This window comes from Euleptes europaea, chromosome 10 (assembly GCF_029931775.1).
Source record: "Euleptes europaea isolate rEulEur1 chromosome 10, rEulEur1.hap1, whole genome shotgun sequence".
NCBI classification, from domain to species: Eukaryota; Metazoa; Chordata; class Lepidosauria; order Squamata; family Sphaerodactylidae; genus Euleptes; species Euleptes europaea.
In genome coordinates this window covers 34,941,900-35,013,988 of record NC_079321.1, presented here as the reverse complement: position 1 = coordinate 35,013,988, position 72,089 = coordinate 34,941,900, and the positions used below count along the sequence as shown (strand labels likewise).

General features: G+C 42.6%; 1 protein-coding gene across 2 annotated transcripts; it reads left to right on the top strand.

The window, feature by feature from the left end:
• The first annotated feature begins 27,616 nt into the window (after window positions 1-27,616).
• On the top strand, window positions 27,617-66,385 carry TDRP (testis development related protein). 2 transcript variants are annotated; one of them, XM_056856547.1, is made up of 4 exons: window positions 27,617-27,739; window positions 50,745-50,804; window positions 62,715-62,818; window positions 65,805-66,385. In XM_056856547.1, exons 1-4 carry the CDS (start codon window positions 27,623-27,625, stop codon window positions 66,148-66,150), a joined length of 627 nt encoding a protein of 208 aa, XP_056712525.1. In that variant the 5' UTR covers window positions 27,617-27,622; the 3' UTR covers window positions 66,151-66,385. The 2 variants fall into 2 exon arrangements, with proteins under 2 accessions (XP_056712525.1, XP_056712526.1); XM_056856548.1 differs by lacking the exon at window positions 50,745-50,804 and having other exon boundaries at window positions 27,618-27,739.
• Window positions 66,386-72,089: the final 5,704 nt, after the last annotated feature.

The window sequence follows — 72,089 nt, the reverse complement described above, 5'->3', positions numbered from 1 at the left end:
GCACCCATTATGGGGTGGAGGTTTAGAGCATAATTTTAAAAATAGTCCTATTTTAGCATGATGCACAAAAAGTGCATGCGCTAGCCAGAGGCTATTCAGAGGCTTGCTCTTCCATGAACAGTTTTTGTTATAAATCACACTTGGCATTTGTGGTGAGTTCCTAAATTTGCAGTCGAAAAAGAAAGACAGAGTTCTTACTCTGCGAATGCCTTCGATGTGTGTGTTTACACGAGAAAGGAAGCAACTGAGAGAAAGCAAGCTGTTCACATCAAACAAATCATCAAGTAGAACTTCCAGTCTGGTTAGTTTATCATTTCAAAGAATGTGATGTGCTCAGTTAAGTGTTCTTTAATAAGCTTGGGTGGGTGGGTTTTGTTTAAGCTCAGAGTCTCAAGGAGTACTGTGCATTGGGCTGGGTCAGGATTTTTCAAGGACAGATTTGGCAGTGATGCTGCGATTTTGCAATTCCCTGCAGGATTGTCTGCCTGAGTCTCTTCAAACTCTTTGCCCTGCAGTGACTTCCACAAGGAGTTTGCTGCTTCTAAAGGAGCTGGTGAATGGATGCTTGTGACTTGAGGCCAACATGGGACTGGGTGTTTTTTTGGGTTCCTTCCTATTCTGCAATTCTAAAGCCTTGAGTTGGGTTGTAGGTAGCCTGCACTAATACAAGATTGCAATTTGCATTGGTGTCCCCCCCCCCCCCGCAAAACTGCATGCAGCAAAACACTGCCAGTCCAAACAGTTCAGCAGCCATTAATGATGCTAAGAACTATTCAGACAAAGACCAAATAGTAGCTTCTCAATTGCCATTGTGGTTCCCTTACAAACACACTGTAGGCTACTATTCCCATTTCCTTGATAGGCAATGAAAGCTCACAGGTCAGGGACTCCCTCAAGACCATATCATGAGTTGCTCAATAAGAAGAGAAGAAGAAGAGTTGGTTTTTATATGCCAATTTTCTCTACCTTTTAAGGAGAATCTAAACCATTTACAATCTCCTTCCCTTCCACTCCCCACAACATACACCTTGTGAGGTAGGTGAGGCTGAGAGAGCTCGAAAAGAACTGTGATTAGCCCAAGGTCACTCAGCTGGCTTCATGTGTAGGAGTGAGAAAACCAACCCAGTTCACCAGATTAGAGTCTATCACTCGTGTGGAGGAGTGGAGAATCAAACCCGGTTCTCTAGATTAGAGCCCACTGCTCTTAACCACTACACTATGCTGGCTGTATCAGATCCAAGTTCAACTAGGTTGTACTGGCAATTCATTAACTATTTAGCTATTATAAAATATAAAATAATGATAGCAAGGGTGGAAATGACTTATTTATTTATTTTATTTTGAAAATCCGTATCCTGGACAATGGCGGACTCTCGAACATCCGGTTGGGCAAGATGGCGGAGCAGCCGCACCTTTAGGAGCAGGAGAGAAATTCACCGGTGCTGTGGCTAAAAACTAAATACTTTTAGCCCTGAGTCAGAATTTTTTTTTTCTGAATCTCAACTCTCAACGAGAGGAGGATCGTCGCTACTCCAAACAAAGGGGTTCTGGACGTCCCAGCAGGCGAAATTCAGGCCAGTCTTATACAGCTCTGACCTCCCAACCGACTACCCCCCCCCAAACCCTTCCCCCCTTTTTTCCCTTCCATATTAATTTACTACCCCCTAATTTGCTGTATAAATGTTAATAATAATAATACAGTCAGACTATTAAACGGTAAGAGCTTACTAACTTCTCTTTTTTTTCTCTGTCCTTTCTGCCGGATACTTCTTGACAAAGCGGTACAACTACTCTGCGTATTAAGAGCGGCGGCGCAGCTCCCTGGTGGAGGAGGAAGGTACCGGAGCTTGAGCGGAGACCGGAGGCAGCGGCGGCGAGGCGGCAAGACCAGCGCCTGCGGCAGCAAAGGCAAGGCAGCGGGACCAGCAGAGGACGGCATTTCAACGGCACAGACGGCGGCGAGAGAAGGAAGCCAGCCGAAGGGCAGAGCAAGCAGCGAGGGACGGCTGGCCTGAAGGGGGACCCTTGACATAGAAGGGGGGCTCCGATGGCCAACCAGACAGGTTACTCGCAAGGAGGCAGAACTTTGCAGCCAAGGCAAGCCTGCAGCTCGGTAATTTCCGGTGACGTCAACCGGTACTACTCAGGGCTACAATTCCCAGAATTCATAGTTGTGTGCCTTACTAGACCTAAACTGGGGGGATAAAAGCATTTGCTTCCCACCTATGGAAACTTTGTGAAGATATTTAATATAACATTAACTACACAGGGGGTGCTATAAATAATTAGAAGCTTTGAAAAAAAAATAAGGTTAAATAAGTCTAATCTTTGTAAAAAAGTTAAAATATTCATATTCCTGTGTTGCAGTTGATGTGCTTTGTATTGCAATTGATGTGCTTGTACTGAATTGATGGATGTGTGGGCGGCTTGACTTGAATATCCTAAATAAGATTGATCAATATCTAACTAAATACTTAAGCATATAAAAATCCTTAATCTTATTACTCTATAGCTGTGCATGTCTGGTAACTATACAGAGTTACAAACTAGAAGAAAGATATATAGATACAATCTAATGAAAAAAAATAGAAAAACAGATAAAGCTGAAAATCTGACCTCAAGAAAAAATCTAGAAGAAGAGGAAAAGGAAGAAGAGATTGATAGTGCAGAAGAATCAATAAGCTACCACCCTCAACAGGAAAAGTCTAGCAGGTCACAAAACAATATGGAGAAGGCACTGGATAAATTGGCAGGTCAACTGACAGCGCTAACATCTCAACTAACAAGAACTGAACAAAAACTAGAAGCAAAAGTGGACCAAATAAATAGTAAAATGGACAAAGTAAACAAAGATTTAGAAAGGCTGACCAAAGAATGTAATTTGGTCAAAACGGATGTGCGAACAGTACAGACTGAAGTTCAGACAGTTAAACAGGAGTTGGCGACCGGTCTCCAGGACATTAAGCAAAAAATAGAGGAGAATGCCAAGGATATCCTGGATAACAGAGAAGACATCAAGAAACTTAAAATAAAACAAACAAAGACAGAGAGAATGCAACAAGAGCATAAAGTGTGGACAGAGGAAACAGAACACAGACTAGCTACGACGGAAATGCAAGTAAGAGAGAACAACTTGCGTTTCCAACATGTATCAGAAGATATGCCTCAAGAGAATTTGGAAGAAAGTATGACCCAACTGCTCACTACCTACCTAGAGATCGACGAAGAAGCGGTTGATATCAGGGAAATCTATAGAGTCAACTCTAAATATGCAACATCCAAAAAATTGCCAAGGGAAATCCTAATAAAATTTGCAGATAAACGGATAAAAGAAGATATATTGAACAAACAAAGAGATGACCCTCTAATATACAAAGGAAGAGAGATACAGATCTTTCCGTACCTACCCTTTTTAGTAAGGAAAAAAAGACGTGAACTGGAATCCCTGCGTAAGCTATTACGTGAACGGGAGATAAGATACAGATGGGTGGGCCCGTATTTCCTAAGCGTTCAATTATCTACTGGTAGAGTCTTAATACAAACAATAGAAGAAGCACACGATTTAGAAGAAGAAATTAAAACAAAGGCTAAAGGAAAAGGTTATAGAACTGATGGATCCAGCTCACCATGGAATAAAAAGAAGAATTCCGCAACAAGTCAAGAAGAGCTGATGGATGAGGCGGCAGCCTTTAAATAGAAAACACTAAACACTAGAAATAATATCCATCAATATAAATGGTTTAAATACACCTCAAAAAAGAAGCAAAACTTTTCATGCGCTCTCTAAATACAAAGCGAACATAATATGCCTGCAAGAAACATACAAAAAAGGTATAATTACTTACTAAACAACAAACGACTTGGTACAGTGTACACATCATCGGCGTCAGAAAAGAAAAGGGGCATTGCCATATATATTAGAGATCCCACTATTAAAGTATTGGAAACTATAAAAGACACCAAAGGTAGGCAGCTAACATTGAAATTGCAATTTCCCACAGGTGAAGTAAAAATAATAACTTCTATATATGCGCCTTTGACGTCAAAAGAAAATTTTTTTACAGAACTTTTTTCGTCACTGGAAGAACAATTGGAGTATGAGATCATCATTATAGGGGACATGAACGGAGTTCTGGATACCAAACTGGATAGATCAAAAAATCAAAAAAGTGGCAAGCTGCCAAAAAAGGTAAAATCAGACATGAAGCGTCTTAACCTGGTGGATATTTGGAGAGTTAAAAATCCTAAGGCCAAAGATTATACATTCTATTCGGACAGACACAGAACATTTTCAAGAATTGATATGTGTTGGGCATCGACCAATTTATTGAAAAATTTAGACTATTAAAATACTACCTCGGATCTTATCTGACCATAACCCAATACTAATAAAATGGCACCATCAAAAGAAGAAAACATTCAGATGGAGACTGAATGATGCATTGTTGATCAAAGAGAGGGATCTCAACACGGGCCGTGAAGAACTTAAGGAATTCCTATTGAGAAATGAAACGCAAGGAATGAGCTATGCAACGATCTGGGACTGTTCAAAGGCATATATGAGAGGCATTTATATCTCATTAGGCTCAAAAAATAAAAAGGAGCGGGAAAAACACTTGACGGATCTTCAAGCTAACCTTGCTCGATTAGAACAGACTTATCAGCGAACAAATAGCAAAAAAACACTAAAAGAGCTGAAAAAGACCAGACACGAAATTGATATACTCTATACAGACGAGATAGCAAAAAAACTAAAATTTATAAAGCAAAAACACTTCGCTCATGCAAATAAACCGGGCAAACATTTAGCAGCCATGCTCAAAACAGAAAAACAAAAAAGAATAATACAGGCGGCAAAATTGAAAGGGCAGACAACATATAAAGATGACGAAATCGCACAATGCTTTCTGGACTACTTCGAGGAGTTATATAAAGAGAAGGAGCAAAATGAACAAACGGAAGTAATAAAAACCTATATTCAGCAGAATTATTTAAACCATCTTTCCAAAGAGGACATAATTGGTTTAAACCAAGAAATCACCTTAGAAGAAGTAACACAGGCGATCAAGAAATTAAAGAGTGGAAAGACGCCAGGGCCTGATGGTTTTACGGCCTTATATTATAAATCACTTAGGGATGAAGTAGCCCCAACATTAGTGAGAGTTATGAATGAAATACAAAAGAACAAGAAGGTGCCGGATTCTTGGAAAGAAGCATTTATAACACTCATCCCTAAAGAAGGAACGGATCGGATGTTACCCTCCTCATATAGGCCAATATCGTTGCTCAACACAGATTATAAAATATTCACTACAATACTTGCACAAAGATTGTTAGCTTATGCAGACAAGTTGATACATCCAGACCAGACTGGCTTTATACCTAAACGACATATGGCGGACAATATTAGATTTTTGATTAATGCGCGAGAACTTGTAAAACACAGAAAAGAGAAAATGGCCTTCATCTTTGTGGACGCGGAAAAAGCTTTCAATAATATTTCATGGAGCTTTATGAGACAGGTGGTCTACACTATAGGTAATGAAGGTAATTTATTCAATTGGATATCTAGCATTTATACGGATCAACAGGCAAAATTAATAATTAATGGTACCCTGACTAAAGACTTCAATATTGAAAAAGGAACTAGGCAAGGCTGTCCCTTATCACCTTTACTCTTTAACTTAACGCTAGAAGTACTGGCAAACAAAATCAGAACGAATCAAAGAATATCCGGTCTAAATGTTCAAGGCGAAGAATTTAAAATCAGAGCATATGCGGATGATGTTCTACTAACAATTTCACAACCAAAACCTAGCATCAAAGAACTTATGAAGGATATCCATGTCTATGGACAACTGGCATGCTATAAAATCAACAAGGCTAAAACAAAAATTTTCTTAGAGCATTTATCTAAAGAAGAATTGGAAATAACAAATATCTCAGGATTCACAAACTCTACTAAACCAATAAAGTATTTGGGAATAAATTTTCCAAAAAAATCTCAAGACCTATATAATTATAATTATCAAACGAGTTGGAATAAGATTGAATGCGATCTCCAAAGTTGGATTAAATTAAAAATTTCCTGGCTGGGCAGAATATCCCTAATTAAAATGAATATACTCCCGAGATTTAACTTTCTATTTCAAACCATCCCCATAAAGATTTCTGAAAAGGCACTAAAATCATGGCAACGACAAATTAATAGATTTGTCTGGGATAAAAAACATCCTCGAATAAAATTTAAAATTATGACGGACGCAAAGAAAAGAGGAGGTTTGTCTCTTCCAAATCTAAAGATTTACCATCAAGCGGCAACTTTGGTGTGGGTTAAAGATTGGATTTTGCAAAATAACAAAAGAACCACCAAATTAGAATTAGCAAGCTTACAGGGTGGAGTACATCAATTACTATGGGGAAAGGACTGGAAGAAGAGACTAAAAGAAATGAAAGGCCATCCCATTGTAGAAAATATGGTGGAGGTGTGGCGAAAACTAAAACCCAGATTAAGTTTTGAAAAATCACTGCTGATGGCACCATTTAATGCTTATGGGTCAATAACTGAGAGAAAAACATACGGGACATTACAATACCAGGACTTGATAAAAACAGATGGATCTGTTAAGACAATAACTGAACTACAAACTGATTATCCGCGGATGTCTTGGCTGGTATACTACCAACTAACCTCAAGATTTAAAGAGGATTGCTGGACCCAAGGAATCTTGCAAGGTAAAACAGACTTTGAACAGCTGATAAGTAAGTCGACAGATCACTTATTAGGCAAAATTTATCACTTACTGCTGATATATGATACAGAAGACGAACAAATAAAATCATGCCAAATTAAGTGGATGGAAAACCTTGATGAGATTATAACTACGGATGAATGGGAACAGCTATTCCGGGGAAATCTCAAATTTACTCTCAGCCAAGGAATTCAAGAAAACTGGCTCAAAATGCTACATAGATGGTACATTACACCGAGTGATATTCAAAATATGAACAGTTCAGCATCCGGTTTGTGCTGGAAATGCGGGAAAGCAAAAGGCACTTTCTATCACTGTTGGTGGACGTGCACATTAATTCAAAAATATTGGAAAAAAGATTCATAAGGATATAGAAACTATAATCGGTCAACCTATTGTATATGATCCTAAATTTTTTCTTTTAAGCAAAGTACCAGACAAATACAGCAAAGATCATCAGATTATATTAAAATATCTAACAACGCCGGCAAGAATAGTTCTAGCATCAATGTGGAAAACAGAAAAAATACCGAAAATCAAACTTTGGATCAACAAAGCATATGAATTTATAACAATGGCACATCTAACAGAGCTACTACAGTCAGACACTCAAAAATCAAACAAAGACAAATGGCAAATTTTCTATGAATATATTAAAACTAAAAAATAAAAAAACCCTTTATTATGAAAATAAAGCTTATGATTATATATAACCTATCAAAAAAACGAGAATATCTAACAGAAGTACTTCAACCACATATCCAAAACTTGAATAAAGATAAACAATCAATCTTTTCCCCCCCCCTTTTTTTAAGGAATTTATTAAGATTAGAAAACAGTAATAGATTCTTTTAAATGTTATGAAAATGATTTTGGTGATTAAATACAATATGTTAAAAAATGATGACTAAGCAAACTATGTTAGGGGTCAACAAACGTATTTTCTTTACACCTCCCTTACCCTTTTTCCTTTCCTGTATCCCCAGATAATTCTAAAAATCAATAAAAAATATCTAAAAAAAAAAGGAGATCCGTATCCTGCTTTTCTGCCCTTAGAAGGGCCACCAAAGCAGCTAACAATTTAAAACACACATGATAAAATATTATAAAACCATTAAAATCAAAAACCCCTCCCAAACATACATCATTAAAACAACTTTTAAAAGAGTTAAAAAAACAGGGTCAACTTACATACAAAACAGTCAAATACATACAAAACATTAAACAAATTGTTAGGAAGGAGGTATCACTGAGGGAATGGCAAATAAAACAAAAAAGTCTTCAGTTGCTGGCAGAAGATGGCTACAGAAGGGGACAGATGAAGCTCCCTGGGAAGAGAGTTCCGGAGCTTTGGTGCAAAGAAGGCCCTCACCTGGGTTGCTAACCTAGGGTTGCCAACCTCCAGGTACTAGCTGGAGATCTCCTGTTATTACAACTGATCTCCAGCCAATAGAGATCAGTTCACCTGGAGAAAATGGCTGCTTTGGCCATTGGGCTTTATGGCAATGAAGTCCCTCCCCTCCCCAAACCCCTCCCTCCTCAGGCTCTGCCCCAGAAAACTCCTGCCGGTGGCGAAGAGGGACCTGGCAACCCTACGCTAACTGCCTAATCTTAGAAGGCAGGGGCACCCGAAACAGGGCCCTCGAAGATTACTGTAACTGTTGGGCAGGTTCATAAGGGATTAAGCTAGGGTTGCCAACCTCCAGGTACTGAGATGTCAGTTGAAAGTCCAATTCATTAACAAGATACACAATTGTATCACAATTATATCAATTTTCACATATACATGTGTTCAATCAATTGCACTATTGATGCCACTGGATTCCATAAGAAAATGGGCTTCCGGTACTTATACCCATTTCACCTATTCAGGCTTCATCAATCCAGATGATTTACTATGCCATCCATTTGTCCAAGTGAGGCACACACCTCGTGTTTGGATAAAGCACCCTGTCCTGCAGCCACCCAAGGATTTCTTGGATTGATGAAGCCTGAATAGATGAAATGGGTATAAGTACCGGAAGCCCATCTTCTTATGGAATCTAGTGGCATCAATAGTACATTTGACTGAACACATGTATATGTGAAAATTGATACAACTGTGATACAATTGTGTATCTTGTTAATAAACTGGACTTTCAACTGACATCTCTGTATCCTGTATCAACATTATCGTATCAACGTAAAAAAAGCAATAGCATTATAAAATACTTACCTATATAAAAATTATTTTGAACTTTAAATGGTTGTTATATTGGCATATTAGCATATTGGACATTAGACCAACAGTGCTGATTCTTCACAATACTTTTTGATCATCAGCACAAGGTGTATTTTGAGTTCCCAAACCTCCAGGTACTAGCTGGAGATCTCCTGCTATTACAACTGATCTCCAGCCGATAGAGATCAGTTCACCTGGAGAAAATGGACGCTTTCGCAGTTGAACTCTTTGGCACTGAAGTCCCTCCACCAAACCCCACCCTCCTCAGACTCTGCCCCAAAAACATCCCACCGGTAGCGAAGAGGGACCTGGCAACCCTATGGCACAGGGACAAAACAGTGGAGTCCCAGCAAGCAGCATTGGAGTGGGAGGGGCCTCACAATAAGCAAATGCACAAACAAACTTTTATAGACACTTGCTACTTTTGTACGTACCCAGTTTGACATGGATTCTAGACCAATCTGATGTCAACATATGTCAAAGTTATGCCTAGTCTGCAGTTTGCTAAACAGATCATACTGATCAGTGACAGCTAAGTCATGTGATGATGCTGGTCTGATCCAGTTTGTACAGCCAGGAATGGGGATTTCCAGAATGACTCATCTCAGGTGAACTGTGATTGGTCATGAATGTGTATATAAGTCTGTATAATGAATGTGAGTTACCTCTTGCCTGAAATATATATGCTGGCGGAGCATGCTGTTGCTCAGAGCTGTGAATGATTAACAGCCAAAGGACTCTGTGTAGATATTGTAAATAAACTGTACATAGCAGAACTGCGTGGTGTGAGTTGCTACCAGGTAAACTCCTGAAGTCCAGACAAGCTGTGCGCGACATTTGATAGGTACTTGGGAATTGTTAACACACTTCCCAAAGTATGATATGTCATTCTCAATGGGAATGAAGATTGGGCTGCCTCCTGGCCAGGGGACAGTCGGATCTTCAGTTACATCCCCACCCCCAAGGCAAGCTCCACATGGGGCTTGACTGGGGCGGGGAGAGACTGAGAATCTGGCTGCCTCCTGGCCAGGGCACAGCCCAATCTTCAGTCCCCCACCCCAGGCAAGTTCCACGTGGAAGCTTGGTTGGGCGGGGAGGGATTGAAGATCGGGCTGCCTCCCAGCGGGGAGACAGCAGGATCTTGGAGGAAGGCGGCTGGCTGGCCTGGGGTGGAGCAGCCCCAGGAAGCCCAGAAAGGGGAGGGGGGCTGGCTGCCTCGCGGGCCAGATGGAAGCCCTCCGGGCCGCCTGTTTGACACCCCTGTTCTAGATCTTCAGATATCAATTGGTAAATTATGGTAAATTTTGAAGCCCAAATCTCCATTCAGATCTGGGGAGGCGAACACAGGTTTTAGCACGCAGAGAATGTGTGACTGTTCAGTTCCGAGAATTGCTGGAAACTGCGTAATTGTTATGTTTTGTACACAGTACCATATGTTCTCAGTAACACGTGCAAGATAGCTGGGGTAAAAACAAAAGCCTGTCACAGTTACTAAGTACATTTCTGCCTGATTTCCAAAGGCAGTCAGAGAATTGCACAGCTGGGAGAAAGCTTGAGAGATCTGTGACCTTGAGGGTTGCCAGGTCAAAGTACCAAAGTAAAAAAACGCAGAGCAATTCTCTTTGTTCAGCATAGTTTTTGCAGACCTGGAATTTACTGAAACGAGAAAAGGCCATCGCTTTTACAAAGGGATGCCACTTGAAAATAGACACGTTTAAGAACCCTACTGGATTGTTTTTCCTGCCATTTAAGAATGATTTGTTCATAAACTGTAAAATTCCCAACAGAAGATTTGTTTAATTAAAAATATGATCAAAACATCTCTTCCATGTAGGGTTGCCAATCTCCAGGTAATAGCTGGAGATCTCCTTCTCTTTCAACTCATCACCAGCAGATAGAGATCAGATCACCTAGAGAAAAATGGCCGCTTTGGCGATTGGACTCTAGGGCATTGAAGTCCCTCCTCAAACCACGCCCTCTTCAGGCTCCACCCCCAAAATATCCCGCCAGTGGTGAAGAGGGATCTGGCAACCCATTGCTTCATTTTCTATGCTTTGGGATGGTTTGAGCAACAAATGGGGCAATAGTGTTGAGACAGATTTTCCTTTGCTTATTACTTTCTTAGGAAGTGGAGCTGACACTCTTTAGATTGACATTTTCTCAAGTAGGTAAGTTGCATCCTCCAGCCCAGTATTGTTCTCCAGGTGTTCCATATTCCAGCTGTGGCTGCCTGCCGCCTGGATCCTAAAGCACATCCTCCATGAGTAACCCACTGCTGCAGTTCTGAATGATTTTTTGTTTCCTTCCCCTTTGTTCCTTAACGTCCCATCACTACTCTTAGGTTAAGGGACTGGGTGTCATTTGTGAAAGGAGTCTCTGTGGCACAGTGACGTTTGTGATTCCTGGGTGAAGAAGTCTTTCGTAGAAGTGTTCTACAGCTTAGCAAAAAAGAAGAAAAGATTGTACAAACCAGGCCAGGAAGAATGATGAGGCTGCACTGTATTTCAGTCTCTTTCTCACTATGCTCACACATCATAACCAAACAAAGATATGTCTGAAAAGTATGAGTTTGTAAAATGCCAGAAGGAAAACTACTAGACAGGGCAAGAGCATCCATCCAGATAAGATTAAATTATCATTTCTTACCCATGGATTCCTTTTTCTTTTCCATTGGCTTAATAATTCCCCTGTACTGAATCCGGATCTCTTCAGGCACTCAAACAAAAACAAATGATGCAGAAAGCATAACCACAGAAAGAAGAAATGCTCAAACAAACCAAATGAAAGGTCCCAATATGACAGGGGCTACTTAGTCAGTGTTTGCACCAGTGTTAAGGTAGCAGCACGCCCATGTATTGCCAACAGCAAAGTCAAAAGCACAAGAATTGCAAGAGAAGCATAAGCTTCAACATCTCTCACAGATTTCCTGGTGAGTCCTCCACCACCCAGAATTACGGTGCTCATTGATGGCTTCTGGACATGAAACGCCACCATCCAATTGGAATGCTAGGTTGGTAGCATGGAACACATCCAACATGTCCTCTGACACACATGGCACAAACACGCTACTATCCACTCCCTGACAGAGCCTTCCATAACCCAGTGATTAAGATTATACATAGAACATAGGACCTGGCAGCTGCCGGCTTACCTCTCCTGCCCCAACCTAGCCACAGTGATCCATGCGACGGTCACCACTAGACTGGATTACTGTAACTCGCTCTACGTAGGGCTGCCCTTGAGACTGCCCAGAAGGCTCCAGCTGGTGCAAAATAATGTGGCAAGGCTCCTTACGGGGTCTTCACCATGGGATCATATAGCACCAGTGCTAAATCAACTGCACGGGCTCCAGATGGAGCATTGGATCAGGTTCAAGGTGCTGGTTTTGACCTTTAAAGCCTTAAACTGTCTGGGACCTTTAAAGCCTTAAACGGTCTGGGACCATTGTACCTGCGGGACCACCTCTCCTGGTATGCCCCCCAAAGAGCCTTACGCTCTACTAACAGTAATCTGCTGGTGGCCCCCGGCCCGAAGAATGTGCGGCTGTCCTCAACAAGGGTCAGGGCTTTTTTGGCCCTGGCCCCAACCTGATGGAATAGTCTTCCTGGTGACATCAGGGCCCTGCGAAATCTTAAGGAGTTCCGCAGGGCCTGTAAAACAGAGCTATTCCACCAGGCCTATCATTGAAGACAGCCGCAAGAGGATCCCTCATTACTGGCCTCCCCATCCTTCCCCCTCACTCTTGACATCTGTGGGGGGTTGACCTGCTAATATTTTGTTACACAGTGGCACCTGGGTAAATGTAAGGCCACCTGTTTATGAGTGTATTATGATGTTTTATTGAGGTTGCTGATGTTTTAATGATATTTGATGATTTTATGTATTATAATGGTTGTTACCCACCCCATAATTATGTTTGGTGTGAAAGCTGGACAGTGAAGAAAGCTGATAGCAAGAAAATAGATTCCTTTGAAATGGGGTGTTGGAGGAGAGTGTTACGGATTCCGTGGACTGCCAAAAAAACAAATCAGTGGGTTCTAGATCAAATCAAGCCTGAACTGACCCTAGAAGCTAAAATGACTAAACTGAGGCTGTCGTATTTTGGTCACATCATGAGACGACAAGAGTCACTGGAAAAGACAGTCATGCTAGGAAAAGTTGAGGGCAGCAGGAAAAGAGGAAGACCCAACAAGAGATGGATTGACTCAATAAAGGAAGCCACAGCCTTCAATTTGCAAGATCTGAGCAAGGCTGTCAAAGATAGGACATTTTGGAGGACTTTCATTCATACGGTCGCCATGAGTCGGAAGCAACTTGACGGCACTTAACACACACACACACACCCTGAGCCTGGCTTGGTGGGGATGAGGGCGGGCTATAACTTTGAATAAATAAATAAATAAACCTATAGATGACAAGCCTCCAAGAGAAGGGCTTGGATCCTGCTGTATTAAACAGAGTTGCACTTACAGTAACTTCTGTTCGTCAAGTTGTCTTCTGTGCAGGCACACATTCCTCCCTCCTGCCCCGCTATGAGCTCTTTAGTATTTTATATTTTTCAGGAGTTGAGGCGGCTGGCAGACTAAAGAACTGAGGAACAGGGGGCGCCGCCCTCTGACGTCGAGTCACTTGGGCGTGAAAGTTGACGCATGCGCGGAGGATGAGGCGCCCCCTATCTACCATATAGAAGCTATGAGAAATCTTTCCGCTGGCCGGCCTACGCATGCGCAGTCCCAATGTGGGACTGCACAGAAGACCGAAGACAAACCAAGAGTTCCAAGGACAGAACATGGCACTGAATGCGTGTGTATTAGGGTCTGACTGTTGAGAACAAGGTTTTTGTTAATGATGGAGGCCATACAGATGTTGAAAAATGGATGAAACTACAGCAAGGCTACTGGAGGAAACTGTAACCTGACCGGTGGTTATGTGGGAGGGAAATGCTGCGGGGAAAATGAGATTGGGGGTTCTGGGAGATGTGAATGATGCCTACCTTTGTGGAACCCTGCCAGCAACAGTAAATGTTCGATGGAAAAGAGAGACACAGCGGAACTAGAACCCACATCTCTGACTTAATCCCTTCTAGCTAGGAGTTAAAACCCAAGTCAGCAGACTCTGCCAGGACAAGAAGGGGGAGACAATAGAGGAGACATTTCTATCCTGTGCTTGGCTTTTTGTGTGACTCACAGTGCAATCCTAAACAGACGTCTAACACATATTCAGACTACACACTGCTGAGCACAGCTAATAGCTTTTTATGATGTATGAAATACATGATTTCAACTCTATTGTGTTTAATGGGAATTACTTCAAATGATTTGTCTGAGGGTCACAAACAGCTTTTTGATGCTTCTAGAAATGTGATTGCTTTCTGCTCAGGCCCACCTGGAATTTTTTTTTTGCTGCCAAGTCACAGCTGACTTATGGCAACCCTGTGGGGTTTTTAAGGAAAGAGACTAACAGAGGTGGTTTGCCATTGCCTTCCTCTGCATAGTGACCCTGGAATTCCTCGGAGGTCTCCCAGCCAAACCTGCTTAGCTTCTGAGATCTGACGAGATCAGGCTAGCCTGGGCCATCCAGGTTCAGGGCACTTGGAATTATACCATATCTTTAAAGGAATGTGAAGATCACTGCTGTAACAGGCAACAGAAAACTTGGACTTTATTAAAAGATTGTTTCATAACAGAAGCTCACTAACCAAAACATTCATTAGGTGAACAATTCATGCAAGAAATGGATTTTTTTCCTTCTTCTTAGGTTTGGTAATTGCTAGGGAGTTGCTATTTATGTTTATACAAAACACAAGCTCTGGTTTCAGATTCTCTGGTTAGAAAAACACTATAGGAACATAGCTAAAGTGTTCCCTTTCATTCCTTGCTTTGAATGATACTTTCTTAATGAGCAAACTATGGTTAGGAGAAAAAGTGAAAATGTCATCCGGAAAGCAATCCTTTTTCCAAATCTTGACCCTTGCATCTGTATCTGTAGCTTATTGCTATGATTGCTTGCAATAATAAGTAGGGAGTTCTAAGAAGTGATCAAAGTACTGTGACACAAAGAATAATATTGAGGATAGCTACCAATATTGGCTTTTGTTGCTGAAAAAATGGTCAAGGCCATTAACACTTCAGGTGTACAGGTTCATTTACTTCTAGATTAAATCCCCTTACCTTATCATATTTGACTACTATATCATACTAACATACAGTAACCATTGATGGCTGGGTTCATATTATGATTAATTAAAATCTTGGGAAAGTTCCTATGAATCACTGCTGTGTGCAAAAATATTACAAAAGTAAGAATGATTGTGGTCGTAAGGGCAGGGAAATATGCACACAGAAACCAAGATGGCGTAAAACAGGCCACAACTTTATTGATTACAACCAATGGAGCATTGCCATGGCATAGGGCATCCAAGCACTGGGCAACCCACCTGTTGATTGATGGAAACCCTTACCCAGCCCGCTTGCTGGGGGTAAACCAGGAATGGCAAGTCAGTGGTCCCACTTGGGCACAAGCCTCTGCATGGTACCTTTGCCATCTAGGAGTGGAGCCAGGCGAAGGCCCCCAGGCTGGGCTTGCTGCTGCAAGGCTCCACCCCCAAGATTCCCTAATGGGGTTCCCACTTGGGGAAGGAGGCAAGCAAGCACATCCCCCCCAACAATGGATCTGGCCCAATGCCTGAAACCACCACTAGTGCCGGAAGGGGAAGGGAACTTCCTGGCTCCTGCCAAAGCTCCTATAGTTGTGACCAAGAAAGAAGGGTTAGACCTCACCTAGAGTACTGTATTCAATTTTGGGCACTGCAATTTAAGAAAGATGTAGACAAGCGTGTCCAGAGGAGGGTAACAAAGATGGTGAGGGGTCCTATGAGGAAAAGTTGAAGGAGCTGGGTATGTTTAGCCTGAAGAGGAGAAGACTGAGAGGGGATATAACCATCTTCAAGTACTTGAAGCGCTGTCATATGGAGGATGGTGCCGAATTGTTTCCTGTTCCCCAAGAAGGGCGGACCAGAACCAACGGGTTGAAATTTAATCAAAAGAGTTTCCATCTAGACATTAGGAAGAATTTTCTAACAGTTAGAGCAGTTCCTCAGTGGAACAGACTTCCTCAAGAGGAGGTAAGTGCTCCTTCCCTGGATGTTTTTAAGAAGAGGCTATCTGTCAGCAATGCTGATTCTATGACCTTAAGCAGTTCATGAGAGGGAGGGCATCTTGGTCATCCTCTGGGCATGGAGTAGGGGGCGCTGGGTGTGTGTGGGGGAGGTAGTTGTGAATTTCCTGCATTGTGCAGGGGGTTGGACTAGATGACCCTGGTGGTCCCTTCCAACTCTATGAATCTATGATTCTAAGACAGATCTTTCTACAAACCTGAGAGGGGAAAACAGGTTTGCAGACAAAAATCTAAAATCTTTAAAAAACAAAACAAAAAAACCCTCCGTGACAAACATAAGAACTTCCTGCCTCGGCAGGTAAAAAACAGCTACTCAGCCATTTCATCTGATCAGCTTTTTTTGGGGGGGGGGGAAATGGGATGCTGGAGGGAAGCACAGGAGTTCAGGTCTGCCTCAGGGAGAGAGCAGTTTCAGCTCAGCTCTGGCTCAGGAAAAAGAGCAGACCCAGGGAAGGGTAGCTCTGCCTGGTAGAGTGGCAGAGTGGCTTAACCCTAACTCTGGGCGAGGGCAGAGTATTGGATTTTTAGGCCTGTTTCTGGGGATGAGCAGATCTCGTACCATGCAGTCTGACTCTTGGGAAAGGGCAAGCTGGTGTGGGTAGAATCCCGTGTGTGAGAAATGATCTAGACTAGAGGCTAGTCAGTGAAAGCCTGTTTGTACCTGCCAGCGTTCAAGAGAATTCAAACCACACTCTGAATCCATAACTGGCTTAAATTTATGTGCCTCAAAGATGCTGGGATTGACTGAAATGGCGAAGCTTACAGCTCTGATAAACCAGAATAATAATGTTCAGTTTTGGGGGGAATGGGAGCTAGGGCTGTTGATTCGGTTCGGACCGAACCGAACTCAAAAAAGGCGGGAAACGGGGGAGCCGAATTTGCCGACTTCGGGGGTTCGGCAAATAAATTCGGCAGATTCGACCCCCCCGCGCCTTCACGGGGCTTCCATGAAGGCGCGGGGAGGGTGCCCTTTAAACAGGTCTGCGCTTCCCAGCTGGGAGTCCCGGCAAAGCTGGGGGGATGTCTTTAAGACCCCTCTGCGCTCTCTGCGCAAAGGGGCTTGACAGCCCCCCACCAGCCTTCCCGGGAGTCCCGGAAAAGCTGGGGGGGGGGGTCTTTAGACCCCTCTGCGCTCTCTGCGCAGAGGGGCTTGAAAGCCCCCCGCCAGCCTTCCCGGGAGTCCCGGCAAAGCTGGGGGGGGTCTTTAGACCCCTCTGCGGTCTCCGCGCAGAGAGCCCAGAGGGGCTTGACAGCCCCCTGCCAGCCTTCCCGGGAGTCCCGGCAAGGCGGGCGGGGGGGTCTTTAAACCCCCCAGCGCTGCCTGCGTAGACAGCGCAGAGGGGCTTGTTGGGGGCCCTTTAAACAGATCTGCGCCTCCCAGCTGGGAGGCGCAGATCTGTTTAAAGGCCCCGCGCGCGCCTTCAGGGAATCCCCCTGAAGGTGCGCGGGGGGGGGGGCGAATTTTCCCCCGAACTCCGGATCCCCCCAGAATTTCGGGGATCCGAAGCGGGGGAGTTCGGACTTCGGCACGGCCCAAATAAAAACGGGCCGAATTTTGCCAAATCTGAATTCGACCGAAATTTTTTTTTCCCAACAGCCCTAATGGGAGCCTTGGAGAAAGTATTGTGAAAATCAATTTTCAATGGGTTCATTTAAAGGATACTCTTTGATCTAATCCCTTATCTATATTTTATATTAATGTTATATTTAGGTATAGTTTTAAAAATGTTGGATAGGATAAGACTATATTACTTAACATAATGTTGGGATTAGTTCCGTTAGCAAAAGTCTATACAATTAATTTTTAGATGGAAGTGGTAGAGGGGGAAGTCGTCTTAGTGTTAAATTAGCAAAATTATTATAATTTTTTATTATTGTTGTTATTATTTTTTAGTACTGGATATTGTTTTATATGCTGATATGTTATATGAAGAAAATAAAAATATTTAAAAAAATATTATGTGCCTCAGCTAAAGTTCTCCTTTGTCAGTCTAGAGACCTGTACTGCTGATCTGTTCTTTGAAACCAACCTGTAAATCAATACATCTTCTTTGGTGTTTACATACCCCTCCTGCCTCAGTGATTTCTGTGTTCATCTTGCTCACCCCAAAACCTACCTCATGACTAGGATCGCCAGGCCCCTCGTTGCCACCAGCGGGAGGTTTTTGGGGCGGAGCCTGAGGAGGGCGGGGTTTGGGGAGGGACTTCAATGCCATAGAGTCCAATGGCCAAAGCGGCCATTTTTCTCCAGGTGAACAGATCTCTTTTGGCTGGAGATCAGTTGAATTAGCAGGAGATCTCCTGCTACTACCTGGCAGTTGGCAACCCTACTCATGACAGCAAACCCAAAACCTTTACACTTGCTACCTTAATGACATCTTGTAGCAGAGGGAAAGGTTTACAGTTCTAAACAAACCTGGTTTCCCAAAATCAGATGCTGTGTGGGTGGGTCAACCCACTTGAAAGAAAGGGGCTGTCACACACCACTGAAATAACAGAAGCAGCATCTGTACCTTTCAGAAATGAATTCTCTCAGCGGCCATTCCTAAAAAGCCACAAAAGTATTGCCAGCCTTCAAGGCTTTGTTCCTGTCAAGAAAAGGCAGGGGGAGGGCAGGGTCCTTTCCTAGGCTGTTTTGGCCTTTGAGTAAGGTTGCCAAGTCCCCCCTCTTGATCGGCAGGAAGTTTAAGGGGCTGGGGCAGCCGTGTGCATGTGCAGCTGCACACATGCGATGACGTCACTTGCGGTTTTACTTTTGGAAGTGCCACATCGCCACGGCTAATTTAACACTCTAACTCCAAAATTTGGGGGGGTTGAGTGCTAAAGCAGTCGCGGCGATGCGGTACTTCCGGAAGTAGAAGAGTTGGTTTTTATATGCCAACTTTCTCTACCACTTAAGGAAGAATCAAACAGCTTAAAATCACCTTCCCTTCCCCTCCCCACAACAAACACACACTGAGGTAGGTGGTGCTGAGAGAGTGTGTCTAGCCCAAGGTCACCTAGCTGGGTTCATGTGTAGGAGTGGGAAAACAAATCCAGGTCACCACATTAGCATCCGCCACTCATGTGGAGGAGTGGGGAATGAAACCTGGTTCTTCAGATCAGAGTCCATAAACCACCGTTCTTAACCACTACACCATGCTGGCTCTCAAGTGAAACCAGAAGTGATGTCACTGTGTGTGAGCAACCGCGTGTACACACAATCACCACTCTGGAGCAGCTGGATGGATTGGCAATTGCCCACCAAAACCACCCACCTGGCAACCCTACCTTTGAGGGAGGACTCATCTGGACTAGGTTGCTGGCAATCCCCAGGCGACTTGCTACCATGCAACTGCCATGACTCCAGGTCTGGCTGCTCACTACTGTTGAACAGGAGCCACCCTGTGAAAACCAGTATAGTATAGTGGTTAGAATTTCAGACTAGAATCTGGAGGACCCAGGTTCAAATCCCTATTCTGACTTGGAACCTCACTGGGTGACCTTGGGTCAGTCACACATTCTCAGCCTAACCTATCTTGAGGTGCCCCTTGCAAGTCATTTCAGGTTCCCTACAGTGCAACTGGGCCCAGTGACCGGCACTGTACAACTTGGCCATAGTTTTCACAGGGAGAGGGTGCAGGTGGAGGGAAGGAGGGAAAGTTGAAGATGGGAGACAGATAAAGGAAGGTACTCTGGTGGGTGGGAAAGAGAGAAGGAAGCAGGGAAAGGGCAGAGGCTATGGGGGCTTTCAGGGAAAGGAGAGAAGAAATAGTGGGGGAGGGTGAAATGAGGTGTCCCCTGCAAGTCCAATGCTGCTCTTCATATATTTCAGTTAAGGTGACTTGGGTAGTGAACACAGGTGTAAAGCTTATTTGCTGTGTTCATAGCAAGGAAGAATATTTAACCCAAATTCAATTTTCCAATGTGTCACTAACAGCAGCTCAGGTTTATAAGAGTCTCTCTCTCTCTCTCTCTCTCTGTCTGTCTGTCTTTCTGTCTGTCTGTCTGTCTGTCTGTCTGTCTGTCTGTCTGTCTGTCTGTCTATCTATCTATCTATCTATCTATCTATCTATCTATCTATCTATCTACTGAGTAGTTCATCTTATGCAATATTTACCCAGGCATAATTCTCATTTACTTCCACAATTCAATATTTATCCTTTTCCTAGAGGGCATTTTATTCATCTCTAATTTTAGCAATCTCTAATGTTTTATTTCATGCAGATTTGTGTGTGTGCTGCTAGACATTTTTCGCCACCCACTTTGATCGCAATGCCTTTCCTGCTAATGGCATATGGAGATGCGATATTCATGAGATTAACATTGAAAGCATATTAACTAGGGTTACAATCTTTAATTGACTTAATTGGTAGATTAATCAGCTAAAACTATATTTGGTTAATCAGTGCAGGGAAATTTTAATCAGTGGAGCCATTAAGGCATACTTTAAAAAAATTGGTTCTCCCATATTAAAGTAGTAAGAAATGAAAATAAAACTATTCAGGATGAATAGTTTCTAACAATAAATGAAAACTTGTTTATTAAATTATGAACTGTGTCACAATTTGTGATTGTACCGGATCTCAAAAAGACACCTATACTGAGGTTTGGACAATATGCAAGTTTAAGTTTAATCCATTAATTGGACTAAAAGGAAGATAATAGGTCAACTAGAACTAATGAATCAGTAGTCAGCCCTAGTATTAATCTATAAATGTATTAAGAACTTTATCCTGAAACCACTAATCAACATCCTCTCACATTTATTCTAGCATTCTATATCTTTGAATAGCTTCAGGGAAGCTATCAAGTTATAAAAGCTCGACATATTTTTCATATGTCTTCTAAAAAGTATATTGATTTGAGACCTAGGAGGAATGAGATTCAATCCTGAACCAGAAACCATTTTGCTGTACATAAAAATGTTACAGCCTTGGAATCAGATATCTTCCTGTTGCAAGCTATTGTATTGCTGGGGGGGAAAGTTTTTTTTTTCCCTGTTAGAAAGAGGAGACAAATAGCTTTTCTATAAAGTCCTTTTCTTCCTTCTTTTAACCTTGAGATAACAGTCAGGTAAAAAGACTGACATTTGAAAAAAGTCAGATAACCTCCTTTTACAATATTCTGGCAGGGTAGTTTTTCACACAACACATAGTTAAATTGTGGAACTCCCTGCCCCAGGATGTGGTGATGGCTGCCAGCTTGGAGGGCTTTAAGAGGGGAGTGGACATATTCATGGAGGAGAGGGGTATTCATGGCTGTTAGTTAGAATGGATATTAGTCATGCTGCATACCTATTCTCTCTAGTATCAGAGGAGCATGCCTATTATTTTGGGTGCTGTGGAACACAGGCAGGATGGTGCTGCTGCAGTCGTCTTGTTAGTGGCTTCCTAGAGGCACCTGGTTGGCCACTGTGTGAACAGACTGCTGGACTTGATGGGCCTTGGTCTGATCCAGCAGGGCCTTTCTTATGTTCTTATGGGGTGAACCTATCTGGGCCTCGAGGTCAACAAGTGAGGGTTGCCAACCTGCAGGTGGTGGCTGGAGATCTCCTAGGATTACAACTGATCTCCAGGCAACAGAGATCAATTCACCAGGAGAAATTGGCTGCTTTGGAAGGTAGACTCTATGGTTAGGGTTGCTAGGTCCCTCTTTGCCAATGGTGGGTTTTTTGGGGGGCGGAGCTGGGGAAGGGAGGGGTTTGGAGAAGGAAGGGACTTCAACGGCATAGAGTCCAATTGCCAAGGCGGCCATTTTCTCCAGGTGAACTGATCTCTATTGGCTGGAGATCAATTGTAATAGCAGGAGATCTCCAGCTAGTACCTGGAGGTTGGCAACCCTACTCTATGATAGGGGTGTCGAACTCATTTGTTACGAACTCCGGATATGACATAAATGACACTTGGTTGGGCTGGGCCGGGCCATGCCTTGCCAGCCCAGATTGGGACTGGAGGGGGTGGCTACCTCAGCTGGCTCGCAGGCTGGATAAGAGAGCTCTCAAGGGGTTGAATTCGCCCGCAGGCCTTATGTTTGATACCCTTGCTCTATGGCATTCTCCCCCATTGAAGTCCCTCCCCTCCCCAAACCCTTTTCAGGCTCCAGTCCCAAAATCTCCAGGTATTTGCTGGCAATCCTAACAAGAGTACCGAGACCAAGATTCAAAGAGCCACACAACTAGCCTCAAACAAGGGGGCTATGGACAAGTCTTTCTCAGTCGATAACTTCCCCATGCTGCAAGGCAGCACTGCTTTTGAAACGGAGGAGACTTTCAAAAGCAGCTCTTTATAGCTCTTCAGAGATTGCTATTCAGAAAACTCCCATGGGGCATGTATTAGCCATTGAATGGGTTTAAACTAGTTGGATCTCATGATTTTGAAACAAATTGCAGTATAATTCACAACCACCCCACCCCATGGTGCTTCTATAACCATGGAAAGCATTTTTCATAGGGCTCAGTAGAGCCGCTTCCATTTTTTTTCCTTCCCCGGTAGACCCTTAGGGGTGCAAACTCACACTGCAGAATACTGATCAGTATACAGAAAAGAATGCTAGTGCACACCTCCTGTATAGCAAACGACCTCTCTCTTTCCTCCTGAGAATTTTGGCCTGCAAGTTCCTGCCCTGAAATCATACGTGTAAATATGCAATCAACATGAAATCCAGCGCTCATCTAAAGTACTTTTTTGATAGAACCATGAATACCTACTGGATCAAATTGATATGATGATGATTTGGACCATGGAGACCTGGGTTCAAATTGTACCAAACTAGATATCTTGGGTGACCTATGAGCAAATGTTCTATTGTTGTTGTTTTTTATGTGATAATAGCAGCTGTTGGGGGAGATTTAGATTGGGGCTACAGCATATGTGCAGTGGGATTAACTGTTTTCCTGGTTTCCTGATTTAAATCACCCCCTGGAGTTATTTGCTCCAGAGGAAAAAGGCAGGAGAGTCATTCATGGCCTTCAGCCATTGACTCACAGTGTAGCCTTCTCCTCGCATTCACAGATGTTGCCTAGGCAGCAAGATTAACCTTTTCCCATAATAGCGAGAAGGTATCTGGGCTGGGCATACCACCTGTTCCAGAAAAGAAAAACACCATCTTTTTATCTGCTATCTGAAGGTAACGCTACCTGCAACAAGCCTGGTGCAAAGGCCCACTTCCCATGAAGTCTGATATTAATTAGAGAATATATGGCCTGGCTAATCGTACTATTTCTCAGCTAAGAAGAATGTGGCCCAAAAGAACAAAATGTCTCTCCCAAGGCACAATATTTATGAACCTTGAAGAAAAAGAATTTATAAGTTTACATGTCACTGAAATCAGATATAACACTATCGTTCTAGCACCCACTTAAACAAGTTTACCTCTAGGAGGGAATGTTTTAAGTATTTGAAGTTTTCAGGGCAAATATTAAATATGAGATGAAGAAAAATTGGAAGTGGAAATGAGACGGTCTCATGAGACTGCATACTTAACTGCAATCCCATGCAGGGGTGCCCATCAATTTTATTGGGATTAGACTGGATGAACTCTGCATAGGACTGTGCTGTCAGAGAACTTTGTTTACAAGAACATTAAAAGAAGAAAATCGAAATGTAACAATACAAACTTAATTTGAAAATTAGTTTTACATTAAAAACAATACAGGTTGACTTTTGGGCTTCCTGTCAATGTAATGTTAGGACTGAATGAGGAGACAAAGGGGATGGCCGAAATGCAGCAACAATTGTTCTGCGAGATGCTAAATTTAATACTAATTTAATGTATGAAAATGCAGTTATGCTTTTTGAGATCAGAATAAATTGGAAACCTGTAAAATACCTGTATTAAAGTGATTGCAAGTCAACACAGAGTTAAGCTAGACAAAGTTTTTCCCATAATAGTGAATACTTTTCAGTCCCATGCATTTCAGTGGAAGAGAATGAAGCCATCAGGGCACTTAAATGGGGTTGGATACTGCTTTTAATATTTGCAGTTAAACTTTTTATTGTTGATAAGGAACTCTGAGTGTGTGTGTTGCTTTTAAAGAACTAAGTAATAAATGATGAACTGATTATGGCATGCATTTTCCTATTACATGAGACAACACAGCAGCGGATATCAAAGGTCTGAACAGTCCCCCTGCCCTATGTGCATGTTGACCTGTGGTTCTTTAATCCACTCTTACCTTCTAAGTATGCTACATTATCAACCAGGGCCTTTTTTGCCCTGGCCCCAGCCTGGTGGAACACTATGTCTAGTGAGATCAGGACCCTGTGGGACCTTAAAGAGTTCTGCAGGACCTGTAAGACTGAGCGGTTCCACCAGGCATATGGTTTAGGGCAAGGAAGGTTTCCATTCTGCTGGCCTCCCTCCCTTTTCCTTTCCCTTCCTTTGTTATTTTTATTGTATCATATTTCTGTTGTAAGATGCTCACAGCCTGACCTAGTCAGGAATGGGCAGCATATAAATCAAATAAATTAATAAATTGAATACCCCAGCCTACAAATAAAGACAGAAAACAGCACTCCAATAAAGGCAATTTTATGATAGATGCATACCATACACCAATCCTCAGGGCATACATTCAAAGAGACCTTTATGCCTCATGGCCATGTTAGGTTTGATTTCTGTTTGTTGTGTGGGAGGTTTTTTGGGGGGAAGGCAAGTAGGGAAATTTAGGATTGTGTCCTCAGTGCTTGGTGAGCAGTATAAAATAACTCACTTGCTATCAGAAGCCATTGTATGGGGAGAGCAAGGGATGTGTCAAATCCTGAATGCTCCCCAAAGTCCACCCTCCCCCCCCCCCCGCAGATTTGTAGGTAGCCTGCTTGGAGAGGGGCTCTTTCCTCCCTAGAAATCTCAATAAAAGGCACAACTTGGGTTTTTTTAATGGTTAAGCTGGAGGGGGGGGGAACAATCAAATATGACCTTCAGGTATTTTTATCTGGGAATCTGTCTGTGAATCGGATAATCTGAGGTTTCTTTCAGCAGAGGTGGATTTTAATACTGCATTGGCAGTTGCCAAAAAATTTCCCGGGTCAATCAAAATTTTAAAAAATACTAATTTTCTTATGGGTTATCTAGGTAGTTCTTCCCTCCCCCTTTTAATTTTTCATCTCAGTGTGACACTGTTCAGGACCGAATTGGCCACATGAACAGTACCATTAAAGGGAACACCTTCAGGTATTGGGGGGCTCAAGTCCCCCTTTTTAAAAAAATAAATAAATATATTTTTCAAACTAGTTCACATTCTATTATATCATTCCATTCATATAGTATCTACTATGAACAATTTCTATCTTATCATTAAACAAATATATATAGTTGATTTCCCCTCTCCCCCCGTCCATTTGAGTCTTATTTCTTTCTTTGTATTTAGTGTCTTATTCATTGTAATAAACCACCTTTATCGTTATCTTAAACTCTACTTTTTAACGTTAGTATCTTAATTACTTCAAAAAATTTGAATTAGATCACGGTGGGGGGGAGCTCAAGTCCCTAAGTATTGCAAGGCCTTGGATTGGCCGCTTTCTCAACGCACATCCCAATTCTCAAAACTATTTTTTGAGATATTCTTATTGATAATCTTATTTCTCTTTGTATTTAGTGTCTAATTCATTGCAATAAACCACCCTTATCGTTACCTTAAACTCTACTTTTTAACGTGAGTACCTTAATGACTTCAAAAAACTTGAATTCGATCATCCAAAAATTTGAATTAGATCACGGGGAGAGCGGGGGGGGGGGCTCAAGCCCCTCTTGAAAAGTATCGCAAGGCCTTGGATCGGCCGCTCTCTCAGCGCACATCCCAACTCTCAAAGCTAATTTTTGAGAATAATAATGACAGTAATGAGCTGGTGTGAAAATAATAATTTTTGAGAACGAATAAGCAAGCCCCTAGGCAGAGTTTTGAGGATTTAGGGCGAAAACGCGCGGTCCCGTGACCCGCGAGGGTACAGGGGGTGTGTGCGTGTGTGTGTGGAGAGGCCAGGAGGAGGAGGAGGAGGAGGAGGAGGAGGCCGGCCCTCTCTCCCTCCCCCCCCCGCCAGGCCCCAACGGCCGGGGCCGCGCGCGCGAGGCGCGTTGCTATGACGACGAGGCCTCCCCTTCCCCCTCGCGCCGGCGGCCCCCGTCCGTCCCTCCCACCGCCCAGTCAGCCGCAAACATGGCAGCGGCCGCTCGCAGGCTCCGCGCGGCGGTGGCGGCTCCGACGGCGCTGAGGGAAGGTCACAGGTGAGGGGGGACGAGCCGGGGCCCCTCTCCCTCTCCCTCCAAGGCAGGGAGGGTCTGCCTGGCCGGTCCGAGGAGACCACTTCGCCCCTCTTTCGCAGAGGGAGGAGCGGGACGCCGGCGGGTTCCCAGCCTGGGCAGCTGGCTCCAGCCCCAGGGCTCCTGGCGACCCCTCCCTGCCAGAGCATCCAGCTGATCATCACAATCGGACAGAGAAAGCTTTTTGTCTTTGTGCGCTGGAAATTAAACAACGCCGCCCTCCCCGACCCCGCTGCCCCCTTGGCAGCTGGAGAGGCGGGTGCCCCCCCCCCAGCAGGGCCTCGCCTGCTGCTGCCCCGCACCAACCCACGCGGCACTGGCAAGACTGGGCGGTTGTTTGGGGCAGCGGCCCTCTGGCGCTCCTTCGTTGGGCTCAGGGGTTCCCCAAGTGGGCAGTCCCACCCCTTGGGGGGGGATTACCACTAAGAGGCAGGGGGGTGCCAGAGGTGGGCCCCTTCGGTTGGGTTGTTGCATAGAGCAGGGGGCGCTGGGGTTGAGTTTGTGGAGCCAAGGGGGCGGTGGCCCGAAAAGTTTGGGAACCGCTGGTTTAGTTGACTGAAGCACATGGAGGGTGTTGTGTCTGTATATAGTTGGGGAGTAATCGAGAGAGACTTAGGAGCTTGAGTTCTGCACGAAGGATCCTAAACCCTGCTCACCCTATTGGTCAAGCAAACGGATCCTATTGGCCCTAAGCCAACATGTCCCATTGGTCACATAAAGGGTATTTCCCCCCCTATCACGGATCGGGGGGGGGGGAGTGGCCGCAGGCGGCCAGGGGGGCATATAAGCAGGGCACGTTCAGTGTGTACGTTAGTTCTGTGCTGAAATCAAATAAAGCTGTGTTCTCTGATCTCGTGAATCCTTCCCACGCGGACTTAACAGTGGCGACCCCCCAGTCTTTTAGGTGTGGAGGCTGTGTGTGCCTGAGAGGAGGGGGTGGGGTTGCGTGTGGCCACTGTTCCTCCTTCCTACACATTGGTTGTGCCTTTGCTCTGCCCCCTCACACTTTTATCAGCCTGCCAGTTTTCCAGGGCCATGTCTCTCTGCTGATGCTCTGTTTTGTCTGGATAGCAGTTGTTCTCCACCCCACCCCACCCCCACACACACATTTTACCCTCTTCTTCTCCACCTCTCTCAGGAATAAATAAGACAGGGGCACCACCGACCCACTTCTCCTCCCCTTTCCTCCCCCCCCTTCCCTCCTTCCCTCCCTCCACCTTGGCATCCCCTGAGAATGTGGAAACTCAACAAGAGCGGCAAAGTTCTCCTGGACAATTCTCCAGAGGAGGAAGAAAGCCATTTGCATGATTCACCACCTCCACCTTCACCAGCGGCCACCTTTTCAGCCCAGGTAAAAAAGACTCCAGAGTGCTGACTCTGTACATCGCGGTATTTTTAGTATCTTTGCAGCGGGGCTGCCTGTCACCTTTCGTTCTTTTGTACGACAGTCTCTCCTCCTTTACCCATGCCAGAATCTTGATGCTTCTGTCTCTGATCTGACATTATGAGTAATCACTTTCCATTCCCCTTGAATGCCTTAATAATGAGATCTGTGGCAGGGAGGAACTGGTATGAACTACTGCTGCTTTCTGAAATTGCCTCTGGGAAGCTGCTTTCCATTTTTTTCTGGGACTCCTCATTCAGCAGTGTTAGGATCCCGCAGACCAGGATCTTTTGTTTCAGAATATTATGGTCTCTTCACCTTTCCCTCCGTTGTCTTTTTTATTAATTGCACTGAACAACTGAATATACAGCAGCAACAACTTCAGTGAAACATGTAAAAAAAAGTGGGAGAAAGAGGAGAGGATTGTTGAAATGTCAAATTCATAATTAAAACAAAGTACTACTTTAGAGAGGGAATTTTCTTATATTTCATCAATTGTCATTGATATTCAAGTACTTGGTGTTTTGACTCAGGCTTTTTAAAAAAAAATTTAATAACACATATTCCACAACTCTTTTAGTGGAATTCATCAAGTACGTAAGTGCTGTAATCAGCATTCTTGGGCATTTGTGAATGTAACATCTATATACTGTAATTAACTGAAGCTTACTGCAATTTATCACTATGATATGCTGTGTTTGTATATTTTATGAATATCTTGTTCTTCCACAATGTTTTGGAAAGAAGAGTATGAAAGAGGAATAAAAGAAATGACTTTAATGAATGTTTGACTGTTTGATTTACATTCTGAACTGAAATATGTTCACTTCAAAGAATCTTCATTGGTGTGTGGAACTTCTGTGAAATAATTGCCAGGAGCATAACTTTTGTTGCTTAATTATAAATATATTACCAAGCCAAAAGTTTAGTCATGTTAAAGAAGCAATAAAATCAAAATAAAGTTATACTTGAATATAAAACTTAAAAGTATGTTGAACAGTAGAAAACTGTAAAGACACTTCTCGTATTTAAAACTTTTAAAGACAGGATTGGTGCTTGGTCAAGGTAGAATTTATATTAATTATGAATGTTATTTTGAATATGATGATTATTATTTTCAATTACATATGTAATCTGAATCTGGATTTAACTATTTATGCATCTTTTTATACTTGGGGAGGACACATAAGCAGGCAATAAAAGAATGAATAATAATGATAAATAGGGTTGTCAGCTCCAGATTTATTTATTAATTATTCCTGGAGATTTGGGGGGCAGTGCCTGGGGATGGTAGAGTTTAGAAAGGGGGGAGCTCCACAGGATGTGATGTCTTGTGATGTTATGTCCAAGCCAAAGATCCCTTTCCTTTGAGATCACTTCCTCCAACCTAAATTCAAATGTTGCACCTTGTAGCACTTTTCTCCTACTGTATATCACTTGTAGGCTTCTGTGTGCATGTATTCTGTATGTCATACTAACGCTTTGATCCTAAATATTCATGCTGGTATAATTGGCTGCTATCTGATTATGTCCTGCTCAATCTAAAAACAAAAACAAACAAGCTTTAGAATCCTCTTTAGGGTTTTCTTAAGTGTTCAGAAGTGCCATCAGAGAATGCCAGCCACAGTCTCTGTGGTATACCATAGCAGAAACAGAGGTCCTAGAGCAGCCACTCTAGGCCTTCCATTAGTCCTACACTCAATAGTGTTCGCTCTTGCATTTCCTCTTGGAAACTGATCTCTGTAAACTGAAGATCAGTTGTAATTCTGAAAGTGTTCCAGGCCCTACCTGGAGGTTGTTGACCTTAAAGAGCAGGGATACTACACACACTTGCCCTAACGTAGATAAGGGGACCTGTGCGTGAAAGAATGCAGTAAAGGGTTGATATTATCTATCTGAACTGTATTACTTTTACTGGATTCAGTGGACATCCCCCTTCACATTCTGAAACAACTAGTCGTGTAACTTACATGTAATTGGTAATGTAATTAAAGCTTGATCAGGGTGCCTCTTTACTGCTGATCAAAGTATTCCCTTCTCTAGATCCCTTGTAGGGTGTTTTACTTGATGTTAGCCTCCCTGTGCCTGGCTTCGGCTGGGATAGAGGGTGGGATACAAGTTCAATAAATAAATAAATAAATAAACACTATTTGTTAAAGTGTCTCTGGAGGCCCAAAATGCACCAACACTTGTAAAATCAGTTTTGTGACTGCTATGCAAATTGTTCAGTTCTCTTTTTCTCACTTATCCTTATCTCGCTAGTTCAGGTATATTCTGAGTACATGAGCAGGCTTTAAGCAGAGTTAGTTCACTCAGTTGCTCCTCCTTATTTTAGGCTATTCATCATAGACCCTACTAAGTGTAATAATCTTAACACATGGAGTAATTCAGTGTCATAATGAATTTCTTGATAAGGATAGTATAGGAGATTATTTATTTTATTACCATCCTACCTCCAGGGAGTTCAAGCAAGCATTGTCCTCCTGTGTGTTACAGTACTGTAGATTTGGTTGCCTCTGTAGTTGAAAATGATGTTACCTGCCCTGAGCCGGCTTTCTGAGGAGGGTGGGCTACAAATTTGAAAATAAATAAATAAATAGATATTAATTTTCTTGAATGTGATTCTTTTTGAAAGGTCTATTCCTTGAAAAAAACTAATTGAGTAGAAAAATAGACTTAACTTTTATTTGATGAAAGTTAGAACATGTTAAAGAAACAATCTTCTAAGGCATTTCTTGGAAATTTTTTATGTTTAGTTTAAAATTCTAACATTTTATTTTTTATTGATACTTGCCTGCCTCCTAAATAACACTAGTGAACTAGAACTTGTGACTGATATTGTAAAGGTATTTCTAGGTTTGCAAGTCAGAACTGAAATGCACATGCTATAAAAACTAGATGGAGGGTTGCATAGCTAAAGCCTATACACTAATAATAAAAGAACTGATATCACCACTGAGAATTGATGAATTTCCCTTACTCTGGAGCTGGTGTGGTGCACCACAAAGGCACTCATGGCAAGATATGGGATTGTCATTTGCCTTCTTGCAATACTCTGGAATAAAAGCCTTTCTAATGATGCAGTCAGCAAGCATGCCTTGTTCATAAGATAGACTTTCCCCCCCTAGGAAGTAAAGATTCCTGGTCCTTGAGGAACAATAATGCTGTTATTGCCCTATTATGCTTGTAACTTTTAATTTTAAATGTAAGTTTCAAATTATCGATTTAACTGGAAGCCACACAGGTAGATAAATAATGTGATCCTAAAAATGGAGAAGGGGATGTTGTTCTGACCTCCTTGGAGTAAAGGCAGGCAAAATTGTATTAGATAGATTGAGCAGTCCTTGGTCTTTTGGGATCCCATGCACTCTATGCAAGGGAGAGAAAGGTTTTACCTCCATTTAAAACAGATGTGTGAATATATAGTGTGCTGTAGGTAACAGCAAAGGAAAACTGGATCAGAGTCTAGTGTGCTCTGTTGAGACAATCCATTGTACCAAGTACATCCCACCTATTTTCACCTTGGGATATAAATGGCTTTTGAATTTGATAGTAAGTTTTGACAGGAATTCCCAGTAGTTGAGCTATGTTAATGGTATTGTGATATCTTGAGAGCCAGTTGATAGGATGATTGAAAGGATGCTTGGTCCTCCAATTCTAAATATTTGTGTTAGAATGTTTGCATGCAATACCAACAAAAAAATACTGCAGCACTGTCATAGTGTCATGGTTTGTGATATCCCAGAAGACCCACTGGTGGTATGTTCCATGATAAGGACTAAGGCTGCATGACTGCACATTTTAGGATTGAACGCTTAGTCTGCTGAATTATATTTTTGATTAATAAATGTTATCAGAAGCCTGGAACAAGATGAGCAGCCTTGGGCTACATTCCTTTTTCTGTTTGGCATCTTGGAGCTTCCCTAGATCTCTACTCGTTTGACCAATCTTTCTCCATGTCAGGGCACTATCAGCTACCGGTGTATTGTCTTGAAGAGAGGTTTGTAAAGTATGTGAGTCTACCAAAAGTGGTGTTATTGCCCCCTTTTTACTGGAAGGATTGGGAAGGGTGACAGAACCAGGGTAGTTGTAGTGACCTAGCCACAGATGTGGATTGAAAGTGACCAATTTGATGTTGGAAATGTGGTCTGTAAATCAGTTTGTCACAGCATAAAGCCTGCAAACAGTTTGACTCTCTCTTTCTCTCATTCCTTCTCTTGCTGGATTCAAAAGTGCATGGAGGTGGTGCTTTTTTATCCATCCTCTTGTAGCTAGCCCTCAACATATAGGGGAGGGCTTGTGGCTCAGTGGTAGAGCATCTGCTTGGCATGCAGAAGGTCCCAGGTTCAATCCCTGGCATCTCCAGTTAAAGGGACTAGGCAGGTAGGTGATGTAAAAGACCTCTGCCTGAGACCCTGGAGAGACGCTGCTGATCTGAGTAGACAATACTGACTTTGATGGGCCAAGGGTCTGATTCAGCATAAGGCAGCTTCATGTGTTCATATGAATAAGCTAGTAGAATGAAAACGTGTGCTGCTTCTGAACTCAAAAGGTGGGGCAGGAGAGGGAGAGTCAGAAACAGAACAAAAATAAAAGTTTGTAGGAAGGAGGAATTGACAGTTGCTGATGCAGAGAGAAAGAGACCCATGAGATGGACAAAACATTGTAGAAGATAATCAAGTTTGGGGTCCAGAGAAGGAATTTGATTTTTCAGAGGTGAAAAGGAGAGTGGCATATAAAGAGAAAAAGGGGTTTGGACTGATAGAGAACAGAGAACGTGGTGGAGAGAGAAAGAAAGAGAAAAAAGCATAGGCTATCTGTTCCAGACAGAGAAGAGAGAGTATACTGTACTGGAGAGAAAAACTAGGAAGATTGAGAGGGGGTGCAAGTAGAGAAAAGAGAGAAGATGCGATGGATTTTAAGGAAGAAAGGGGATTAATTTAGAAAGGCTTGAAAAGAAAATTCTGGCTTAAAAATGTGACAGGATGCTTTTCCATAGTTTACATAATTGTATGTTCTTCTTGAGTATAAAGAAAATGTAAAAGTGCCTCAGGATGATATTTGTCTTGTCCTGCTTTGGCCTAGAAATATTTCTCCTCCTCTGGCTTTTCACTTCTCAGAGCAGATTTGAATTCTACATTGTATAAAAAGGTAAAGGTCCCCTGTGCAAGCACCGGGTCATTCCTGACCCATGGGGTGACGTCACATCCTGACGTTTCCTAGGCAGACTTTGTTTACGGGGTGGTTTGCCAGTGCCTTCCCCAGTCATCTTCCCTTTACCCCCAGCAAGCTGAGTACTCATTTGACCGACCTCGGAAGGATGGAAGGCTGAGTCAACCTTGAGCTGGCTACCTGAAACCAACTTCCTTTGGGATCGAACTCAGGTCGTGAGCAGAGCTTGGACTGCAGTACTGCAGCTTATCCCTCTGCGCCACAGGGCTCCTACATTGTATACTTGGATACAAATACCTGACTAGAAAATGTGGGCTTGTAAATTGTGGCTTTTCTCCTTAAAAGGCATGGAAGTGTATGCTTATCGTTTCCTGGTTTCAGTTCTTTGCATTGTAAAGAGAAAAGCAGCAGTTTTCCTATATGGGCTCCTATTGTAGCTGATATGATTTGGATACCTATACCTGGGTACAAAAAATATGAAATATTGCTGACAATAGGAACAGAAAAACAGTTGTCTAGTAAGTTTTGTTAAATTCAGCAAAGTTTCTTTGTGAATGTGGCTTGAAAGAAAGGGCAACCACATGCTTGGGTGAGTATCTCACTCAGAAATTCATATATGCATTTTTGGGTGTAGCCCATGAACTAATATGAAATTGATGATGTGCTCTCTAGTCTATAAACATGTTTCGGCCCTCTGACCCTGATTAAAGGCATTTGGGCTGATGGTGACACATCATTTAGACCTCCTGAGATGGACAGACCATTCCTGAAGGGGGGAGTAGATCCATGACGGCCAGGAGTAGCGCAACCACACCGCCTCCTCAGAGGCATCCCGGTCACTGAACAGAAAATTAAATTATTTAAAATATTAAAAAATAGGAAAATCCCCATTGAAATCAACGGGGCTATTCCTGCAGAAAAGGTGGCATAGCCGTGCCACTGTGAGAGGGGGCATTCCTGGGGGCGGAAGGGGTTTGGAAGCTGCCTAAAGGCAGGTCTGCCCCAGGAATTCCCTGGGGTCATGGTGGCTCCTAGGGAGCCCCCCCACACACACACACACAATTAGGATTGTAGCCTTAAAGAAGCAAATATGACACTGATTCTGGAAGATTAGTGAGATAATAAATTTGATATACAGTTTTCTGGATGACAGTCCTGTGTAATGAAAAAAATTATATAAAGACTTTTTTTAGCTCCTGTGTTAAAAGACTACACTAAAATTAAAATTAATTTGTACAAGCAGCAGGATCTTTAAAAAATCATGTATAGTGTGTTCTCTGCCTTGTCTTCTTGCTGCTGGAGACGTTTCAAGAATCTTCAATCTGACATGACAATGTATATTTGTTTTGTAACACAGTAAATTTATTACAATTGTAAGCACTTTGAAAAGTGTTTGCTTTAGTTTCAGTCGGCTTATGTGTTGGCATTCCTGTTGAAGTTTTTAATCACTCGCTTCTATACAAAGCTTTTTTGTGGATGGTATATAGGTATATGGTATGAGATTTAAAACTTACACTTTTGTACTGAAGCAGGTCAGTGCCTTTGAGTGACTATGCTCTTAGAATGGACCCCTTCCTGAGAAGTGGTATGTTATCTTATTTAGATGGTCACCTACTAAGCAGGACTCAACTACTTTACTTACTTAAAAAGTAAGTCTTTTTATCGATGTACTCCAATGTAATTACGTATATATATGTGTATATGCAAGTATTACAAAGTCTTAATATTCAGTAACAATGTATACAGTAAAGCAAGCAAGTTCTACATACTATTCAGTTTTAAAATCCAACACTTAAAATAGAACAGTTATAGAAGTCTGATTTAGTTCAAAGTATCTTAATTCTAAATTTTAACTGTAAAAATGGGGGGGTCGTCTTATACGCCCAGTCGTCTTGTACGCCGGAAAATACGGTATTTGTAAAGCCATACATACCAACTGCCTCTTCTGAGACCTTCTGAGAGAGGTCTGAAGTACTAGCCCTCTCCCTGCCTGTATTTATATTGTTTCAGTCACCTTCAAAGAGGCTGACTTTGAGAATCGTGTAATTCTCATTTGAGACTTTGAGAATCGAGTAATTCTCATTTTTACTGCATATGCTCAGTGGCCTCTCATTGTATTACCAAATAAGGACTTCCTCTTTCACCGGGCTATTTTGCTAAACTATAAACAATCAGTTTTGAGCTTTGTGATCACTCTATATAATCAATTTTAGTATCATTCTCATCTCCAGAAAAATACGTTGAGATTGAACTCATTCATTAATTTCTAGCATCTTGTTTTCATGTTTAAATCATAAAATACAATTATTGTTTACATTACATCATTACAGCATAGTCAGCATCATATACCCTTGGCATGAATAATATTTCTGCATTTAAAGTCATTGAAAAGCGAGAATCAAGCACTCAGTTCTGTAACTCAAGAATTCGTTTCTCATGAGAATTCGTTTCTCATGAGAATTCGTTTCTCATAAGAATTCGTTTCTCATAAGAATTTGTTTCTCATTAGCCATTAACAAGGCTGGGAAAGGTCATAGAAAAAGCCAGAATGTATTGCTGGTTACTTTCTGAAACCTTTAATAATGTAATAGAAGCATAAGCCTCTGGCATAGAATATTCAGGCTCTCCTTCCTTTTAAAAGGAAATTAAACCTCTGCTATATATTTGCAGTTTATATGTATAATTAGGTTTTATATTGAATAATTCAGCATATGTACAACACCAATACCATAGTTCACATGTTCTAATGTGTCAAAGCCTGTAACAGTACTTTTGCCAGTAATAAAGTGCTGTAATAATGAGCCTTTAACCATTAAAAAGGGGTGATGCTAGGGCTCATGGGATGTATGTGTACAAAGCCATATGGAATGAGAGCTCTAATTGGAAGCATAATTGGACAAGAGTGAGTGAAAAAACTGGTTGGATCCAACCCATGGTCAATAAAGGGGGAAGAAGATATACCTGGATGGTTTCAGGAAAGAGCTACTTTGAACTAGTATCAGACCAGAGATCAGCCAGACCAAGGAGGAACACTGGACTAACTTACCTAAAAACCTCTTGCTAGACAGTGGTTATAAAATGGAATATTTCCCTCTTTTAAGCAGAAAGCCAGAAAACTGAAACTCACTGGCCGTTCGAATGGCAATTGATTTCAAAGCCCAGCCAAAATTTGTGGATAATTTGCCTTTTGCTTAATCAGCAGTATACAGTTTTTGGCTGAGCTTGGTAGTCAATCATTATGTTGAGTAGTGAATGAAGCTCAGCTTATTTTCCTTCAGTGGAGCAGATAGTACAAAATTACATCCTCTTGTGCAGCCTGTGTAGTGGGTTCCAAAAGTAGAGGAGCAGGCCAAGCGTGTCTGTGTTTGTAGCAACTTCAATCTATGATGCTGATGCCCCTAGTTTAAGACACAACCAGATGTTGTGTGTTGTGGGCAGGCTTTAAAAATCTTGTTGCTCCTTTGGTGATTGGACAAAATTAAATTTCTGGTCACTTCTCAAAACCTGGTAACTATATTTGTTTAACCTTTGTTCCAAGTTCTGCTCCAAACTAGTTATGGTAATCCTCAGTCTGCTTATTTAGCTAAAACCTGTTCTAAAGTCTGTTTCTGTGCCACATACTCCAAGCCTCAGCAAATGTAGCTATCTCCCCCATGTCAAGCTTGTGTAAAGGATGAAGTGAAACGCACCGCACTAAAATTCAGTCCCCTGTACATCTTAGTTCATTACTGACCAAGTGCAGTTTCAGACAAATCATATGCTCAGTTTCTTCTCTTTGGTACATGATGGGAAATCTTCTACAATGTGTGAAGAAGTATCTTTCATGCACCTGCCCAAATTTGGAATTTTGGGCAGAAAGTAACATCATAGTGGTCTACTTTGTCATGCTGATTGTACAGTTTCACTTCTGTACGTTAATCCTAGTTTTCCAACCGAAGTTTATGGTAAGAGCCAAATCTTCTGGTACTTTAGGGTACTGAAAGTCATTCTGAGGTGATTTTATCACATCGTTCTAACATAATGACAGTTGTAGGGATTCATCCTCATGTATGGAAAAGAAATATTTATCTTACCAAAACAAACACTTGAAAACAAAGAGTTGGATCCAGCCAACTTTTCTGCTGGTGTAAAAGGCTATGCTGGGACCTGTATGGACAAAAGCCATGTGGAACGTAGGCCACAGAAAGGAAGGGGATTGGGTGAGATCGTGTAAGAAGTGCTGGCTGGATGCAACACGGAGGTTTACCTTGGGAGGCTGTCGGATCTCTGTACGAAACTGCACTATCCTACATTCATCACACAAAGCTGATGTGATAAATTCACTTTCTGTTGTTCGAAGGGCATGAAAGTTTCGCCTTTGCCATACCTGGTGGAGATCAGGTAGTGGTATATTGATACGATCTGGGTTTTGGTGCTGGTTCAGAGTTTTTAATGCTTTGTCGTGTATGTAGAATGTACTGTTTTAATTAAACAAACATTAGACAATGATAAAGGGTGCAGACATACTGGTCCTGTACATGTAAAACTGTCCCACAGAATATCGTGGTCCCTGCCATGCTGCAGGCACGTGCATTATCACAGCCAGTCCATTACTTCATGGCAAAACCTTCTATGCCTCTCCTGGAAGCATCTTTCCTAGGGCTGTGGCATTCGGGCTACTCCTAGAAAAGCACTAGTAGTACCACGCAGGAAGCTTTGGGAAATAATAAGTTGTTAGATGTTCCCAGGAGAGTGCAAAAAGTGTACAGGCTGTCTGCAGTGCTCTGTGCCTGAGAACTACGGCAGTGGAACTCTTAATGGAAGACATATGGCAAGAAAGCTTTTGTGGAGTCACTTTCCATACTACTACATGCACAAGAACCTCATATTTTATCTTTTTTGGTGTAAGTGGAATCCAAACAGCTCTCTTATTTGAAGGGCTGTCACCTAGAGCAGGGAGCTGTTCCTGTTGGCAGCAGAGGAAAGGTCTTGCAATAATGGGTTTAAATTGCAGACGGAAAGGTACCGGCTGGATATTAGGAACCATTTTTTTTACAGTAAGAGTTGTTTGACAGTGGAATCAGCTACCTAGGGAGGTGGTAGTCTGGCAGTCTTTAAGCAGAGGCTGGACAAACACTTGTCAGGGATGCTCTAGGCTGTTCCTGTGCTGAGCAGGGGGTTGGACTAGATGGCCTGTATGGCCCCTTCCAACTCTGTGATTCTGTGGCTCTGTGATTCTATTCACAGCAGTGCTACAGCCATCAGGATGGCAGCCCCATACTTTATTTTCCATAAAAAGCAATCATCTCAGTTCCTTATTATTCAACCTGTGTAATTAGTCCCCCCCCCAAAAAAAAATAATATAGATATTAAGAGGCAGGAGGCTGAGAATGTCCTAACTAGTGTACAGTAATATGTTAAAGCTGTCTGTGATGCACCACATTGTAATATACATGTGAAAAGATTTTTAAGTGAATGTAATAAGATCAGTCTTCAAAGCAAACTTTTAATTTTGTATGTTGAGGATGGGCCGCCAAGTTGATTCCCCTATCCTTAAATTAAAGAAAGGAAGAATACAAAATCAGCTAGATTTTATTGATGTTTCTGTTTGACCTGTTTTCCTTTGATCTTATATTGAATTTAAGTGGTAGAAGTGCAGAGACATGTTTGTTATTAATTGCAACTTAGGTCTGTTCAGTGAATGTTTCATAAGTTAGCCATGCAGCTTTTCCGGTATATTAATTAATGTGTTTAACAGCCTTTTGTACAATTTTGACACTAGCTTTTATGTTAAATGAAGGAATCTCAAGAGAAACCCTGAGGAAGAGGGAGGGGAATCAGTAGCTTCCAGGTATAATTTAGCGAAATAGATCTAATGAGGTTAATGATGTCATATTTTATAGAGAACAGAACAGAAGACAAGACTTTGAGTAGTATGTTTGAACTGAAAAATGAAGATTTGGGACACAACCCAGAAAAAGCTATCTGCACCTAAATTCTGTTGCAATCAATGGAACCCAAATGCTTAAAAGTGTACTTAGGTGGGGCTAATCTTTTTGATTTGCACACTTTCAGTACCTTCTTAAGGGCCAAACTTAAAAGATGCCACAAATGCCCAATTTTGATTGGGCCTGCAGTTAGGAGTTGAGAATCATTAGGCACTGGAAGAGTTAAGTACTGCCCTGCTACTGGCTGATTCTCCCTTCAGTTACCCACCCTATATTACCATTACATAGCAAGCATGGAGTTGCAAAACTTTTCATATCAATAGAAACTATCTTCAAGTTTTATCCAGCCATACACTTGTGATCATAGCACGCAAGAAATTCTTAAATGACAATGTATTCCATTTGTATTCAGTATTGTACAACCACATGAATGATAGAGTGTTCAACAGGAGAGAATAAACCATTTAGAATGTTGAGTTATTGTCTGAATCTACTATAGCAGTGGCCACAGGGAGCACTCAGAGCCGCGCGCCGTCGCCCCAGCACAGAGTTTGCCTGAGTTTGTTACTAGAAAGCCAGAGGGACGCGGGGCCAGGCTGCTCCCCTCCCTCTCCACGTGTGCCTGAGGGCATTTCTCACATCACCCGCCCCTCTGCCCAGCAGCCCAGTGGGAGCGCTTCCTCCCCTGTCACATGCGGCAGGACGGCTGACATGCCGGGCGGCTCACATGTGGTGTGAGGGTGCAGCGCGGATGGCAGCCTGTTGAGTCTGGTGAAGGTGATTCCCTTGGTGGAGTTGGAGAGGAGCTAGGTTGGAGGGGAGCATAGCTCACAGCGTGGCATAGCTGGAGGGGAGCAGAGCGCTCAGGCCACAGCACGAGCTTTGCGGCTCTTCCCACCTTTCAGTGAAACCCCCTACTAAAAGCTCTGTTATTGTGTTTTTCTTTTCAGACAAAAGATGTTAATGTATGAGTTGTGTTTTCTAAACTAAAACCTCAGTATTCAGGTTAAATTGCCGTGTTGGCACTTGGCGATAAATAAGTGGGTTTTGGGTTGCAGTTTGGGCACTCGGTCTCTAAAAGGTTCGCCATCACTGTACTATAGCTGGATTAATGTTGTACAGATAATTTGTTTTTTTAAGATGCTATTTTTATTAACATAAACAGAACAGGAAAAAAAGAAAAAAACACAAACCATATCACAACGACAATTACTATTACATCAAGAAGGAAAAGAGAAGAAAAAGATACATATGATATAATAAACAATATATGATAATAGCAGCAATTATGAGCAGTAAATAGTGGCATAATAATGAGCAGTAAATGATACTTATCATAATAATAAATCTGAGCATAAACCATAAGATACACTATATAATACTTGATAAACATGATAATAATGTCAGACAGTGTTATATGATGAATTGTGATGAAATAGAATAGATAAAAAAACCTTGCAGTGGTGATTACAATTATAAATCTGAACATAAATTTCTAAGAATACTTCCCGAATATTAAAAATTGAGTTCTCATATTATTATCATCTATCCAAGATACATTTAAATGTCCCCTCCCCCCTTTAACAGCTTTTCAATTAAATATAACAAGTTGTACAGATAATTTGGACGTCCCGACTTGGTGGTTTGATTCACAATATTTCAGTGTGTGTAAGAACTATTAAAGTGAACGAGCAAACATGGCTGATTTATTATTTAACCACAAAAGAAACAGAGGAAATGTAGAAGTAGAGTGTAATCCATATACAAAAAAGACTTGTGTGCATGTTGAAGTAATCCATTGAATGCCTTATGGTGTGCAGAATACTCAAGAAAAGAACATTTGTACATTCCTGTGTAAGCACGTTGAGTGCTCTGCTACCGTGTTGCCAAAACTGGAAGGTTGTTGCCAAGGTGTTAATCAGGATTTTCCTATTGCGTGGAAAGCAACCATTAGTTACCTGTTGATCAAGAGAAGAATGTAGCTCAAAATGTTAGGGGGGAAATACCCTCTCTTAACCAAACAAGAAGTAGGTGTTAAACAGTATTCAGGATTTAACTTTTTTTGTCTGTGGCATATGGCTAACTGAACCTTAGAAGATAAACATGAAGGAAACTGGTATCAAGAAGAAGATACAAGCTTGACACTTAAGATGATTACAAAAACAAATATTATTGTGAAATCATGAATTTTTTAAAATAATTAATAACTGTAACTTTTAACAATGTCAAGTAAGGTAGAGTAGAAATCACTTTCTCCCATATTGTCCTGGCACAACACTGAGATCATCATTGGATTCTGTCCTGCGTATCTTAAGTGAAGTGAGGAGGATTGTCATGAGAGAGAGAGAGAGAGAGAGAGAGAGAGAGTGAGAGAGATGGCTGTTTGCTTGTTCTGCGATGGCTGTTTGCTTCTGATTGTGCTCTTAATGCTAGTGATTGTGATTTTATAGATGGTGTTTTACTGTTTAATTTTACTGAAAGCTGCTTTGAACACATTACAGACAGGTGCAGCATGAATATTTTAAGTAAATCAATATAAACAGGAACAGTGTTTCTTTTTGGCTTATTTCCAGAAAACATGAGGGTCAGCCTATAGCTGCACATATAAAAAAAAATTAAAACACAAAGCAAAGTAGTGAAAATCAAAAAGGGGAAAAATCTGTTTTTAAAGGTAGTTGTGCTAAATACACACAAAGCCAGTTCTCTTTCTCTGCAGTTACAGCCTCTTCTTCTTCCTCACTCTACTACTAGGGCTTCTAACTGCTGCAGGCCTAGAGGGCAAACAGACCGCACTCCAGCCCCTGCTAAATTAAAAATGTAAGCCATCACCCACATGCTGGCATTTTTTAGCTCTGTGGAATATTTAACAGTAGTTGACTGATCACTGTCAAATAATAGGTGGTCAATTAATATTTCACCAGTTAGTTGACTGGATGCCAGCCTTGTGCCAATCTGCTCCCTCCATTGGAATAAATAGGACAGTTTCTGTGCAAGAGATTTACATGCTTATCTGAGCACTCTTGGGCCCCTTGATTGGTGATTTGGTATATTTGCCAACTTGCAGAACTTTCCAGTAGGAAGAACCTGAGTTGTAGCAATCAGGTGGTGATTTAAAAAATGCCTCTGTTAAATTTTCATCACAGCACTTTGTTTTTTATGGAAAATCTCCACTCTTGTCTATGAAGCTGGCATATCCTGTTGAACAGGCTTGGGCTAGGAAGCTAAATTTATAAGAGCAAAACAGATTTTATCCTGAGAGAAGATAGCGGTAGCGTGGAAAGTCAATCTGCAAAATATGGCCGTCAGCCGATAGAGATCAGACCACCTGGAGAAAAATGGCCGCTTTGGCAATTGAACTCTATGGCACTGAAGTCTCTCCCCTCCCCAAACTCCGCCCTCTTCAGGATCCGACCCCAAAATCTCCCGCCGGTGGCGAAGAGGGGCCTGGCAACCCTATGGCAAGAACACCTTTGGAACACTGGAAAGTGTCCTCATTCTAATGTCGCTATTCCTTATTCCGTCTCATGTTTAGGATTAAACTAGATGCTACATAGGAAATACAAGCAGGAGACACAAAAAGAGAAGAGGGGAGTCCTATCCTTCCCTGCCCGCTCACTCACCAGGCTGGCCGCTTGCCAGAGTGCCTGCCTGCAGCAACGCAGCTTCTGCCTGCCTGGCTCTTAAGGTGGCCAGCAGTGGGAAAGCAGGATAGCTCCAGCTCCACTTCCACCTGCAGTTGCCACCACCTCTGCTAGTCTGGCTCATGTGGTAGCTTGGGCTTCTACCCTACCCCACCCCCACCTCAGGAACCCACAAGGAATTTGTAGGGGAGGGAAAATCCTGGTGGCACTAGCTGACTCATTTGCTCACTCATCTACTTTCTCTCCACCTTCCTGTCTGCACACTGCTCTGCTTGCCTTCTCCTCAACCCCAGTCACAGCAGCTTTACTACTCTTTGAGGGGATTTAACTCCGTCAATTTTAAAAAACTTTTCACATTTTTCTACAAACCTGGGGAGTCTCCCAGGTCTGTTTTTTAAAAAAAACTTTTCTCTGTTCATGGCCGCAGTCTCCAGATTTAAGGCTCTGCAGCTGGGGGCGTGTTGAGAATTAGCTATAACAACAGGAGGCTGCAAGACTTGTGTGTGCACATATGGGGGGATTTAGCTTGTCTGCCCCTGTGTTCACCTGCCCAGAAATCCCTCTCCCCATTGCTGTGCCCCCCACCACCACCGTGCAGTAGCCGATCAGCTGTCTGGTTCATGTTGCAGAAGCAGCTGCCACTCTTGCAAGTATTACAGTGCATATCCCCTGGCAATGCAGGGGATATGGTGGGAGGGGGCACAGAGGCTCCCTCTCCTCCTTGTCCTCCAGCCCACCTCCAGTGTTGCCACCTCAGGAGGGGAGACAGGTGGGTCAGTGGCAGATGCGGGATGGTGGGGGGCTGACGACAGAGGCTCCTTCTCCTGTTTGCCCGCCCACCCACTCACCACATCCATCAGTGCTGCCTCAGCAGGAGAAAGATGTCGGTTGGTAGCAGATGGGGAATGTTGAGGGTCTCATTCCTCCTTGCCCACTGGCCCACAGGGATGGTCAAGAGATAGTTGTCCGAGCAAGTGCAGACAACAGCTCTCTGTTTTGGTTTTTTTGTACAACCCCCCATTTTTCAGGTTTGGATTTTTTCCTGCAAATCTGGGGAGAGGGTCTCCCAAGTTCAGAATAAAATCCCTCTTCTCTCAGCATGGCCTCAATCCATGGATTTAAGTCTCTAAATATGGGGCCATGTTGACTAAGATATATTTATGATATAAACAGTCTCCAGCCTTTTCTTTAAGGAATGAAAAACAGCTGTGGGGTGCAGTAATTCAGAGTGGAACAGTAGTGGGAGAGGGGCTCCTAAACCTTTCCCTTGTCAAGTCTTTTTCTGCTAAAAATCCTCCCCCAAGCAGCTTTTTTTTTAACCTACAAGGGAAAAATATGGGTTTGGATCCTGCAGAAAAGCTTGTAAAAGAAACCAGAAGGAGGAGGCAATTTTACCTGATTCTCACTGCATCCTCCCCTCCCTCGCAGTAGAGAGGGAGGAAACTGCCCAAGGAACAATTTGTTCTTTTAAAATGCTTACCAGAGATAGTGTGATCTGAAGAGACATTGAAGTCACTGCCTGCAGTGTAGTATGCTTCTAAACAGATGTGCTTAGGACTGAAGTGTAATAAAATATATTATGGCAGGGGTCCCCATGGCACCCACCGATAGAAAGAGGTGAGGTCAGGTGGGGCATTTTGAATTTTTGATATTTATGGTATAATGCAGACACTGGTTTTATGTAAAGCATTTTTCCTGTGCAAATTGTTGAATGATGTTCTAAAAACACAGTGGGACTTGATTCTGGCTAAACATGTTTGGGCTACATAACTAAAATGTTTAATGAACCTAACTATAACTGATATTGAAGTCATTAGATCTTCCCAGTTTTAATTTATTTTTATTACTCAGGTAGAAGTTGATAGTAATATCACTACATCTAATTTTTGTTCACTTTTAAAAAATCATTCATGTTGCTAACATTATGTGGCCAGAATCCCTCTTATTTTACGCACATGCAAGGAGTTCTCATTTATTTATTAAAACATTTCTATTCCGCCTTTCCTGTTGGTTCAAAGTGGCTTACAATAATAGTTAAAACATCCCTTGCTAAAACCAAAGGTAAAATAATAACCCCCAAATCCCCCCTTAAAAGATGCCTGTTATTCAAACCCTCTCAAAAGCCCTAGCAAACAGAAAGGGCTTGCAGCACCTCCTGAAGATCCCCAAGGAGGGGACCCCTCTCACCTTTTCAGGGAAGCCATTCCACAGAGCTGGAGCCATGATGGAAAAAACCTGTGCCCTGGTCAGTGCCAGATGGCCCACCCTAAGTATTGGGATAGCCAACAGATGGCTGCTGCCTGATAACCGTAGTTGGTGCACAGGAACATATGGAAGGAGACGGTCTTTCAAATATGTGGGACCCAGGTTGTGAAGGGCTTTAAAGGTTATAACCAACACCTTGAATTGAACTTGGGAACAGACTGACATCTAATGAAGCTGTTTTAAAATGGGCAACATCTGTTCTCAGTAATGAGCCCCTGACAGCAGTCAGGCTGCTTATTCTGGACCACTTATAGTTTCTGGGTTGTCCACAAGGGCGTGCCCACATAGAGTGTGTTGCAGTAATCCAACTGTAAGGTTACAAAAACATGGATCAGTGTGGCCTGATCAGCTGAGTTTAGGTAGTGAGAAAGTTGGTGTGTCAGAGTCAGATGCTAGCGGGTGCTCTGGGAAACCATGCCAACCTGCTTTTCAAACAGTCCGTGAACACCCCAATCTCTTAACCTGCTCTGACAAAGCCAACGTTACTCCATGTAGGACAAGTGGATTCAGTCCCTCTAGAATATCAGCCTTCCCAATCTGCATTACCTCTGTTGTGTCTGGATTCAGCTTCAGTTGGTTCTGCTTTAGCCACCTGACCACAGCCACTAGGTACCAGTTCAGAACCAGGAAAGGTTCATCTGGAGACTTGGATAATGAAATATAGAGCTGGATGTCATATGCATATTGGTAACACCCAACCACAGAGCTCCACCAAAGGGATTTCTTAATACCTATTCCATATTCAAGTCAGTGGATGGGAATGGAATGGCCAACTGTATCAAAGGCCACTGAGAGGTACAATAGTATCAACAGGGAAGATTGCCCCCCTGTCCATCTTTAAATGAAAATTGTCCACCAGTGCAATTAAAGCTGTCTCAGTACCAAACCGGGGCCTGAAACCAAATTGAAATGGGTCAGAAGCAGATATGTCATTCAGGAAACCCTGGAGCTGCTCTGCCCCCACATCCTCTATCACCTTTCCTAGAAAAGGTAAATTGGAGACTGGCCTGTAATCTCATCCCTAAACTAATGAAGGTTTTTTTAAGCTGAGGTCTAATAATTGCCTCCTTCAAAAGCCTAGGGAGAGCTCCCTTGATCAGGGAGGAGCTGCTGATTTCCACTAATGGCTCCAGTACCTTTTTCTGGCAAGATTTTAAAAGCCATGGTGGGCATGGGTCCAGAGCACAAGTGGTGGCCCTCACACTCCCAAGGACCCTGTCAGCATCCATAGGCAGGATCAGTCTGGAGCTATCCATAACAAAAGGATAAGCAGGTACTTCTGACACCTCAGGTCTTGCATCTGCACTCAACCTGGCCTCCGAGTCGGAATGGATGAGAGAGATTTTGCCAGCAAAGAACCTTGCACTGGGTTGAAAAAAGGCTGGGGGCATCTGTATTATGTTTGGGGTTTTTTGCTTTGCCGTGAAAGACTCTCACTGTGAGAACATTCTGGAAAGCTATTGCTTGCTCGCAAAATGTTCCGACAGTAGACCTTTATTAAGCAGCTACCTGGGCATAGATGCACATATTTGGAAAACATTTTTTCTGTTGATTCTGTTCTTGTGGCAATTTGGAAGAACAATTTTACAGTCACCGATATTCTTCACAGTTGCCATCTGGGGAGAGTGCTACTTGTTTGATCTTCTATCTGTGGAACTATATAGAGGTTGTCACAAAAGGATGGGAAATCTCTCTCTCTCTCTCTCTTTTAAAGAGAGAGACTCTTTACCATCTTAGAACCATTTCTTCTGCACTCTGGTTTGTAGTCATAGTTTAGGCTCTGTTAGAGGCTTTGCAGTAGGAATGAAAGGAAAGTAGGGAGCACCCATTCCTTGTATTTCTTTGGTACATGTTTGAAAAAGAAGGGATAGGGTACAGGAATGTCCCATGATCGCTGCTTGCTCCAGAAGGTTCGGAAATTTCTGTGTCATTATAAGTTGGACTTTTTGGTGACGGGAGAGGATTTCAAGCTGCAAGAGAGCTGTTGTTTCAGAAGTCCAAGTACCACATTATAGCAGAATTGCTACACAGACATGCTAAAATGTAATAAAATACATCATAGCATTTTGATTAATCAAGGAAGGAGTTTAAAGGACTTTATAACATGCAGACGTATTTGTATGAATTAGTCATGCATCTAAAGCACATGATTGTACTCCCTGTATTTCAAAGTTGCAGAGGTATAGCTTCACTGCATGGCTTATTGGTACAGGCTTCCAACCTGGAAGCAGTTTCCAGACATGAGGTTATAAGCTGCTGCCACACAATACTTGGTCCTCTGAAACCAGTATGTTTTATTGGTCTTTTGGCAGGGTTCTTTTTGGTAGTTCCTCTGATGCTTTTTGTTGTAGGTTTTGTTAAATCTATATTCTAATAGCAAAGTCAGCCAAATCTTTGGATTCTTAAATCCAGAGACTCGAGCTGTGAACAGGCAAGACAGATCTTTCTACAAACCTGAAAAGGGTTCCCTCAGTAGCTGTTGCCAGGCAACCACAACATTCCAATTTTCAGTTTCTGGGACTAAAAGGCAGGTGGAGGGGACAGGGCCCTTTCCAGGCCTCTTTTGGCTTTTGAGGGAGGACTCACTGGAGCCTTGCCTGGCTAGGGTTGCCAGCTCCAGGTTCTTCTCAGAAGAAGAACTGTCATTATAAGTTGGACTTTTTGGTGGCGGGAAAGGGTTTCAGGGCTGCAAGGGAGCTGTTGTTTCTGAAGTCCAAGTACCACATTATAGCAGAATTGCTACACAGATATACTCAGGTGTAATAAAATACATCATAGCATTTTGATACACCTTTTGTACCACTTGGTACTGATCATATGCTACCCGTGCCACTGAATTCTGAACACATTGTACATTTGATCTGCCTGTGGATTCTGTTCACTGAAGTGTTAAGAATCGAGTGGTAGTCCCGACGGGTCCACTACACAGTCTGTCAACAGTGTGGTGGCCATGACTGTGTTCTGAATTGTATCCCTCAGGCCACCAATTTAAGTTGTAGGTAGTAGATTATGCAGAGGTGGTAGACTTCTTTTTTATGTTTTTCCCTTTATGTATCCAATAAAGTTAAGAACAATTATTCTGCTTTCATATTTTATTCCAAAAATAACAAGAGGAAATGGGCACTAGGATTGATTCTTGCAGTTATACCTGTTTTTATATTATGAGAATAAATAGATGTTCTAGAGGAATGTGAATTGCCACCAAATTATAAGATGCCTCTGAATTAATTTTTTTGATACATTTTCCACAGCGTAGTGTGCATTTTTCAATTGATAAGAACATTTCTTTGGAAACTTAAAGATTCTTGCAAATCAGCTCACAAAAGTAACTTCCCCACAACTTGCCCTCACCTACCCACGCATTCCTACATTAGTCATTGTAGTTTACTGCTAGCCTGAAAGAATAAAAGAATCAACTCCCATCTAATTTACAAAATCAAATGATAAAATTTTTATCCTGCAATTTTTATCCTGCGACCTGTGTGGCAGATTTCATGCTGGGTTGCCTGGAAGCTACCCTGATCCACCACAGGCAATCAGATGTGTATATTTAAAAGACTGATGTAACCTGTTTCTAAGGCATGCATAGCTGAGAGGCTGTTCCAAGATGTGGGGGAAAGGTGATCGTGTTAGACTACAGGAGAACTCCCTCTTGACTTCACCATCAGTGTGGTGAACCTTTGTGTGCACGGAAAGATTTTTCTGGTCGATCGCTCCAAGCAACATATTGTTCTAAGGAAGCCACCAAACCCAGAGTCTCAGCATCCTTTAGAGTCTCTGTAAGATCTTCCTGTTTTGAATGGTGTTCAGTACTTTCAGTTTCAGCCACAATTGTGGTATTTTAGTAAACATGTCTTTTTTATTTTCATCAAAGGGATAAAGGAAGCTAAAAGGAAGCAAGAGCAGGGGTTCCGAACCAAGTTCGGAGAGCCGCACTCAACAGGCGAAAGAGCCGCATGCGGCTCGGGAGCCGCAGTTTGCAGACCCCTGAGCTACTGGGTTGAATTCAAGGAACTATCACATACAAAGCTCTGCATGACCTTGGACGCTCATATCTGTGTGACCGCCTCTTGTCCTATGTTCTGCCATTTCAGTGCCTCTCATCTGTACAGGGCCTTCTGCAGATGCCACCCTGCAGACAAGCAAGATTAACAACAACCCATACATGTGCTTTTGTCCATGTGGCCCCCACCTTGTGGAATGGGCTACCTGAGGAGTGCCAAAGGGCTCCCACGCTTCTGTCATTCTGCATACTATGTAAAATGGAGTTGTTCAGGAGAGCTTTTCTTTAAAGGAGAGCTATTTGGGGGCTGTACTATAACAGAATAGTTCAGAATGGTGCTCTGTAAAAGGAAAGGGACTGGGGATTATAACACTGCATAGTTTGCTGCACATATTGCCTTGCTACATCACTATTTTCTACTGATGGTAATGCCATTTTTCTTCATTCACACTCCATATCATCTAATATTTTGTGCTTATATTCTGGTAATTTTAGTACATTGTTCTTTACATGTCTCCTCATATTGATTGTACCAACCTACAATGTGTGTATTAGATGTCTCTTCATATGAAATGTCATCAGTTTACACTGTGCAATCTGCTTTGAATCCTGACCTGGACGGCCCAGGATCTTGTCTAACCGACCCTGCTTAGTATTTGGATGAGAGACTACCAAGGATGTCTAGGGTTGCTATGCAGAGGTAGCAATTAGGGGTGTGCACCATTTTTTCTGCTATTTTTTAAATTTAGATTTAATGGACCCGAAATCTTTTGGAAAATCCAAAAAAGCTGAATCCCCACACCAATATGTTTTTTTTCAGATATCTGAAAATTTTCTGGTTCATTATACCCTATGGGTAATCTTTCTGGGGCTCTGGTAGAGGCACCAAATTTTCAGTGTAGTTGCAGGTGACTCTCCTTAGAAGAATCCCCAAGGTTGGTGAAGATTGGGACGGGGTGTGTGTCCAATTTTATGGTCTCCCAAATGGAGGGAAAATGGGTGTTCATAAAATTGAATCCCCTCACCCAAACTTGGAGGGTTCTTATAAGGAGAGGCACCAGCAGCTAATCTGAAAATTTGGCACCTCTACGTTAACTGCCCCCACCTCGAGCCCTGGAAAGATTCCCCAAGGGCTCCATGTTAGTCAATGGTGAATCTTTGTGGGGCTCTGGGAGGGGCTGTTTTTCAAGGTAGAGGCACCAAATTTGCAGCGTAGCTACAAGTGACTCTCCTTATACGAACCGCTGAGTTTGGAAAAGATATTGGGTCAGGGGGTCCAATTTTATGGGCCCCCAAATGGAGGGCAAATGGGTGCCCATAAAATTTGCCCCCTTGACTAAAACATAAATAAACTTGGGGTTTCTTGTAAGAAGAGGCACCAGCAGCTAAGCTGAAAAATTGGTGCCTCTGTCTTGAAAAACAGCCCCCCGCTAGCACCCTGCAAAGGTTTCCCATTGATTAACATGGAGGTATTCCCTTTTAAAGGAAATGGATCTATGAGGCATGGGGAAAGCTGAAAAAGGCAAAAATATTTGACTTTTTTTTTTCAGATTTCAGCTTTTCAGCTTTGTTTAGATGACACCTTTTTTTCTCAGTTCAGCATATCAGTATGCACACCCCAGTGGCTATGGCAAACTACCTCTGAACGTCTCTTGCATTGATAACCCCTCAGAGTTGCCATAAGTCAGCTGTGACTTGATGGCACTTTCCACCAGCAATCTGTTTCAGATCAGATCAGATAATTTATTGCGATCATTGACCAGTATTACAAAGTTAAAACACTGTACCAATCTGTTTTGAATCTGAGTGAGAAAGGCATATTATACATTCACTAAATAAATGGAGAAATATAAATGATAAATAATTTGGTAAAACATATTTAGCATTCTTACTGCTTCTTAGTCATAACAGGGATTTTATGTACTTTCTGAAAGTATTCAAGCTGACTACATTTTTTTTTTCAGAGCAAGGATCCATTTCTTCATGATGAAGTTTCATCCTCCGTTTCACAACTTTCAACAAAGGTACACATTAATTTTTAGGTGTTTCATATAATCTCTTTTCTGGATGTTTCCAATGTACTACACTTTTGTTCATTAGCGGCTGAAAACAATGTGCTTTTATTCTCATTGACCCCACTTAGTTATCTTGCAGTTGCAATTGCATGATTTTGTGCTTTGTGCTTCATGCATTCACGTAGTTTAATATATGTAAAATGTTTGCTGATGTTCTTTAAAATGAAAATGTATAGAATATGGACAGATTAAGTTTCTGTTTATTTTTATGGCTATACTACATTTGACTCTGGGAGTTTAGTGCTTTCAAAAAAGAAGTTTAGTTTAAATAACAGGCACGTGGGGCCAGTTGAGATCAGGACTTTCAACATGGGGGATGGTGTTCAGTGTTTAACCTTTCTCTTTAGGATATTTTCTTGGCCTGAAACGGCCTACAGAGCTTTTATTTGCCCCATGATAAGAATTTACAGGAAACATACATTGTCTGTTTATTTGCTCTAATAGGTTTTTTCAGGTTGAGAAAAAGGTATAAGATGGAAGGGTTAAGTCCTCCTTTCCCCAAACTAAGATTCCATTTCTTTGTTTATTCTAAGGGCCACTTTCTAGTGTTTTCTTCTATTGAACATCAAGTGGTCACTTTGAAGTCCACTCCAGGCTGCAGCATACACCATTTCCATGCCCACCAAAGTTCATCTTAGAGTTTCTTCCAGCAACAGTTTCCATTGCCTCCTCTCCCCAACTGTTTTTTAAGTTTTAAGCAAGGTGCTTTTAAAAAACAGGTTTAGGAATTCACCCTGTAAGCCACCAAAAGGTCAAGGAATATCTCCCATTCTTTCCTACTTCCTGTCACCAATGCACAGATTCTTTTAAAACGGAATCAGCCATGTTATCCCCAGGCGTTCTTGATGTAATGTATGTTTCTGCTTTTGTTCAGTGGTATGAGTTAGGTTTTTTTTTTTAAGGATGTTTGTATTCAGTTGTTATTCTGAAATGCTGCCAGTTTTCCCCGGATGAAGACCAGACAAGGAAAATAATATTTTGGGGAAATAGCTTCAGGAGAAAATAAAGTCAAGCAATCTTAAAAGGAACAAATAATCAGTTTTTCACTGTTGAAGCTCCTTTCTCCGACAGTTGTACAGACAAGTTGTAAAAATGATTCTGACAGAAATTAGTGTGTCACCATGGAAATTGCATTCAGTGTACTAATCCCAATGGCCAAGGATATACCCTCTTCCATATGCAAGATATACAGTCTGCGCATAACAATATAGGAAACATGGCTATTGGGTATTAGGTAAAGCATGGTATATTTTTCTAGCCAATATAATTTGACTCTTGCAGCAGAAGGCTTTTCAAGCATTCGAAAGTGCTTCCTGTGTGACTCAGAATTAACTACTTCATGACTAGGGTTGCCAACCTCCAAGTGGGTATTCAAAAAAGAAAACTCATACCAACAAGTGGGTATGACAGAAAAAAGGCGCTAATTGCATATGACATAGAAGTATCAAGCAATATCCAATACAATAATTGCTAAACTATTTATAAGAACAATGCAAAGATGCAAGGCAATGTATACAATACAAGCAATGTAGAACTAATCCAAATAGGAATCAGTGATAAAGGTAAGACAAATCACAATGTCAATGCAGTAATGGTACAATACTTCTTGAGTCCAAGAGAATAAAGACAGTCTTATCATAAGTACAGAATAAAGATAGTCTTATCATAAGTACAGACAAGCCAGGAAATTCTTCATAGATCCAAAAGCCAGGAAAAATGGGACTCCGGTATTAGTCCCCATTTCGTGTCATGCTTCTTCAATTTCTGGCCAAATTCTGGCAGCTTTTTAGTAGTGAGATTCTCTACTAATAATTCGCCATCTACTAGCTACACTTTGCTACACAGGGTATACTCCTAATTCCTGGAACATATGTTCTGAGGAATATGAATCTACTTCTACTGGCACGGAGTTGCCAGTTTTGCTGTCAAAAACAACAACATTGCTGTGCCAACCTCTCTGTTTTCAAAAAAAAAAACTTTTAAAAGGCTTTTTAAAGCCTTTTGGCAGCCCGGGAACAGCTTTGGAGGCGCCGCAGCAGCACCTCGGCCACGCCGTCCCCAGACTCCAGAGGCTCAGGAATGGGCTGCCCTTTATTATTAATTTAAAACATTTATTCCACTTCGTCTGGAGGAAATGACTGCTTTGGAACGTAGGCTGCATGGCATTATACCCTACAGAGGCCCTTCCCCTCCCTAAACCCCACTCTCCCAGGCTCCACCCTCAAATCTCCAGGTATTATTAGAGTTGCCAACTCTGTTCATTACAAATGCCCTGGAATCTATAGGCCAGTGGTAGCGAACCTATGGCACGCGTGCCAGAGGGGGCACGCACGCGCGCCATCACCCCAGCACAGAAAAGCAGCCCCAGCAGCAGCATCAGGAGAGGTGGCGTGAGGGATCCCCCAAGCCGCCTCATGGTGGCGACCCCTGCCCGCAGCCCCTGCTCTTGCACCGGGCAGCCTCTCTCCCTCTTTTGGCAGCCACGAGGAGAGGGGTGGGGAGAAAGATGAGCTCCCCGGGTCCTCTCGCCGTCGCCGGGGTGCCTGCGAGCTTCCCTCTCTCTCCCCTCAGGGGTGCAGGGCGACCTTGCTGCAGCCGCCCCTCAGGCGCCAGGACTGGCCAGGATGGCTGGCGGCGTGTCCGGGCTCTCCTTGAGCGGGAGCCGCCACGCCGCTCCTGCTTTGCGCCGCCAGCGTCTGTCCCGCACGGTGCAAGCGGCGGCGAGACTGGAGCTGGCTCCGGCTGCCTGCACCAGCCCTGCCCTCGGAGGAGGAGTCCCACCGGGGCAACCTCCGCCCTCGCTTCTCACCCAGAACTGCTGCTGCTTGCCCGGCCTGGCCAACTTCCCCGAGGCTACAGTAAGTGGGCGATCCTGAGGTAACATGGCGACGTCGCCTTGCTTTCCCGCCGTTGCAGGGATTCCTCCCCTGGTACGATTGCCAAAGATAGGACTTTTTGGAGGACTTTGATTCATAGGCACGTAACACACACACACACGATTGCCAACCTCCAGTTGGGACCTGGGAATCTCCCGGGATTACAACCGACCGCCGCTCTACACAGATCAGTTCCCTCCCCAAACTCCGCTGTCCCCCAGATCTCCAGGAATTTCCCAGCCTGGAGTTAGCAACCGTATTCAGGGTAAATTGCCGTGTTGGCACTTTGCGATAAATAAGTGGGGTTTGGGTTGCAGTTTGGGCACTCGGTCTCTAAAAGGTTCGCCATCACTGCTATAGGCAGACTTTAAAGCTAAGCATAGTACATGTTCTGTCCCTAAATGACAGTGTAATAAACTTAGGAATCTTAGTGAAAGAAGAGACCAATCAGTCTGAATCTCGTGCTGGGTACCTATCAGTATCAAAAACTGAGAAACCCAGTGATCTAGGGATTCATCCTTCAGGAACACCTTACTGAAGTTAATTCTATCAGATTGTGCTCTGATGCCCTGTGAGCATTGTGAAGCAAGGAATATTTGGGCATGTTTCGCCCACTGGATAGCTGATACCTTTTTGCCAATGAAACTGGGTACTGATAGGAAGCCGATCTTGGTAACAGACCTCCTCACAATTTCTCTTTTATCAGGGACTAATAGGCAAGCCTGTTTTTCTACCTTGACATTACTTCTTTCCCCCAAATGCTTACAGAATAGCCTTACTGGTTTTTCAACATCAAAGTATACTTGCTTCCTCCTTCCTTTGCTCTGCTTCATGTAACCTTTGACACTGAAAGAATGTAACAAACACCTTTTTGTGGTCCAGAGGTTGCTAGCAAAAGAGCCTGGATTGGTTAGTTGTACATACGTTTAAATTGCTATTGTGTAAAGCAGTGTGGATTTCCTCAGAAACTATCCGGTTTCCAGCGTGACACTCACCAGGGAAAGAAGACTATCTTCTTATCTGGTCAACTTCTGGGGGTGGTGTTGTGATAGGAACTGCTGTGGGGAGATATGTTAAACTAAGGATAAAAGGAACGACATGAGGGGAAGGAGTTTACTAGTAACTAGTAGTAATCTACTAGTAACTAGTAGAGCTGTTGCAATAATATAATAGTTCTGAATTCAGAAGAAAAATAGGTGCTTTTGCAGCATCTGGACATTTATGAACCCCGAATTCTAAGTATGCTGGTAAAGTCATTTACATTTAGGAAGAGAACTTGAATTGTGGACTAAATATCTGTTCTTAGTAATAATATTTCTATTTCATATGTTCTTCCAGATGCTACTTTTAATAATTTTCCACAATGTGTTTTCTTTTATTTCATTTCCACTAAAAGACATATTCTTAAGACACGTTGATCTGACATGAAATAGTCAGTTAGAATCGTTTTGGGTTTTATTTGAGCAGAAAAATGTGTTAGTTTTCTGTACATTTAGTCATTATTTTTGGCAGGACAAGACCGTGACCAAGAGGCACAAAGCAGTTGAGATGTGGAAGTTGCTTGTTCTGCTCACTCAGCCATAGGCAGGTGGCTTCCTTACTGGATCATCTGTGTGCATAATAGTGTTGGGATGATGGAGCTGATACCCAATCAAATAATGTTTAGTTATGCCATTTTTAAAATACATCTGGGCTAGCTACAGTCCTGGGTAAAAACGGGAGTACTATGCTTGCCTTAATCAATAAATATCAGTGGGTTTCAAGGATAGACAAATAACATCTGAAACAATTATTCTTTTTTTTTCTTTTTTTTAGAAAAAACGTAACATGGTGCCTCTCCAAAAACCTTCTCCAGGTGGCTTACAGTTAAAACAAAACCATTAAAACAACCATTAAAAACAGATCAGGTATTCAGTGATTATAAGCCTTTATACCAGTAGTGTCAAACATACGGCCTTGCAGGCCGAATCCAGCCCCTTGAGAGCTCTTATCTGACCTGCGAGCCAGCCACGGCAGCCACCGCTACCCCACTGTTGATCTGGGCTGGTCAGGCATGGCGAAGCCCGATCAAGTGATGTTTATATCATATCCGACCCTTATAACAAATGAATTCGGCACCCTGCTTTAATGATAAGGAATTTAATAATACAGTGATTGTAATACTTAGAAACTCTCTTTATTCCATGTTAAAAGTGTTAATCTTTTTCTTCACTGCTCCTAACTCATGTTATTTTAGTTCAGTATCAGTGGAAATTTCATTAATAAAATTGCTGTATTGTTACTGAACCAATCCTTATTAAAAACAGAAACATCAGGAAAGCCTTTTCTCTATGTATATGATCATCATTTATTTTTAGGACACAATATTATAAAACCATATTCAGGTTGCAGTTACATACATATGATGAGTTGTAAGGGATAGTCCTGTACTTAATGTCTACTACAGAGAAGACTGGGACTTTTGTTGTAACTGCAACATGTAGTAACTGCAACTCTGTAGTAATGTCTACTACAGAGAAGACTTGGACTTTTGTTGTTTCCAGGGACTCTAAGCCTAAGCTAGCCAAACATTAAACAACATGCACTGTAGCAAGGCTGCACTGTGGTATAAATTGTTCGTTCGGCACCCTTGGACAACCTTGCTATTGATGGTGTTTATGTCTGTAGAGCTTTTCTGAACCTTCGTTGGATATTAGCCAGGCTTGGAAGGAAAGTGGTTCTTGCTAAAGAAGCCTTTGATTTCTGCTTAGAATTAGAGGGTATATTTAGGACGTGAACACGAATTTTGTATAGTAAGGGCAATCCAATTAAACTCATCAATTTCAACAGAAGAGAGAATAAGCATTAATTCCCTCTTTGAGATTATTAGGATTTGCTTAATTTTGGTTGGATCAAGTCTTACGAGTTGTTATATCAATATATTAACAGTATCATAATGTTGTATTCATATTCATTTATCTGAAATAACTATCACCCAGTAACTAATGAAGTACAATACATTCTATCAAAATGTTTTAAAAGGGTGGAAGTGGGTAGAAATTTCTAAGACTTTTGGACTGGATGACTCTGGTGGTCTCTTCCAACTCTATGGTCATTTATGCATGGTTAGTATGTCCCTGGTTCATCCCTGTCTTGTCTCACACTTTTATATCCCGGGATTGGAAAACCTTGTGCATGGGTGTTGCTTGTAGTTAAGAAAGTTCTCATGAGCACAGCAAAATCGCAATAGAATTCAGGAAATGCCTGAGTCCCCGCCCCTTTAAACGCTGCATTATCATTGGCAGTAGTCCTCACCCTTACACAAACGTCACCCCGTCACCCTCTTCCCCCTTTCCTCCCATGAGTGGCCATCTCACAACCCTTCTCGCAAAATGGAGTACCGTATATACCCGTGGATAAGCCGACCCGCGTATAAGCCGAGGGTTGGCTTATAACCCCTCCCCCCCCCGCAGGCTTACCTTTTCCAGGTGTGCAGGCAGGCGGCGGCGCCCCCCCCCCCGTGGCCCAGGAGGCCCCGCAGGCCGCTCCAGGCCCGGCGAAGGCGGCGGCGGGCGCTCCTGGCCAAGGGGAGCCGGGCGCGCCCAGCGGCGGCAGAGGCGCGGCCTTCCCTCGGCCACAGGAGGCCCTTCCAGGGCGCTCCTGGCCGAGGGGAGCCGGGCGTGCCCAGCGGCGGCGGAGGCGCGGCCTTCCCTCGGCCACAGGTGGCCCCTCCAGGGTGCTCCTGGCCAAGGGGAGCCGGGTGCGCCCAGCAGCGGCGGAGGCACGGCCTTCCCTCGGCCACAGGAGGCCCTTCCAGGGCGCTCCTGGCCAAGGGGAGCCGGTTGTGCCCGGCAGCGGCGAAGGCGCGGCCTTCCCTCAGCCACAGGAGGCCCTTCCAGGGCGCTTCTGGCCGGGGGGAGCCGGGTGCACCCGGCGGCGGCGGAGGCGCGGCCTTCCCTCGGCCACAGGAGGCCCTTCCAGGGCGCTCCTGGCCAAGGGGAGCCGGGCGCGCCCAGCGGCAGCGGAGGCGCGGCCTTCCCTCGGCCACAGGAGGCCCTTCCAGGGCGCTCCTGGCTGGGGGGAGCCGGGCATGCCCGGCGGCGGCGGAGGCGCGGCCTTCCCTCGGCCACAGGAGGCCCCTCCAGGGCGCTCCTGGCCAAGGGGAGCCGGTTGTGCCCGGCAGTGGCGAAGGCGCGGCCTTCCCTCAGCCACAGGAGGCCCTTCCAGGGCGCTCCTGGCCAAGGGGAGCCGGGTGCGCCCGGCAGCGGCGGAGGCGCGGCCTTCCCTCGGCCACAGGAGGCTCCTCCAGGGCGCTCCTGGCCGGGGGGAACCGGGCGCGCCCGGCGGCGATGGCGGCGGCGGTGGTAAGTTCCCCCCTCCCTCTTCCCTCCCTCCTCTACCGTATTGACCCGCATATAAGCAGAGGCTGGCTTTTTCAGCCCTTTTTTGGGGCTGAAAAACTCGGCTTATACGCGAGTATATACGGTAGTAACTTGCATCCGCAAAAGTAAAAGAGTGTGTGTGAATTGAACACAGCAGAGACTGAATGGAATAAACTGGCAAAATCTCTGTGAATTGCGCAGAGGAAAAGAGGGGTGGAAACTTTGTTGAACGCACGCAGCAGAGACTCACTAAAAAGAAACCTCCTTCTCTGTGCTCCCTCACCACATCCAAATGGGGGGGGGATGTATGATCCTAGCCTCCGTTGTCTCTCTCTGTGATTTTTAATAATTTTTTTGGCGATTTGATGAAATATCAATATACTATCAGAGCAGCAGAAAAAAAATAAAACAATGCAGCGAGGGGACACAGAGAAGGAGCCAACCACAGCCGCCTCCATCTTCGATATGGCTTCCTGGGGCATTGCAGAGGGGATGGCTGCAGGCTGGCTGAAGGAGGAGTTGGAGGAGGTGTTGGAGAAGGGGGGTATGTCGGGATGTGGGAAGATCGACCCGCGGCTGAACTATGAAGCTCCTAAGATCTGAGATAAGCTCGGAAGAAAGGTTATTTTCAGAATAAAACAGGGCTTGGAAAACCCAGGGAAATTGCAGAACGAAAGTGAGCTGAGGGGAACGTCATCCACAATCCCCGCAGAGAACCGAAACAATTGCAGGAGAATCAGGAGACAAACCAACCATGCATAAATGACCTATGATTCTATGATATATTCTGATTGTAAAAGTGGCCCTTTATGCATGGGTTGTTTCCATCACCATCAAGCCTCGAGTTCTTCGGGGCTTTGTTTTCATTATGCATGTATTTTCCAACCTTTAGAAGTCACCTCTCTCTCCCCTCATGTTTCCCCCACATTTTGTAGAAGCTGTTTTACCACGAGTTTAATATCTGTCTTGATCCCAAAGTGAAAACTGGTCCTGTGCATACTTGTCAATTCGGGGTATTCTCCCCATGCACATTCTCACTTCTTCCTCCCACTTGTCTTTCCCCCTCATCCAACCCCTCTCCTCGAAGCTGGAATACTATGAGGCTACTTATTGGTCAAGTTTCACAGCGAGTACTAGTCAGTTTCAGACTTCAGCCTGATCCAACATTTTTTTTTTTTTTTTGGTTTGTGACTAGTGAGAATGCTGAAATAATCACAAACAACCTATGTGGCTGCTTTTTGGTCAGTTTTACAGTGAGTTGGGTCAGTTTCAGACCCCTGTGCAGAATTATTTGAGACTTAGACTGCAAATACTGTGTATCGAGAGCAGCATACCCAACAGAAACAGCCTATGCATAAAAAGCCTATGACAGAATTGCTAGTTTAATCCATGTTAAGTGGATTGAGTTTAGCAAATTAAGCAAAAGGCACTGGTTGGTTCATTGCACCTGAAACTTTCAGCTGGAGATTCCAGGGATTGAACTTGGGACCTTCTGTGTGCAAAGCAAATGTTCTACCACAGAGCCGAACCCCTTCCCCTCTTTTTTATGACACTGGAAGAGAAGACAGAATTCATATAGAGATGAAAGGCTCACAAAAGTTGAATGAAATTTGAAATAAAATGGAACTAAACAAACATATATTACAGTGCTAAGCAGAGTTATACTCATAAGTTTAACTCTGTTTAGGATTGCACTGTGAGTCTTTTCCTTTCATCCGTTAATTATTACCTGCCAAATAAGTAGTTCTGTCAACTTAGGAAGCGCATTTGGACACAGGCAGATTGTTATCACTATTTTTTTCAGTGTCATTTTACATCATACATTCAAACAGAGCTTTCCCTTACGTTTTCCATTTTGTACATTGAAGCTGTTTTTGTGTGTAAACTTTAATTGTCTTTTTTGGGGAGCAAAACCATGTCAATTTCTGATTAGCCTTAATTGATTCATTTACTGGTATGATAGAGACAATGATTTTGTATCAGTAGAAATCACATTATGGCCCACTTTTGATAAAAATAGAACTTCCTTTTCTTTAAAAATCCATTATTGTTAAAATATTCATGGCATTCATTTATCGTTCTCACTTTCCCAAATTCCCATCCCATGCCTTATATTCCTGCTTCTTGCTGCATAGTGTGATTTTTTCCCAAACAAATGCAAACATTTTCATTTTAGTTGTAGTACATATTGTAGTTTGAATGGTCTCCTTTTCCCAGCTGACTTTTCCCCCCCAGCACTGATGGTCTTTTTACTATTTAAGGGCCTGGCAGAATTCCTGAGTTCTGACTTCACTAACACTGTACTACTAACACAAGTAGATTCAATATTGTAATCCTACTCTGTTTTCCTTTAACGATGACATATAGCTGTTCATATTCACTTTCTGGCTTCTGTTCAGTTCCACATGAGACTGTGCAGGTGTAGGCACAGGCCAGCCGCAAAGATGAAGATTCTAAAGCTTTCTGGAAGAATCTTACTACTAGGAGCGCTTCTCCTCCCATCTGTCCCACATTGGAGTTTTCCCACCCAAATGGGCACATGACAGAAGTGGAGAGAACACTCCTCTTTTAGTTCTGTCTTCATCACCGTGGAAGGAGGACACATGCTGAAGCTTTATTAAGATCTTCAGAACAGCTAGTTGGTAAAATCCTAACAATAGCTCTTTTCAAAAAATGAAAGGAGTGTGGGACAAAAATGGTCCAGATTAGAGCAGTAGCCAAACTCAGAGCAGACCACACCAGGTACATTCTGATAGCACCTTTCTAGCCCTGCCAATTCTGGCTCCTAATCCTCTTGGACCTGTCTAACAGCGCTTATATCCCACTCCTGCAGGTAGAGGACCTCCTTCAGTTGGGCCCTGTCTAATTTCACAATGTCATGTCACTGCACCTAATGGCCTGGAGGGTGGGATTTCAGGGCTCTGGCCATCCAGAGTATCTCAAGTCTTAACTGCAGCCCATAACCCATCAACTTGCAGGTCATACATGTGGAGGAGGTTTACCCTCTGGGCATCTGAACAGGGGATATCACCAGAATCTTGCATGCTGACTGATATCTTCATTTACCTATTATCCCTGAAGGATTCTGGTTTGATGGTGTCGTCTATTAAGGTGCGCCTAGCTGTGATATTAGCATTCCATGTGGGGTTTGCAGGTTCCACTGTGCTTTTGAACAGTGTTTCTAAAAGGTTTGTAGAACCTCCATTCACTGGTGTCCCCTCCAGTACCCCAGTGGAGTTTATCCTTGGTTCTGTCATCACTGCTATAAAAACCTTTTGAACCCATGGCCACATGTGACTCATCATTCCTTTCATATAAGACAGCTTTTCTGGTTGTTATAACATCTGCCTGCAGGGTGGGAGAATTACGGGCTTTGTGGTGTGACCCTCCTTTCATAAGGTATCAGCAGACAAAGTGGTACTTAGACCAAACCATACATTCCTCCCCAAGGTGTAGTCAGCCTTCCACCTTTCACAGGACTCCACCCTGCGTTTTCCCTTCCCCATCCTCAGAAGTTGAAACGAGTCTCCATACACTCAATGTTAGAAGGGACCTGTTTTTCTGTTTGCAGTGGACATAAGACTTCTGAGATTAACATTTATTCGTATGTCTCACTGGCCCCAATAAGTGTCAAGTGTCTTCACCCCAGAAACAGTCATGTCGGGTGGTGTGGGCTGTTAAACATGTGTACTCTAGGACTGAGGTCCCATATCCGTTCCCCGTGACGGCTCATTCCACTAGAGCAAATGCTTCTTTGGCAGCTGTTGTGCGCAAGGTCTCCACCTCTGAAGTTTACAGGGCAGCAGCTTGGTCCACATCCTTCACCTTTATGAAACATTACTCAATAGACGTTGATTCCAGGAATGAAGCAGCTGTGGGGAAAGCAGCATTACACTGTTTATTCCGCTGCTCGTCCCACATCCTCCTCCTCGACATCAGGTAAACTTGCTATTCTCCCATGTGGGACTGCACAGAAGCCACAAAGATGAAAACAGGATTGGACTTACCTGTAACTGTTGTTCATCTAATGGTCTTGTGTGCAGGCACACATCCCTCCCTCTTTTCCCCGCTGTGGGCTTCTTCCCAAGGAGTTCACACGTGGATTCATAGTTGTGAAGGGTGGGTTGATAGAAGGAGCGCTCTCACTGTTTAGGTACAAGTCGGTTTAGGTGGGAAGCAACGTAAGCCGAGGGGAGGGGGAGCACTCCTAGCACTGTAGAAAGTACTAGGAAGTGAAGAAGTTTCATCTGCGTGGCTGGCCTGCACATGTGCAGTCCCCATATGTGCCCGCACAGAAGGCCACTCAATGAAAAACAGTTACAGGTAAGTGCAACCCTGTTTTTTCATTTATAAACTACTTAAGTATGATTGGCTGTGCTCAGCAAGTTCCATTCTGCTCTATTCTCCTTCACCAAAGGACATTGCCAAAGGTGGAATGGACGCGCCTGTGGAGAACATGTGCTGTAACTACATGATATTCCCTATTATAGTTTTAATATAATGTGGGATCTCTGTTAACCCCTCACTGTTACCTGTTTTATTTGGCTGGAATGTAAGATCATTACATATATTAGAATGCATGGTCATCTATTTTACATACATAAATTTATTTATTTGTATAGGTTCAAGGAGCAGGTTTTCGGGGCTGGAAGGAAGTAACCTCTGTATTCAATAAGGATGATGAGCAGCAGTTGCTAACAGGATGTAAATCTCCAAAATCTAAAGGGTATGTTATGGTGGGAAATGAGAAATTTAATAAATTGCACACATGACAAAGTTGGAAGAAAAGTTAAAGCTAGAATCAAAATCACCACAGGACAAGGGGGAAAGCCATTATAATTCCAGATAATGAAACAGTTCTTACATTTTAACACATTGTGTTTTATTGCTGTTCAGATTTACAATTCCAGATTGAACTAAAATGGAGTCAGATTTTTAAAAAGACAACCCACACAGATCTCTAGCCAGTACAGTACAGTCTTCCCCAACCTTGTGATTGGAAATGCTACATGTTTTGTTTCATGTTTACATAAGCAAAAGTACATATAATGGCCTATGGGGAGATAGTCATCACATCCAACAACTCCAGTTCCCCAAAACAGAATATCTGTACCTTTACCTATAATCTGACTAGCAATGTGTATATAGAGATTTATGGCTTTGGTATCTGTCTTTAATTCATACTATTTTGATTTCTTTTGGATTTGTTAATTCAGCATGTAGCCCCTTTAAACGCTAGCAAAATACGATACAAATTCAATAAGTCACCATTTATGTGTTTATCCTTAAATGTAAAATATTTATGACCTGCGCTGTCAGCACAAAGGCTCCCAGCTTCCAGTCATAATTATTAAAAACAATATTACCAAATGACATCATCAACCAGAACAAGCAGCAGCACAGTTGGGTTGTCACAGGTAGGTGGCCAGATGGAATGATTCACACTTAGAAATGTATGGATCCAGTGGGTTTCCAGAATGATCTGGTGGATTTTGAAAGCCACTATAGTATCTCCAATGAAGCTGTAGCTGTTAACCTGGAATGGCAGATTATGTGGAGCCAAAAACATCGTCATTATTACTGCAGCATCCTCTGGTTTATTGAGGAGTGGTGCGAAATGAAAAGGGTTAGAAAGACATCTTGAGGAGTGTTGATAGAAGAATCAGGCCAGATCAGACACAACATACCCTAGAGCCAATTTGCACAGCTATCGCTCTCTTGAGTACCTTGCCAAAAAAGGAGGAACTTGGTACAAGCCAATAATTGTTCAAATAACTCAAGGGAGAAATAAAAGGGCCACACCAGTCACAGGAGATAAAAAATAAGGCTAAGGCCGATGGTGCAAAATAAGGTAAAATATTTTTATTACTCAGTTAAAATTCCCTATGCATTTCGCTCAAGGGGCTTCTTGAGGGGAATTTTAACTAATACAATATATTTTACCTTATTTTGTACCATTGGCCTTGGCCTTATTTTTTTATCTCAAATAACCCAGGTCCTTGATGGCTTTGAGAAGGGCTTTACAACTTCATTCTTCTAGACAGACAAGGCTTTTCCATTCCTGAATGAGGCATTCACTGTTCCTTGTACGGGAACTGGATAGACTTCTCCAACTAGTTGTAATAAGTCACAACAAGCAAGGATAGAGCATTGGCGTGGTTGGTCATACTCTTCCAAGTGACTGGTCTGAATCCCCATGCTGTGCTGACTGAGATTCATTCAGCAAGCTCAGCTAGTCTAGGATCAGATTACATTCTGAGATTGTTCTGCAAAAATAGTGGTCCCCAGGTCATAGTGGACATGATTAATTTTATCCTTGGGATGTGTAGCAAATAAATTATGATGAGCCTCTAACTGAGTTAACATCCATGGGGCTGGATAAAAAAGCCAGTCAAACCTGAGAATAGCTTAGTCAGATGAGTTTGTGCAAATGCAGTGGAGACAGAGAAAGTACAAATGCTTTGCTGCTATCACCACCACAGAGTAAGTACAAAAATGTCTGATAGCATTCATTCTCAGTTATCCTCCTTTTATGCTCAAGCAGAAGTTAAGCCTTTTCATTGTTCCAAGGAGCTCAGTAAAGAAATAAAATCGTCTCTATATGATGATAGTGAACATCTACGAAGTCATTGTGACAACTGTTAGGCATCTCTGAATTCCACAGGTCAACCAGAGTTTTGATGGGCATGCTGTTCAGTATAAGATGCTGAAAGGGCCATCAGAAATCCAATTTTACCCATCAGTCTTTGGGGCTGAACCAACCATTGGTGTACTATGGACCCCTGAAGGGAGAGATCTATCCTGGCCTTTTCACCCTGCAATGACTCAGTGATATATGACAGGGGTTAGTGTCCCCTGAAAAGATTATTTTATGGCAGACTGACATGACTGTCAGGATATTGTTAGCTGAGAGATGAACCACAATGAGTGACAGATATTATGACCCTCTTTGCATTACTTGGTTTATCCCCTTGCCACCATCATATCTTCCGGTAAATAACTTACGGTTGCATTCTGCTTCTCCCACATATCTGAGGGCCAAACTAGACATGAAGGTATTCTCATGGTTGCCACGAGGATGGTGCTATCATTTTAAATTAAATTTAAAATGCTGCAAGGGCTGAGTGTTGTCCACCTTCTATGCCTTATTATTCCAAAATGGGTGCCCCCATGGCTGTTTCAGTACTTGAAAAGACATGAGGGGTAACAAGAGCACCACGCTGCAGGCCTGATCAAGATTGGACCCTCATGACATTTTTAAGTAATTTAAAATGGCACAGTGTCCTTGTGGCAGATACAAGGATGCCCTGATGTCTAGTTTGGCCTTGAATCTAAGGCACATTTCAACAACAAAATAAACCACTCAATCCCAGTAGAAGAGGATCCATTCTCAATGGGACCCTAACATTACCCAGGATGGATCTTACCTGTTCTCACTCTGTCCCTCTAGTCTCTCGTCCTTGGTAACAGTCCATAACCAAACACTGAAGAAACAATGGTAAACTAAAATATGCCCACACAAAAACTGGCCCTACCCTCTTTTATTCCCCAGTGATGATTCAGAGCGGTGATTTATAGTAATAAGATTTGACCAGTTATACGAGAACAATGTCAAATGTTAGTCTCCTGACATTCCTATGTTGAGTAAAATATTTTTAAACATTTCTGTTGAAACAGGCATTCAGATAACAACGTTTTTCTTCGTTCTCTAGAGCAAGTTTAAAATTAAAAGAGGACATGAAGTCAGAAAAGAAACCTGGATTTTGGGACAATTTGATGATCAAACAGAACATCCAGTCAAGGAAACCAGATGAAATTGAAGGCTGGGAGCCTCCGCAGATTCCTGCCAGTGACCACCTCAGCGATGCAGGAGATACTTTAAGTGACTATTCGTCTTGGTCTGGCTGGGAAGATGAAACCAAAGGCTCCACAAAATACACAAACCTGGCAAGCTCGGCTAACAGTTCAAGGTGGAGTATCAAATCTGCAGGAAGATTGGTTAGCATTAGGCGACAGAGCAAAGGTAATCTGACTGATAACTGGGAAGAGCTAGAATGATACACAGAATGTGTAACGTTCTGTACATTTATGATGGGCAACATGATTCATGTATGTCTTCAAACCAAAATCAAATCTGCTTAATATTGCACCTTTTTACAGAGCTATTGTTCACTTTACTATAAATGCCCTGGTACTTTGGTTTTCCACACTGAACAAAGCACCTGATTTGTGCCTCTATTTCACTCAGTTGTACTGGATAGTATCTTGTTTTGCTCTTTTTAAAAATAGTGAATGTATACACCAGTTGAATATTCAACTGCCTTACATAAGGACTTCATTACTCTGAAGTTCTGGGTTTCCTAATGTTTGGATATCATAAATGTGTACTTTGAATGCTGTTCTTGTTAAGTAGCTGTGCTAATTTGCATCTCATCACAGCAGAATATCAGCTTCATACATTGTTTTTCTTAGCCACAAAAGCAGGATTCTCAGGCTAGAGCATCAGAAATACCGCATTTTCCAAAATACTGAATCATACATGAGGTGTGAAAGCTGTGCACTCACATGCTCCTCTTGTTCTGTTAGAAAGTGTTTAGAGATAAGTTAAACCAGGCTTCCACATATTATGTTGACTGATCTGCAATACAGCTAAAACAAGTTCATCATCAGAGACTGTCAACAAAGCTGAGGTGGCAATAAAGGTCCCGGATAACCTACAAGAACCAATAAAGGTCCTGTTCATCTGTTCTCTAGATGTTGCAGAAACCAACAAAAATAGCTTCCACATGGTTCGACTTCACATTGCAGCAATAGCATAAACAAGGCTCAGTTACACGGATCACACAGATCACATGGGTGCCTCCCCTTTCCAGCACGAAATCTGCCCAGGGTCTTGGCACGTGTTAATCCTGCACTGTGGGTCCTGATCTTACTGAAGTGGGTTTTCAGCAGCTGCTGTATTTGTTTGGTATGAATCAGGCCTGAGCTTCAGAAAATAGACTATGCAGAAACCTCATTCCTCAGTTTGGAGGCGTGTTGTTTGTCAACCTTTGTCCTCATTCTTCTTCAGCTACTTGATTCTGTGTTCTCACCTAAGATTTGATGATGCTCTGTCAGTGCATTTTCAGGGTTACCAAGGTTTATGTTCAGTCTGTACTCTGCACAAGGATTATTTTTGGTCTGAGTGTTGTCATTGTGAGGTTCAGTCTTGCTGATTGCTGCTAACTTTCTTTTTATTACTAAAAATGAGCTATGCATTAAAGTTCATATGAGAGATTAGAATTATATTGTACGGTCAGGTTTATTTGGTTCTAATTGAACACTTTCATGTGCACATTTTATTTAAAATTGTCCAGTTTATGAAATGTTAGTGACAGAAGCGCACTGTAATGTAGTGTGCCTACCACTGCGACAGCAATGAAAGAAAGGATCCCGGTGACACAATCTGAACAAGTCTTTCTCGATCATCTTAAGAACAATATTGTTGACGCATGCATGTTGTTTTTGCATCAGTCACAGCCAACCTATTTGAAATGTAACACAAGTCATCTTTGCTGCTCAAGAAGTCAGATGTTTCACGGACAGAATAAGCTGAGCATCCATACTTCCAGTTCTCATGACTTGGCTGCAAGTGCAAACTTTCCTCAAGGTTCAGAGAGTTCACCGGCTAGAAATATTTTGCCACACAGTGGTTCTTTCTTTTCTGAAAGGGATCCAACACTGACACCATTGCACATCAGAAAACTTGCCAGAGCAATAGTGGGAGTATGTGAGTCACCAACTCAGACGTCTGTTACCATTACTGATTTGAAATACGGGGGGGGGGGGGATGTCAAAAGTGCCTTTGTTCTAGACTGATCTATCCTATAAATGCTCAGAGTCAGACTTTACATGTAATTTCTTGCTGTTTCTTATGTACTCTTGTTGACCTGTCTTAAGATTCCATAAAATGAACGTTTAATCAAACACGTTAAAAATCTTTGTTTCCCCTCAACTGATAACAGACCTGAAATATTTACTTGACACTGATGCTGAGCTTATATATCACTAGCCAAGTAATAATCTTATTCAGCAATATGGGGACACACATGGACACAAATCAAGATCTGCTTCCAACAGTTATCAGTTTTTACATGAAATGGAACTATTTTGTAACTATGCAGAGTGTTTCCATTTTGTAGAAGTTTTGACAGTAGCCCAGGAAGACACTACAGTACTAATGCAAGAAAGAGCAAGATATATTCCTGTCCCCTCTCCTCAATAGACAGACTCAGACATAGCCACAACACACGTACACACACACGCAGCTGCACAGCCTCTCACAGCAGTGTAAATTCTCCTATGCCTTGGAGCATGGCATGATCCTTCCTCTTGGCTGGTCTGATGCCAATGCTGCCTATTTTAGGATACGGTAACATTAAAACCCCTTTTGCAGATTGCAGGATTCTGGTGCTAGTCTAGCACCACCAGAGAATACTTGAGCAACTATGAGCCCTGTCCTTCTTTATGCACAAATAGCCTGCAGCTTGGACTTGGACTTTCGGTCCATCTCTCCTTGATTATTGTTTCTCCAGAGAGATGTATTTGAAACCAGTGAGGTCTTGCCATTTTGAAGAACGGATCCTTCAGATACAAAACAGTCTTGCTCGGTGTGGCAAAACTCAGTCATTTGTTGGGTTGATGGGATTTTTCAAGTAACATTAATAACTGCACCTATAATGAAAGGCATAAGTTTACATTAGGCAATTTTAAAAAATGAAAGTGCAATCCGGTCAAAGTTAATTGTATTTAAGTTTCATGGAGTTCAGTGGGAGAGTTAAATGCCGGCATAGCTCTCTCTAAATGAAGTTACCAATACTTAATTTTGGTTAGATCATGTCCGGATTTTGCTGCTGCTGTTGTTGTGGATGTAACAGCAGAAAACAGCCATTTTCTTTGTGCAAAGATATTTCTACTTCACAATATGTAGAAGACCCTCACAAAGGAGGAGCAGTAGTGTTGGCGTGAAGCCCTGGCAGAGAAGGAAAGAAACCCCATGAGTTATAAGAGGAACAGGGTCAGGAGCTTGTGGAAGCTCATGTAAGCTGTGACATGAAAAGGGTATGCCTTGCACATCTTACTGTCGAGTGTATATGTACCACCTTGGTGACGTATTTGTTATGCACAACTTAAGTCAATGTGAAATTAATGTTCCCAGCATTTGTGTTATGCTTGGATATCCAATGAAGGATAGTGACAAAGCTGAATTTTATTGCAAGGCAAAGACAGAACCCATATCGGAATCCTGTGTGTTAGCTAAGCTGCAGTAGTCTAGGGAAATGACTTGCACTGCTGAATGGTACCCTCATGCTTGAGAAGCAGATCTGATTTCACAGAAAACAGCTATTCTCTGCTTTACTTTTGGTCACATTTGCTTATAGCTTCTGCAAGTCCTGTGGAGTTAGCCCTGGCTTTCTCCATCCACCAAACAGCATGTAATGGCCTGGAACAGGAAATAATTATGCACAGGGCTCAGTGAACAAACACTCTCACACAGTACTATCACACAGCATTGGTTTCTGTGACAGAAAGCTAAGCATCTGTTGAACTCTCCCACTGAAATTAATAGAACTTATATGCCCTTAACTTTGGCTAGAGCAGCCCATGTTTGTCCTAAAGCATAATTGTTTAATTTTAAAGGCAGTAATTATATTTGAAATAATTTATTGTTGTTCTTTGGTAGAATAATTTGCTTGAATGAGAATCTCTTCTCTTGTGGTGTTTTATTTGTTGGTAAATTTTTTTTAAAAAAACCTGCCTATTTGTTTTAAATATCACTACCTAGACATAATGTGGGACTTCCCATGAATGGTATATGCCTTTTCTTGTTTGCTTTTTAATTATTTGATTTGTATGTCCACTGGTTTTAAAGAAGATTCTAAGATTGCACATATGTGATGATTCCAATGTTGTCTTTTCACTGTGCATACGCACAATTTTTGGTGAACTCAAGTGACTGTGAAAGGCTTTATGTGACTATAACTAGTCACAATGCTCACTTGGTTCCTCTTCTCTGGTATTTTGTTAGCATCACTTCAAATATATAGTATTTTCACACAGGAATAAAAATTACTAGTTGAAACCAAAGAGCTGAATTTCTTCATTTCGTTATTCTTCTCTGAAGTCCTGTATGTACAATGGGCTGTGAATGTAGTTGGGCCTATATCCTAAAGGCCTTGAATATTGCTCTGATCACCACACCCCTGCCTGCTCAGGAACAATAAAGAGACTTGTAAGGAACACTGAAGGTTTTCCATTATATCTTGTCAATGCATCTGACGTTTAGTGATATCAGATCTTTTCCCCAGAAACTGACAATCAACACGTGCTGGGTTGAACCTGGCCAACTTTCCCCCTCAACCTTACCCTCCTTACTACAGCCCCTGTACCATGTGGCTTTTGTCCATAGCTTTTTGCAAGGAATGGAGGAACAAATAGAAACAGTGGGGCTGAAGGCCAACAGGTTGAAAGGGTGCATTCTCTTATATTTCTGTGTATAATTGAAAGGTAATACAAGGTAAGATTATTCACAACAGTAATAACTAGTAACAACATAACGTTCCTTATTTGGCTGTGCTAATTTAATACCTGTAGAGGGAGAAAACTCTAAATGAATAATCTCAAACTTGTTGACTAGCAATGTCATGCTGGAGCCTCCCTTAGAAGTTCCTTTGTTGAATAATGGTAACTTTCAGGTTAATAGCAGTGTCCTTCTGGAAGATATAAATGTTTCATCAGTGAATATTGCCAAATACTGCTACTATAAATGCCCACTATACTATTTACCTTGTGTAAATTTCAGTTAAAAATGTTAGAGGCTTTAGCTCTTGCACTTTTGGCCCCACTGTTTACACTTCTGTGTGTGTGTGTGTGTGTGTGTGTGTGTGTGTGTGTGTGTGTGTGTGTGTGTGATACATCCAAGGAAGTGGACTCTAATCAACAAAGATCTTAGGCCACACTAAATTGTTAGTCTTAAAGTGCCACACTTCATCATTTTTATTGCAATAGATTAACATGGCAACCCTTTTGAAATTTTTATTTATGTAGTAAAAAGGTGTCCCCTTAAAAGGTAGCCAATTTTTTCTGGATGAAAAAATAGCAGTTATGACAGACTTATGAGCCCCCATGCTTTCTCAGCAGTTGCCAGCAGGAACATAGAGAAGAGTAGGGAGTCTTGCAGTGTAATAGCTGAGTCCCCACTGTTAGTTTTTCAAACATTATGAGCTGTGCTGCTGTCTCTGAGCATGGGAAAGTGTATGAAGCAGCAGCTGTATGGTGATGACAGTGCATACTGCTATCCTAAATCTCCTTGTGAAAGTTATTTATTTATTTATAAATATTCTTTTTAGAAATTTAGAAATATTTTAAATCATAAATTATGAGTAATTGCTGATGGACAAACAACTGACAGTTCTCAGTTTTGTAAGCTGGTCAGATATTTCCGGTATTATCCCATGTTCATTGGGATGTTAGCGAAATGCACAGAATCATAGAGTTGGAAGGGACCACCAGTGCCATCAAGTCCAACCCCCTGCATAACAACTCCGCACCATCCTCTATATGACAGCCCTTGAAATACTTGGAAGATGGGAATCATATCACCTCTCAGCTGTCTCCAGGCTAATCATGCCAAGCTCCTTCAACCTTTCCTCATACGACTTCGTCTCCAGACCCCTCACCATCTTTGTTGCCCTCCTCTGGACACATTCCAGCTTGTCGATATCCTTCTTAAATTGTAGTGCCCAAAACAGAACACAATACCCTAAGTGAGGCCTAACCAGACCAGAGTAAAGCAATACCATCACTTCGCATGATCTGGACACTATACTTGTATTGATTCAGCCCAAAATCACATTTGCCTTTTAAACTACTGCATCACACTGCTGACATGTTCAGTGTATGGTCTACAGAGGTTCCCAAACTGTGCTCCATGGAGCACTTTATGCACTGTGAAACAT

Excerpts from the sequence above, each read along its gene's own strand:
- TDRP (XM_056856547.1), top strand. The coding sequence starts at position 27,623 with ATGTGGAAACTCAACAAGAGCGGCAAAGTTCTCCTGGACAATTCTCCA. Across the intron at positions 27,740-50,744 it reads CGGCCACCTTTTCAGCCCAG|AGCAAGGATCCATTTCTTCA; the intron begins GTAAAAAAGACT and ends TTTTTTTTTCAG. Across the intron at positions 62,819-65,804 it reads AAATCTCCAAAATCTAAAGG|AGCAAGTTTAAAATTAAAAG; the intron begins GTATGTTATGGT and ends TTCGTTCTCTAG.